At 39.7% G+C, this 71,640-nt stretch overlaps 6 protein-coding genes across 10 annotated transcripts in view; 2 read left to right on the top strand and 4 right to left on the bottom strand.

Moving 5' to 3' along the window:
* Nucleotides 1-1,220: 1,220 nt before the first annotated feature.
* On the bottom strand, nucleotides 1,221-10,863 carry Trim68 (tripartite motif containing 68). 5 transcript variants are annotated; one of them, XM_026401076.2, is made up of 7 exons: nucleotides 10,746-10,863; nucleotides 7,417-7,910; nucleotides 5,661-5,756; nucleotides 4,302-4,562; nucleotides 3,828-3,850; nucleotides 3,183-3,283; nucleotides 1,221-3,000 (listed from the first exon to the last, which is right to left on the bottom strand). In XM_026401076.2, exons 2-7 carry the CDS (start codon nucleotides 7,840-7,842, stop codon nucleotides 2,450-2,452), a joined length of 1,458 nt encoding a protein of 485 aa, XP_026256861.2. In that variant the 5' UTR covers nucleotides 7,843-7,910; nucleotides 10,746-10,863; the 3' UTR covers nucleotides 1,221-2,449. The 5 variants fall into 5 exon arrangements, with proteins under 5 accessions (XP_026256861.2, XP_026256862.2, XP_026256863.2 ...); XM_026401077.2 differs by having other exon boundaries at nucleotides 4,302-4,556; XM_026401078.2 differs by lacking the exon at nucleotides 4,302-4,562.
* Nucleotides 10,864-15,912: 5,049 nt separating this feature from the next.
* Nucleotides 15,913-19,155, top strand: Or51d1 (olfactory receptor family 51 subfamily D member 1). Its single transcript, XM_026400943.2, has 2 exons — nucleotides 15,913-15,999; nucleotides 18,172-19,155. Exons 1-2 carry the CDS (start codon nucleotides 15,913-15,915, stop codon nucleotides 19,153-19,155), a joined length of 1,071 nt encoding a protein of 356 aa, XP_026256728.2.
* Nucleotides 19,156-22,956: 3,801 nt separating this feature from the next.
* Or51e1 (olfactory receptor family 51 subfamily E member 1) lies at nucleotides 22,957-34,483 on the top strand. Its single transcript, XM_026400995.2, has 2 exons — nucleotides 22,957-23,015; nucleotides 32,827-34,483. Exon 2 carries the CDS (start codon nucleotides 32,868-32,870, stop codon nucleotides 33,819-33,821), a length of 954 nt encoding a protein of 317 aa, XP_026256780.1. The 5' UTR covers nucleotides 22,957-23,015; nucleotides 32,827-32,867; the 3' UTR covers nucleotides 33,822-34,483.
* Nucleotides 34,484-39,416: 4,933 nt separating this feature from the next.
* On the bottom strand, nucleotides 39,417-40,379 carry LOC144254454 (olfactory receptor 51I2-like). The gene has a single exon (XM_077797611.1). The coding sequence runs from the start codon at nucleotides 40,377-40,379 to the stop codon at nucleotides 39,417-39,419; it is 963 nt and encodes a 320-aa protein (XP_077653737.1).
* A 9,762-nt stretch (nucleotides 40,380-50,141) lies between these two features.
* On the bottom strand, nucleotides 50,142-51,104 carry LOC113191269 (olfactory receptor 51I2-like). The gene has a single exon (XM_026400942.2). It carries the CDS (start codon nucleotides 51,102-51,104, stop codon nucleotides 50,142-50,144), a length of 963 nt encoding a protein of 320 aa, XP_026256727.2.
* A 13,676-nt stretch (nucleotides 51,105-64,780) lies between these two features.
* Nucleotides 64,781-71,640, bottom strand: part of LOC113191309 (olfactory receptor 51E2) — a 16,762-nt gene continuing 9,902 nt past the window's right edge. Inside the window, exon 2 of the mRNA XM_026400999.2 lies at nucleotides 64,781-66,097. Within this exon, the coding sequence (XP_026256784.2) occupies nucleotides 65,091-66,053 (963 nt within the window). The 5' untranslated portion in view covers nucleotides 66,054-66,097 and the 3' untranslated portion in view covers nucleotides 64,781-65,090. The remainder of the gene's footprint in view (nucleotides 66,098-71,640) is intronic.

The following is a 71,640-nucleotide window of genomic DNA, read 5'->3' as shown; positions in this document are numbered from 1 at the left end:
AGGTTCTCATCTTTATGGAATACTTAAAAAGGAAATATAAGCAAATACCCTATAGAGAAGGGTTTTCATGCATGAAAAAATTTATCCTTTTGTCTGGTCTTAAAAATTAGACAATGTGATATATAACAATGTTATTTAATTCATTTAACAAATAGCCAATGCATATAAATCAATGTTAAACTGTAGCAAACAACCAACAAATCCCAGATAGTAAATTACACTTGAGGTCATTTCATTCCTTAATTTACTCTAGGTTTGAATAAATTTATCACCTAATTGTCCTTTTTATTTCTAGGAACCTTCTAAGCAACGTTGATTTGCCCCCATCTTCTTTTGCTAAGTGTCCTTGGATATAACTGGAAGCACTTTCTAAGAACCTATTTCTCAATTCTATTTCCCAGGGAGTCCCCACACAAACACACATGATCCTTCTAATGCAACTCGGCTCAACCTTTTGTCAGGATCAGGTCTTTGACTTACCAGATCATTTCCTGATATTAATATCCACCCCTCACCCCTTTTTTCCCCTAATTCCTGAGAAGCAACTTGGACACATGGTGGTAGAATGAGTTTATTTCTTTACTGTGGCCTGTTTGACCTTCTTCATATGTAAACAACCAATACAATTAACACAGAAAGGCAATTTTTATTATTCCTTATTATGACCAACTGGAAGCAGCTATGTGTCTGTGTATACCAAATGTAGTATCAATTTTACTCTCCAATCCTAAATTAACCCTATAGATAAGGGTTTTCATGCAAGGATAAACTGTGCCAGAGGTTGTGTTATATTGCCTCACAGAGACAACATGCAATTTTGTAAACATTGTAGCACTCACAATAGGGCCAATAATTCTCAAATACTTGGCTTGCCTTGAAATTTGTTTCTAGCCATAGTTACTTCCACATCATAATCTTATGACTTGTAGTGAACTACTTTTGTACAACCTTTCCCGCTAAAGTCAACCTTTCTCTCTAAGGCTAACAATCATCTCTCTAAGGTCTAAGACCAATATGTGGTCTTAATTCCTTTTCATTATAATATCTGATCTCAAACTCACTTTTTGTGTCTAGTCCTGTTCTTTCTCTGCACATTTCCCTCCCCTATAGATTCAGAGAAAAGAAAGAATACAATGGAAGTAAAAAGAAGAATGAAGATTCCCTTGACATCGAAAGATCCAAATTTTAGCCTAACTCGCTGGTAGATGAGGTTTCCTTCCTGTTTTCTTTTTCTTTTCATTATCTTTATTTTGTAAGCTGAGGTCGCAGACCCTACTCTATTCCAAAGACAAACACAGACATGGTACCTTTCTGTCTAAATGGCTACAGAGTGTCACAAGAAGTCCTCAGAAACAAAGGCACTGCTATGTAGATGCTGACTGCACCATAGGCAAGTGAGAAGGTCACCACATGCCAAATCCATGGTTTGCCTTCCTGAGAAAGGAACAATGGCATGACTGGGATCTGGGATCTTTACAACTACCCTATGGAGTAGGCAAATAAGTTGTTTTGAGCCAAATTATGCCCATTTTCCAATGAGGACACTTAATACTTCTCAAATATGTGAGAATTTTCAGACCCAAATGTAGTGAATGATATGATGACAAGTGACCTTAGAAGTGAGTTTGTCACTTGTTTCATTTGAATGTGAAAAATAACTTTATAATTTTTAAAGTGATTTAAAAATTATTTGTAGGGCTGGGGCTGTAGTTCAGTGGTAAAGTGCTTGCTTCTCATGTGTGAGGCACTGGGTTCAATCCTCAATACCACATAAAAATAAATAAAAATACTGTGTTTCCATCTACAACTAAAAAAATATTTAAAATAAATTATTTATTTTAAATTTATAGCTTTGTAAGAAATAACTTGCTTCAAGGCCATTTCAGTTTTCTCATCCACAAAGTGAAAATAAAACACTAAGGCTCATAGGTTTTCTGATACTGCCATTTAGAGAAAAAGGCAGGGCTAAGAATCTGAGGGACAATGATTTGCTCAGCTCATGCTCAGGATGGGGATGGCAATGGGACATTATTCTTTAGGCTCAATGGTAAACTCTGTTTAAAAGGTTTCCTGAGATTGGAACCACTTTGTCATGCTCACTGACTTAACTGTGGCATTTGACAGAGACCAGGCAAGAGGGTTGTGAGCTACAGAATCGACAAAGTCCTGATCCTTACACCAACAAAGTATCTGAGCACTGCTGAGCCTCACCATTGACCATGCTACTTTTCCCTCATGGATCACAGTGATCATCTGACTGACACTCCACTCTTTCACATGAGTGGTTTAGCGATCAACTTTGGCCCAGGACCAAGAGACCACAGGGTTGGGCAGAGGAGTCCTTGGATTCTAGGCTTGGTTCAAGGGGACACTTCTCAGTGGCAGGATCCTCCGACACCCCTGTGGGCCAGGCCAAATTCCAAGGGCGCTAGGGTAGACAGTGGCTCTACTAGTCCTCACCATCCAGGGAGCAGATGGTTAGAGGAGCAGTGTTGTTTGCACAAATGCTGTAGCAAGGACTAAAATAGGGCAGGAGGCGTCCAGGGAAGGGATGAGGGGGGAAAGTGAAAATGTGGGAGCCATTGTCAGTCACATTATAGAAGGAGATATCATGGGCCTCATAATCTAGGAAGACCCCCACGCGGCGAGGAGGAACTGGCAAGGACAGAAGCAGGTAATTATCAGTGCCTGCCCGGTACTCAGTTCCCTTCCTCAGCCTTATCACCCAGAATCCATACTGGGGGGATAAATAGACTACCTCCTTCCGGTCTACATTTTCTGTACACACTCCAAGACCCCATTCAGACCTGTCTCCCACCTCTACCTCCCAGTAGTGCCGGCCTGAGGAGATGCACTGGCTGCCAAGGACAATATTATAGCGGTAAAATCTTTCAGGATTGTCAGGGAGTTCCTGTTGAATGTCTCCATAGTGCACACATTTTCTGTCCTCTGACACGATCAGTCGGAAGTAAGCAGTATCTGGATCCAGGAGCACATCAGCTAGGGAAAAAGATCCTGGTTGGTTACACTAATACAGAGCAAGGGCCACCAGGGAGATTTCTCTGATAAATCCAGCCACAGATTTCTCACTGATGGGCATCTAGAGGGCAATCAGTTATTTCACTTCTGTAGGAGGGAGGGATCCCGCAAACTGCTATCGCAATCATCCCAGCATCCATTACCTGCATATGTCTTCAGGATCTCTCTCAGCCCCAGGACACGGCAATCTGTCTTCAGTTCCAGGGAGACTGGTTCTGGCTGCTGCAGTCTCCAAGACTCGCTCCTGGTAGAGGAGGGCTAATGTTGGGGCCAAGAATTCTGGCTCTACCATATGAGCCTTTCCTTAGAATATGGAAGAAGGGCATGGCCAGGGACAGTCAGCAAGGTGCCCCTCCTTAGCAAAGCAGAGATGTGATGATGATTTGGCTGAGTCTCAAACTATGACATAGAAATGAAAACTCTCAGATCTCCATGCTGTGGAAAAGTTTAGGTATGTATTTGACACCAGAAGAGGAAAAAGTGTCCTGCAAAGGAGAAAGGCTGGAACCTCTATGCAGTCTTTTCCTGCCCTTGGGTGATTTACTGGAAACCACCTATTTTATAAACTTCACCTAAAATTCTCATTGGTAATACCTGAAATGAATTCGATCAAGTACCAAGAAGAAAAAGGAAATATCAACAATTTTTCTTTAGCCAATATAAGGGAAGAGGGAAGAGATTATGGATCAGTGTCTACTTTCTGTTGCATCATTTTCTTTTCCCATTTGTGGGTCTGGCTTCTCTATCCCCTAAAAGGCTGCCTAGAGGCTCCAAGGATGGGAACATACCTGTTTAAGACTTCCTGAATACCCTAGAAGGAGAAAAAAAATGCAGCACATGAGTGCTTTGGAGGGAACAGACAAAACACTGAACTCTGGAAGGGGTTTCTCAGAGTGAAATGGAGAAAAGCTGAGCAGTGCTATAGCAGGAGAACCTGTGAGAGGGCAGCAGAGCAGAGTTGGCTGCATTGGCCAACATTAGGCTCCATCCAAGATTCCCAGTGTGGAGGGCAGGAACTGGAATGATGCCAAGCTGCCTGAGTACCTGCTGACCTATTCCTGGTTTGGAGAATGGGCTGGTCTATGGAACTACCACCTAACCAGGGAAAGGAGAACAGCATGTATTAGTTAGGGACACACAGGGTCCCTAACTGGCAGGCAGAGTGCTGACAGGCTGCACGGAAGATCAGCTAATCCTCTCTCTTGGAATCTCAGTCTATCTTCTGCTCTCACTTAGGCCTCCCAAGAAAAGGTGGTACTCACCTGCAGCATCCAACGGACAGGTCTCTGATACCTCTCTTCCAACTCTGCAGCCATCTTCCATAAGACCTGGCTCTGCTGTCTGAGCTCCTTGTGACTCAACTCCAGCTTATGCACAGTCTCTACTTTCTCCTGTTCTAGACTGGCCAGAGCTGCAGCTTCCTCCACCTCTAGCTGCCGACCCGGTGGCTGTTGATTATTTAGTAATTGACGATACTTCTCAAACTCCCACATGATACTTTGCTTTCGGATTTCCACCTGTATCTATGGAGCCAAGATTGGAATCAGCACTGATATTTTTTTTGGTATAAGGGTCACTCTGAATTGGGGACACTGACAGGTGTGTATGCATATACTGAGGAATGTTTGGTACAACCATGTACTAGGCACCGTAGAGACAAAGATAAAGGATACTAACTGTTCCTACCTTTATTCTTCCACAGCTTCAGGACATTCTTCTGGGTCTCTTTTATATGTTGAATATCCTTTATCTGAAATACCTGGTACCTGGTACAAAGGTGTTTTAGATTTGGGATCTTTTTGAATTTTGGAGTATTTTCTTATATGTAAAGTGATATTTTGGGAATTGGACCCAAATTTAAACAAGAACATTCATTTATGTCTCATATATACCTTATACACATAGCATGAAGGTAATTTTATATAATAATTTTTAATGTTCTTATATTTTGAATGCAATCCATCATGTTGGTGTTCAAAAAATTTTGGATATTAGTACACTTTGGATTTTAGATTTTTTAGATAAGGGGTATTCAACCTGCACCACTATTATTGACCCCAGTAGGATCCATGATACTATACTAGTACCATAAGAGCTAGAATATTTTCCATTTTCAGAATAATAACCAGATATACTTGCTAAAGCAGTGTAAATGAACTATACGGATAGATGGTGTTTCCTCTTGCTGGTATTATACCTGTTCAATGTACTACTTTAGATCACTTTCTTGATCAACCTTTCTGACAGTTTCATATTTATCAGCTTCAAGTGTATGTCAGAGATTATTTTCTGATATTTTAATAATTGAACTCATAGCAACTATTCTTTAACTGGGAAAGTGAAATGGAAACTATGATTTACTAGCATTAGACAAGCCACACTACCATGAGCTACCATGTATATGAGGCACATACTTTTCCTTTCTAATATATGAGGGCATGAGATCAGAGGTATCCCTAATCATAATCAAACAATGGGTGGAAAAGCCTATGGCCTGAGGTAAAAGGAAAGCTGGTATTGGGACTCCAGGCTCTCTGACTTCAAGCCCCACATTCTGCTACACAAAGATGAGAAGCTACCATAGCCAGCTCCAGAACAACATGGGGATGACAGCAACCTACCTTCCAAAGGGCAGTTCGTTTCTTCTCATTAACTACCAGCTTCCAGGCCTCATCTTGTTCATTCTTCAGATGTTCCAGAGCCTTGTGGAGTTTCCACTGTAAGAGATAAATAAAGAAACTGTTAAAGCCATCTCACACTGATTTAAAAAAAAAAAAAAAAAAAAAAAGCTTTTTAACACTGGAAGGTAATGGGAAAACCAGTGAACCTCAGACAACAAGAATCTGAATAGATGCTGGGAGAAAAAGGAATGCCATAGAAGGAGTGGACCTGGCTAGATGACATGCAGTGTAGCTCTCTGAGCTAAAAATCACTTCAATTCCCACAATGCCTAAGTGTCTGTAAAGTAGAAGAAAAGGCCCATTATAACTTTTCTAGAAAAAACATCCTGGATTTTCCTGTTCATGCCTAATTTTATTCTTATCTGTCTTGTTATTCTACTCAAAGTGTGGTCTAGAGTCAACAATACCAGCATTCCTTGGATGGTTGTTAGAAATGCAGACTCTTGTGCTGCATCACAAACCTTTCAAATGGGAATCTGAACTTCAGCAAGATCGCTGAGTGGTTCGTATGCACATAAAGGGCAAGAAGCACTTTCTTAGAACAGTAATACAAGGGGTTTCTACTGGAAAGAATTAAGTATTTTAATATGAGTTTAAATTCTGATGATTTTGTTAAAGATTTAACAAATGCCACATATGGCTTAAGCACCAAACATGCACTAATACTTTGGCATTATCCCTATTTTATAAATAAGAAAACTGAGGTTAATCCAAAGTCATCCAGCTAATAAATGGCTGGGCTGGGATTTAGCTCAGCTCTTAATTCCTATGTTATAATGTTATACCTCATCCTTATGCTAATATTCTCAAAAAGAAAGAAAAAGGAAAAGAAAGTATATACTTCTGATGTTTTAGAAATTCTTCCCAGATAGAAAAAAATAAATGGTTCTGATAAAGAATCATCAGCATAGGCCTGAGAGAAGAGCAAGGAGCAGCCTGGAGGCTGGAAGCTGACAAGGGTGCCTACAAAAAAGGAGCAGATGTGACAGAGGTGACTCCAGCCCCATACATAAGTAAACAATAGGAGCTGGGAAATGAGAAAGAATCCTGGCCAAAGAGCAAAAAACCAACGACTAGCCTTTGATCTTCCTTTAACTAACTTAAAGTCAGAAAGGATCTGAAAACAGATGCTGTGAGCATTAATACATATTAAGTGCTTAAACCAAAACTGGCACTGGCAAATCCGTTCTAAGTGTCGTCTTACCATGGTTCTTTTCAGCTCTAAAATCAACTATTAAGATCCTAAATTTCTAAGCTTCATTTTTGTCTATAAAATGAAGGAGTTAAAGTGATTCACTCAATTTCAAGTGATTTCTTGTGGCACTGCTAGAAGTTTACAGATTCTGATAACTGTAGCTGTGACTACTAAATAACAGCCTCCTATCTAAACTCACCCAAGCCACACAGAACTGAAGTTAAAAGTATCCTTCAAACTATCAGTATTGAAAATATACTTGTTTGGATATTAAGCCATGTTGGGCTTGGGGTAGGAAGTGGAAAAAGTGGGAGGGAAGAAAATCAAAGAAGTTCATGAATACAAGGAAAGTTCAATGTACCAGATTCTAGGGAACTGTGGGTGGATGTCAGAAGCCAAAGGAATTGGCTCTCAGTCTCTTGGGCTGGCCCTCGTTGTGGAGATGGCCAAATGAGGGCCAGTCATATCTGTGATATGGAATGGCCAGGCTCTATCTCCCACCTTGTACTCCCAGGCAACATCCTTCATGGGCAGGACACTGTGGGCTTCATGCTCTGGGGACTGGCTGCAGGCCTCACACATAATCAGTCCATCCTCTTTGCAGAACATTTTTATCTCTTCCCTGTGGAGCTCACACACATCGCCTTTCAGCTCCATTCCTGGACAAAGCTGTAACAAACGAACTTTTTCTGCAACACTGGCCAGCTGCCAATTAGGACGCAGGTTTCTTAGCTGGATAGGAGCTCGACAAAGGGGACAGGTGTAATCCCAGTTCTCAGATTCTGCTGGGACTTGCCAGAGTCCAAAGAGACAGCTATGGCAGAAGGTGTGGCCACAGTCAATGCTCACAGGCTCCTTCAGAAAGCTCATGCAGATGGGACAGGCCACTTCTTCCATAATGGCTTCCACCAAGGCTATGAGATCCATGGTTCCTTCTCATGTCCTCCTCAGAACATGAATAAAACTTGAATAAAACTAGGGAGAAGTACTGAAACCTACAAGAATAAAAGAAAAACAATTAAGAGAAAAAGGTAAAAGAAGAACAGAGAGATCAATAAAAATGATAAGTGACCAAAAAAGATCTCTTTCCTTTGGATCCTTTACTGACTTTATTTAACTTCTCAGCTGAAGTTCTGACTAGGCCACATTACTCATATCACATTAGGGATAGGTAGGGATGTCTTAGCTGATGGAATTTGTGAGTTCTCAGTTTTCGTTCATTTGATCAACTTTGGTTCTTCTCTGGGTTTTGTACTATTAGACCATCTCACTGCAGTCATGCTCTATACAGCAGCAGTTTCTCTTGAAGTTGGGTAAGAACACATAACATGTGGTATTTCAGTTGTCAGAGTAAGGTCATAAATACTTCCAGCCTCACTCTGGTCTGTCTGTGTGTACATTTATATACTTCAAGGTGCAAAAGGCCTATGTTGGAAGCCCATCGCTTTTATGCATAATTTGTTTTCTTATGCTGAACACTGTGAGAGGCCTTGGGTTTGATCCTCAGAACCACATAAAAATAAATAAAATAAAGGTATTGTGTCCAACTACAATTAAAAAATAAATATTTTTTAAAAATATAAGAAAAACAGTAGTTCTTTCCTTCTGCTCTGTGAATCCCTGCACTAACATACCTTTTCATTCACTAACACGCCAAGACTCAACCTTTTGTTTTTTATAACTCTTTAATTTGTTTTAATTAGCTATACATGACAGTAGACTGATAAAGCCATCATTACAGGAAAAAAACAACAACAAAACCCTGAGATTTTTGCCAGGGCCACATATGGATATGGAACTTGCATGGTCAATATTGGGTAGGCTCTTGGCTCACTGGGCATTATTTATTTACTTTGAAAGTTTGTGTTATGTGATAAAGTCTGTAAAAGGAAGGATCATGCTGGTTTATGCACCTAAATGGTACCTGCCATGCAGATATTGCCCAATAAATATTTGTTGAATAAACCAGCTTGGCTTAGAGTAGTTTTTTGTTTTGTTTTGTTTTTTTTTTTTGGTACCAGGAATTGAACCCAAAGGAGCTTAACCACTGAGGCAAATTTCCAGCCCCTTTTATTTTGAGACATGGTCTCACTAGGTTGGTTTACACCTTTGCTAATAAGGCTGGCTTTGAACCTGTGATCCTCCAGCCTCAGCCTCCTGAGCTGCTGGGATTACAGGAGTGTGCCACCACATCTGGAAAAAAATAGTTTCTAAATGAAAAATGCCTTTATAATTATAGGTAATTGAGAGCATAAATTAATAATAATAGCAAGTACTCCTTGAACACTTACACTATGTTCCAGGTACTGTTCTGTGCACTTTACACAGATTGTTTATTTCACAACTCTAGATAGAAATCATTATTGTTCTCATTTTACAGATGGTTGACGCAGGGTTCCACTATTCTATTTTAGGCAAATTACCTAACCTCTCTGATTTCAAGGTATAACACAAATTCAAGACAAAAGAGAGAAATCACTGTGGTTCAGGCTCATCCAGGAGGGCTTCCTGGATGAAGCAGGTTAGTATATCATGCAGGACTCTGTAAGAAGATATCAGCAGGTCATATCTTCCTGCCTCTTGCTTTATCATCTACTATCGGTACCAAACTATGGAATCCAGTTTTGCTAAACTACTAACCAACTCAAGAGCTTCTCAGTTCCAGCTCAAAACAAGCTGTATCAAAGGGATCCTGTGGAAAATGCTCTTCCCTCAATCTTGAAACAGCACCAGTGGCAGGACAGCAGCAAATGGATAAACTTCCATACTGTCCTGCAGATTCCATGTCCGTTCATTATTAGTGATTTGGGTTCATGCTGTTCTCCTAGCTGGAATGATGTCTCCATGATCCTACTCTTAACATCATTGTCAAATATTTATTGACTGTCTTACTTTGTACACTAAAGGTTTTATGTGAATAGGGATTTTGTCTGTTTTGTTCACTACTATTTTTCCAGTGCCAAGAACAGTGCTTAATATTGTTGAATGCATGAGAATTAAATGTAACTGTTGAAGTTCAGCTGATAGTAGGTTAGAAGTAGAGAAAATATTAAATCCTCATCTAAGCCGGTGGAGGGGGCGGCACTAAATGGCACTGCCTGAAGCTGACAGAACATGAAAAAGAGGTTGACATCTTTTATTTACAGCTAGAAAGGTTAACAGAAAAAACTAAAATAGCAACTGAAAATTGAGAAGACAGTGACAGTAGGAAATTGAGGCAAATAAATATCAAAATAAATCAAGAAATGAGATGAGTGAAAGCATATTATTTTGACTTAAAGTCATAAAAAGATATAACGTGGAAACATTAATAGTGGTGACCTCTGCAAAGATTTAGGGATGGATAATTATTGCTCTTCGGTAGAAGATGTTTTATTTTTTTATTATACATAAAATACTTCGACAAATTAAATAATTAAACGTTTAGTTGTTTCAATTGTGCCTCTGGCAGAGTAGGACACAGGTCTGAGAAGACATTTGAGGGGAGGGGACAGAGACTGGAAAAGACTTTGGAGGCAGAAGGCCAGGGGGAGAAGGGAGAGGGGAAGGCGGGAACCTCGGGGTCGAGGAGTAGTGGGGTATAGTAATCTTCTGGCTTTAGGGCGCTGGGCAGGTCCCAAGGGCATCTGGCTGATGGGGGCCGACTAAGGTGAGCTTGCAGGATTCCTGACTTCAAAAGGGGCACGGTTGTCTACCACCTCCCTTCTCCACCTGGATTAGTGTTTCGCAGGATAAATCGAAAGTGGAAATGTCCAGGTCCGCGGCCCAGTGTCCGTTGCGTGAGAAGGGACCCATCCCGCACCAGCGCAGGACTTACACTCAGTACTTACCCGCCCGTCCAGCGCCCTAGGTTCAGGGACTTGAACCCCGCGACCAAGCCCAGGCGATCCACAGCTCCCGGTTGGCACTCCACAGCGCAGTGGGCCCGACCCTGAAAGCCAGCGCCAAAGAGAGCAGGGAGGGTCCAGGCGCCGGCTCCGCCCTTCTGGTGACGCTTCCTCAGGAGCAACCAATCACAGACAGGAATCTGAGAATCCTAGCCTATCGGAACTGGGAACCGGAGTTGTGGCCTCCTCTAGGCGTGTCTGTCTCCACAGTTTTCCCCGCCACATTCCTCACTCAGAGCCACTTAAAAGGTTTACTAAAAAAAAAAAAAAAAAAAAAAAAAAAAAGTCTTCCAGGATTCATCATAGGATTGAGATCATCCAACGAAGGTCCAGGTTCTGCATTAAGAGACGCCCAGTTCATTTGCCGGTTTTTCATGTTAAACTGAGCAGCCTAGGAGATCAGGCAGATCTGGTTTTGTGACTCAATCCAGCACAGGGCCGGGTACACGTATTTAGTGGACTCTGAAGTTCCCTGCAGGATCTGCAACCTCTCATAGCTCCTGAGTCACATGCTGGGTTCTTCATTTAAAAACCCTCCCGTTTTCCCTGGCAAACTCTTATCCTTGAATGCTTACAAATAAGTTTCTCATCACAATTCCAATAATCCAACTCAAGAATTAGGAGCAAATGGAGTAGGAGAAGTGGAATCTTTGGTTACAAACTTCCTTTTAAAAACTTCCCCAGCCCCCACACAACAGATACCCACTTCCTCACCCAAACACACAGACACACACACAACATGCTGCTTGAGACAATGACCTGTATGTTGTATTTCTAGGGCTCTGTCTTTTTTAAAACTGCTTAGGTCGATACCAAACAAACAAGTGAAGGTACATCCAATATGGACGTAACCAGGAAATCCTTTAATTGATGCCCAGTCCCAAATGATTCCTCACTAAGACTGACACTCTTTGAATCCTCATGCCATTGTTGGAGCTCAGGCCATGGTTGAAATTCTGAAAGGTGAGACCCAGAAAATTCCTGAAACAAATGGGACTATAAACACAAAGAAGAAAACAGATAACTGAGATCTGAGATGGATTGCCACCTGGGTCTGGATAAATGGCTACCCTAATGGAATAGTGAGTGAATTAATTGAAACCAACCATTTATTTATTTTTATTTTTTTTATTTTTTTGAAAACAGTCATTTAAAACATTTATTGAGCATCACTTAGGTCCAGAAAAGAGATTGAAGATGGAGGTGAGTTTAGAGCTGAGACTTAGGATTCTGTCTAAAGGAGGTAGAGAACCTTTCCAAAAGTGCTTCTGGGTTAGAGGGGTGGTCACCAAGAGTGTGTATTAGGCTTTAAGAGTCCCAGAAGTCAGAGAGTAGAATGGAGAGGACCTTTACAAGAATGTGCTGGGCACGTTTCAGCGTGAGTTGCCACAGATGGGAATATAGTAGCATATGTATATGTTGTGTTTGATGTAAAAATAAATAAATTATAAATATGTATCAGAACATAGTCAGATATTACAATAGCAACTATTACTAATTATAGATTACTAACAGCAAGATATTTGGAGAGTTGGCTTCAGAACAAGCCAGAAAAATCTTGGTACTAGTATGATGTCAATGTTATGTCAGATTAAAACAAGAAGAAATAGCTTCACAATTTATTGTATTATTGTTTAGTTATATTTATTTTAACTTTAAATCCGTTTCAATAAGCTGTTTTTTCTTCAAGTAGCAATGTCTCCATCAATAATGATTGAATTACACAAAGTAGTACCTTTTTTTTTTTTTTCATTTCCCTTGATTTCTGAGAGTTTTATTTTTCTGGATTTTGGTCCCTAATATTATGTGTCTACCAACATTTTATTATATTTTCTGAGAGAATTATCTTTTTTCCCAGAGATCTATTTAGTTGATTGTCCCATTTAAAAACTTTGTTAATTGTTTATTATTTTAACTTATTCATTCCAATTTTATCTTTATTACTTGTGTTTGATTTGTTTTACTTATGTTCATTGTCTTATTTTTCTGGCTTCTTTTAGTGCTTTTAAATTCCTTTACTGGGGAGTATAAAATTTTCTCTAAATATGTCAGGCTGCCTTCCATAAATCACATTGGTACTTTTATTTCAATAGTTACTAAAAGAACCGTAAGAACAGTTTTGAATTTATTTTTTTACAAAATATATGTATATTTATTTATTTATTTTTGGTACTGGGGGTTGAACTCAGGGGCACTCAACCACTGAGCCACATCCCCAGCCCTATTTTGTATTTTATTTAGAGACAGGGTCTCAGTTGCTTAGTGCTTTGCTTTTGCTGAGGCTGGCCTTGAACTCGAGATCCTCCTGCCTCAGCCTCCCAATCTGCTGGGATTACAGGCATGTGCCACTGTGCCTGGCTAAATATCATTTAATTGAATTTTTAAATATATAATTTTTTAGGTTTGCTATATGACCACAATGCAAAAAATTTAAAAAACAACTTTAAAAATGTCATTATAAATTCTACTGTGAGAATATGTTATGTGACCAACAATGTAATTGCGTTATATAATTATTCACGAAGTGTGGACAAAAAACATAGGCTCTATAGTGTTAAAGACTATATAGTGCCCTCATACCAGTATAGTGTTTGATTGTATTGACCCATTGCTATGGATGTGAATAGCAGAAAATTTAGGCAGGAGGCAAGGGACTGAGGCCAACCAAAATGCTGACCAAAAATAACAATAAAATATGACAGGAACCTATTTTAAATAGGAAAATGACATATTAAAAAATATTCAGTGACTTATTGATGATGCAGCCAGCAATATCATCAAACTACCCTGGAGTTCCACTCCAGTGGAGTTTTCACTCTACCTTCAGATCTTACTCCCAAACCTGCCACTAGAGGCTAACTAGAAGCTAACTCTAGAATCTCTACCTTTGCTATGTTTGCTATCAGACCTCTTCATCATAATGATTCAGTGTGGCATCTCTTCTTTATATTCCTATTCCTAGTATCTGAATTGGCATCCTTAATCTAAGAAGGATATTTAAACAGATAAATGAAAGTAAGAATGAATCAGAACAAGGAAGAGATGAAGTGTTCTTACCATGAGGAGAATGTACATGAAGGCAGAGGATGACAGAGTATGCCATATTTAGGTGGTTGGACTCTTTTGGTACATCTTGGACTTAGCATACAAAAAAGAAGGTAGAATGGTTAGAGATGGGGATGAGTAATTTGCACTAAGATAGCTCATGGAGTTCTAATGAGCTGGGTTATGGAGTATGAACTTCCAGCTTCCATTCCTAAAGCAGTGGGAAATTTCTATGAACTGAATTTGTGTTTGGAAACTTTTGCTGCCAATAATATGGACAAAGGATTGGTAGGAAAGCTCTTCTGGGAGACTGACCAGTGAATAAACTATTCTGATAATTTAGGCAACAGATTATCTTGGCTTGGACTGGATAAAAGTTGAAGGAGATAGAGAAAAATAATCTGATTCACAATATTTCTAGTACATAAAAAAAGAGGACTTAATGACTAATTGGATATGGTGGAGAGGGAGGTGAGAGAGAGAGAGCATGCCAGAATGATGACTTGAACATTTCTGGTTTGGGCAACTGTGTTAGTCAAGTTTGTGTTGCTGCAACAAAATGCCTGAAAAAAATCAACTTACAGGAGGAAATATTTATTTTGGCTCATGGTTTTATAAGTTTATGTAAATGGTCACTCAATTCCATTGGTTCTTGGGGTGAGGCCGAACGTCATAGGGGAGGGGAAGTCCTGGCACAGCAAAATTGCTCACCTCATGGCATCTGGAAAGAGGAGAAGAAGAGAAGGAGGAAAAGGAAGGAGAAGGAAGGAAGGAAGAAAAGAAGAAAGGAAAAGGGAAAGAGGGAGGAAGGGAGTTAGGGATAAGATATACCCTTTCAGGTCATGCTCTCAGTGACCTACTTCCTCCAACTAGGCTGTACCTCCAAAGTTTCCACTACTTCCCAGTAGCTCATTCAATTATGAGCCCACCCAGAGGTTATCCCATGGATGAGATCAGAGCCTGCATGATCCAATCTCTTCCCCAAAGTCCCACCTCTAAACATTGTTGCCTTGGGGACCAAGCCTTCAACACATGAGCTTTTGGGGGACATTCCAGATCCAAGTTATAGCACCAAGAGAGTCATTTTTAGGACAGGGACAGGAAACAGAGAACAGGTTTCACACTGGGCATCAGCAATAATAAGCTTAGTTGATAATGAGAATGAGCTTAGAGATAATGAGTTAAGTATTGAGTTTAAAATGCTTGAGGGACTTCAATGTCCAATACACACTATTATGTCTTAAGTTTAGGGGAGTGGTCTGGCCTGTTTGGGTGACGGAAACTATGGGATCAAGTAGAATTGCTCATGGTTGCTATATAGAGGGTCTACCTGGGTCATAGCCTAGAAGAACCCCACCAATAGTGTGAGATGTGAAGGACAGGTGGCCTCCCTATTAACTCCATTCTGCTGATATTTACTTGTATTCAACCTCTGTGGAGCTTTAATTCTTCAAGTCTTGCCCATTTCACTTTCTTCTGTTCACATACAAATGTCTTAAAGAGTCATCTTCAACTACTTTCTCCATTTGCTTTCAACCCATTCACTCTGCTGCCTTTAAGCTTCTGTCCCCACCCAACACTTGTTAAAGGGACCAGGGACCTTTTGACCTTTTGTTCTCTGGCCTCACACTTGTCCCTCTTAACTTCAGGCAATTGTAACACTCTCTCACGGGTTTCCTTTGGCTCCATTGGCAGTTGTTTCAACTAATAATAAACAAAAACATTCACTGGAGAATTGCTATTATCTTATTTTTCACATCAAACTGAGCTTTAGGGTGGTCATATCATTAATGAGTGTTTCAGCCCCATATTCAAACCACACACTACACTGTCTCTTTCTGGAGGGACAAGTGAGCAATGAATGGTGACCCAAAAAAGAAAAGGTTGGCATGAGAGGTAAGGGAGGAAGAGCTGAAGTGCAAGGTAGTGCTGCTGCGAGGAGGCGCTCAAACTCCCAAGTCCATGAGTCTTGAGTCTTGGCCCTTGAGGCTTCTTCCTAAGAGGCCTTGCTCAGAGTCAGCTACGCGATTGTAACTCCCCTCTGTGACCATAAGAGGGCAGCATCATGGCGCGAGAGAGTCCCTGTTGCAGCTTGGTAACCCCTTGGATAGTGCCTTCAAAGCCAAGCGCGGGATCCCCGTTGCGCTTTCTGGTGCGCGTCCACATTCCCATTCCATTAACTCCTCTCCTCCATCCCGACCATTCCTCCTCTCTCCCTCCCTCCTACGCAACTACTACTCCCCCTAGTCTCCTACATTGGCCTCAGAAGAATTAGGTAGGAGTCAGGGATCAGCTGCCCTTAGGCGCCTGTCGGTCCCAGTTCACTCTTCATCACTCCTTGCACTCTCTAGGGTCCCCAGAGAAGCTATATATGCGTGGCGCCCTTGGGCAGAGAGACTTTGATGCGAATATGCCAGGCTTAGACCAGACGGAGGAGGCAAGGCGAGGCTTGCTTGGCTTTGGGAAATCAGCGCAGATTGAGCACTGCACAGAGGTCTCATGATATGAGGGAGACCGACCTCTGAGCAGTCTGGCTGCTCTGCTTGGCAAGGTCTGACAGTAAGCAGCCTTTCCAGATTACAGTAGCCCAGACCCTACCCTGTGTTCAGTGACCTACCCAAAGAAGAATTTCTTCAAACCTCTTTGAGGCCAGTTCCAAGCTTTGCAGATCCCTTGAACAGGACCCTGAGTTGCAGCCTCCTACCCTTCACTTAAGAAGCAAGGCAAGGGGAATTAATTTCCAGGAAAAATGTCAAGTGTGCCGTGTGTGTGTGTGTGTGTGTGTGTGGGGGGGGGGGGTGTTGTTGTTGTTTGGATTGGTAATTGGTAACAAAGAAGGAAACCCAGAAGTCGGGCTGTAAAGTTATGTGGGAGCCACACTGGGAAGAGGCTTGTGTGCAGACTATGGAATTCCCACTTGGTCTCAAAGTCTCCGGAATCACTCAATATGTCCTCCTGCTGTTTAGAGGTAGTGGTGTGGAAGGAGGATTGCAGTAGGCTGGGTTTGGAGGCAGGGAGGTGAGTTAGAAGGCTCTTTTCATAATCAGGACAAAGGGATTGATTTAATGAGATTGGGAGCAGGGAACTTATGTCAAATAAGGGGAAAAGCCCTAACAGATTAATTGCAAAAGTAAAGTCACATGTAGGAGTGAAAAGACAGGCAAGTGGAGATGGGACTAGCTGCCTTGACCTTGGTGACTTGGGTGCTGGGTGGTCTACTCACTGAGCTCAGGATCAGAGCTGAGGCACTGGTTTCGAAAGGATCTTATTGGGGGCAAATGATCATGAGACAAATTAGGTTAGAGGCTTAGAACAGAGTGGTCTGTGTAGAAAGAGAAGTTGAGCCTGTAGTGATGCAAGATCACCATGCAGAGAGGGAGAAAGAAAGGGTGTGCCCGTGACCTCCAGATGGTAATGGCAGCAGCAGTGAAAGGTTCTCTTTCTGTGTCCAGGCTGCATCTAGTTTCCATGTCATACCCCAGCCAAGTACAATTTTGGACTTGAGAGATCTCAATGGCAGATTCTGTTCTCTTGTTTGTTAGGGCTGGAAATACAATTCCTTTTTACCCCTACCTTACCGCTTTCCAGAGAGAAAAACTTCCCTTAATTTTCTCTGATTGAAAAAAAAAATCATGTAGGGGAAAGGAACTAAATGTTTTTTCCAAACATATTTCTGGGCCCTTCCCCTGGAAATTCTGTTTCTCTTGGAGCAAGTCCTTGGGGGGAATGGTGTTTGCTGCTACTTTTGATGATTCTATCAGAGAAGCTTGAGAAAAAACACACAGAGGTAAACATAAGTCCATTTTTAAATCCTGCCCTAAATCTGGTTATAGTGGGTCTTAGAGGCAATCACAAACTGAACTCTCAGACTTGGGACCTAAACCCACCTTAACACTGACATGCCCCAGAAGAGCCAGGGTCAGAGTGGAAGGTTAGTGGAAACCTTTTACCTCTCTTGGGAGTGGACAAGAGCAATGGCCTGGTGAGACACATCAGCTTTGAAAATGAAAATTGTTTTACATTTCTTATGAGTGGACATTCACACGCTGAGACTAATAGGACAGGATTAGAATTTGCTCATGCAGTGCTGGGACCTTGGAGGGTAAAGATAAGGTTTGGAATGTTCAGGGAAGCTTGTATAAGGAGAGTCGGAGCAGAGAGAGGCAGAGGTATAGAATTGGTAGATGTACTCAGTCCTGTTTGCAACTGTCACTGTTCCAATGCCTTTTGTGTACAAGTTTTTTCTCTTCTTTGAGCCATGACTGAACCATGTTTTTCCTTTTTTTTTTTTTTTTAAATTTTATTTCCTAGACCCTGAATTTAGGATGCAGAAGACATAGCTCTTGGTCCCTTGGTCCCTGTCATGGCTTTCTCAAATGGAACTCTAGTCCACCCAGCCTATTTCCTACTGGTGGGAATCCCTGGTGTGGGGCCTGATGTACACTTTTGGCTGGCTTTCCCACTGTGTTTTATGTATGCCTTGGCTACTCTGGGCAACCTGACCATCATCCTCATCATTCGAATGGAGAGGCGTCTGCATCAGCCCATGTATCTCTTCCTGGCCATGCTTTCCACCATTGACCTTGTCCTCTCCTCTGTCACCATGCCCAAGATGACCATCCTTTTCCTGATGGGCATTCAGGAGATTGAGTTCAGTGTTTGCCTGGCCCAGATGTTTCTTATCCATGCTCTTTCAGCCATGGAGTCAGCTGTCTTGCTGGCCATGGCTTTTGACCGCTTTGTGGCCATCTGTCACCCATTGCGACATGCTTCTGTGCTGACAGGGCCTGCTGTGGCCAAGATTGGACTAGCTGCCCTAACCAGGGGATTTGTTTTCTTCTTCCCACTGCCCTTCATCCTGAAGCGGTTGTCATACTGCAGAACGCATACTGTCACACACTCCTTCTGTCTGCACCAAGATATTATGAAGCTGTCCTGTACTGACACTACCGTCAATGTGGTTTATGGACTCTTCATCATCCTTTCAGTCATGGGTGTGGACTCCCTCTTCATTGGCTTCTCCTACATCCTCATTCTGCGGGCTGTGTTGGAGCTGTCCTCTCAAGGGGCAGCACTCAAGGCTTTCAACACCTGTGTCTCCCATCTCTGTGCTGTCCTGGTCTTCTATGTGCCCCTCATTGGGCTCTCAGTGGTTCACAGGCTGGGTGGTCCCACCACCCTACTTCATGTGGTTATGGCTAATATCTATCTACTGCTACCACCCGTAGTCAACCCCATTGTCTATGGAGCCAAGACCAAGGAGATCCGTTCAAGGGTCGTCCACATGTTCTCACAAGGTGGCAGATGAAAAAGAATCTCACCTAAGTGTCCAGAATACTACCAAAGATGAGAGGATGAGAATCTGTAAAATGTCTTGGTGATCGGAGTAACCAACCCACTGGGATCTCTGCTTCCAGTTACCTAAATAGACCTTATATTTCTGCCTTTAGGGATTTATCAATATAGAAGAATTTATGACCCAGTCTGGACAGGCTATCCTAGAAAATGACTGTTCTAGTCTCTATTATGATGACCTTGACTTCCCCTTCTTTTCCAACTAGAAAATACACATGGTTTTGGCTTGGAAAGACTATAAATGCTATATCTCATGATTCATTCTGGACTTGATATATGGTTTTTAATTTTGTTTGCCAAAATAGATTCACATCAGCTAATCTGTGTTGGCTATAAAATTTATTGCTTGTACCCTGAAGTGGTTACACAGTCATAATTAAGAGTTAGTGAAGGTAATGGGGGGAACAGTAATTGGAGGGAAACTGTATTAAGAGAGGAGGCAAGTTGACACAAAGGTTAAAGCTTTTTTTTTATGCATGTGTGTGTGTGTATGTGTTGAATCTGCCAATATTCATCTGTGTAAGTTCATAAGGTCACCATTTATTCTGGTTGTGGGTGTGATTGTGTGGTATATATGGACATATGTACTTTGTGTTTGTGTTTGTGTGTGTGTGTGTGTGTGTGTGTGTGTACATGTGCATTCACAAGAGAGAGAAAGAAAGAAAGAGGGGAAAAGAATATGTATTCTGGTGAGTGTAGTAGCTGTATCTTGGAATATAAGTTTCGTGAATAATGTCTCTGATTGTGCCTTTCCTGTGTTTATGTACTATATGGCAGTTGGTGTGTGTTGTGCATTTATATGAGAATACTGATATATGCATCTGTATGGTGGGAAATGTCTTTATGTGTGCCTGGTGAGAATGCCACCTCTGTCTTTTCTTCATATTTGTAAAATGTGGGATGTGGTGCACAATCTTGTGGAATGTGTAGTGTTGGGATGGCTGTGCCTTTTAGCATGTGTGCAGTTTATCCTTGGGTATATGTGTATTGTGCATAGCATTTTTGATATAAATTCATTTTATGACACACAAATACATCACAAAAATATGGGTTTTTTGATTTATTTCATTGACCAGGAATACCAGGACACAGAGAAGGTAACTATGAACTGCCTTTATTATTTATCATAGTAAGGGAAAAAAATCCAGTCTTTTACTATTAGGCATGTTCTATCAATTACTGAGAGAAGTATTGAAATTTCTTTACTATAATTTTGAATTTGTTTATTTTTTATTGTAATTATGTCACTTGTTTTTAGTTGTGTCACTATTCTTTGCTCTGAAATCTAATGTCTTGTATGAATAAAACCACTTCAGATGTCTTATGATTGGTGTAACCAAGATCTATCTTTTCTTATTTATTTTAATCTATTTGTGTTTTTATGTTTGAAGTATTTTTCTCATAGACAGCACATTGTTAGTCTTGTGGTTTTTTTTTTTTTTTTTTGTACCAAGGATTGAACTCAGGGGCACTTAATCACTGAGCTATATGTTCAGCCTTTTTTATTTTTTATTTTGAGGCAGGATCTCACTAAGTTGCTTAGGGCCTACTAAACTCCTAAGGCTGGCTTTGAACTTGCAATCCTCCTGCCTGAGCGTCCCGAGCTGCTGGGATTACAGTTGTATACCACTGTGCCTGGCAGTCTTACATTTTTATCTAAAATGATGATGCCTACTTTTCAGTTGGGGTTTAAGATATCTTTCATGTCTGCTTTTAACTTGTTGAACCTATTTATTACAGTTATAAAAATCAATCTTAATGTCTGTGACTTCTAGTTTTAACATCTGTTTTAATTCTTGCTAGGTTTGGATCGGTAATTACTATCTTCATTATGGGTCATGTTTTTGCATACCTGATAATTGATCCATTTACAGACACTGTAAATTTTACATCTGTGCTAAATATTTTACTCTCCGTATAGACATTCTTGTGATTTTTTTTCAAGAGGCTTTTAAGTAGCTTGGAACTAGTTTGGTTATTTTGGGTCTCATTCTGAGATTTGTTAGGTGGAACTTGGTTACCACTGAGGCATGATCCTTCTCTATTCTCAGTACTGAAGTATGCCCTGTGATCTTCATTTTTTTCTAGTGTGACTGGTAGAAAGTCACTACCCTTGAGCACTGGACAATGTTAGCACTGATCTTTTTATGAGATTCTTTCCCTCACTTTAAGTAACTCACTCACCTGATGAGGTGATTATTACTCAGATGAATTCTGAAGGAAGAGCCTCTGCTTATCTCTATGTATCTCTCTATGTGTTCTTTCTCTATGAAGATCTCTCATCTCTGATACTTTACCTTCGAATTCTAACTGGGTTGGTCTTAAACCCTTACTCCACCTTCTGTTCTCAGGCAGCGCTGTAGACAGCCTGGTTCCCCTTTTCTGATGCAGCATGGAATCTCTCTTAAGTTCATAAACAGGTAAGCTGTAGAGGTTACCTCACTCGATTACCTTGTCTCATGTCCCACTGTCCTTTGTTGCCTGATGTCTAGTGTCTTGCAAACCATCATTTTATGGTTATTCTATTCTTTTTCATTCCTTCAGGTGGATGTAATTCTTGTTACTTCATCTTGGATGGAAGTAGAAGTTCCTAGGTTATTTTTCAGAAAAGTCTTTTCACCACCTAAACCTGGGGGGTGGTTAATGGAGGCAGCAGAGGTGGCTCTAGGGTGATGACAGGGACGATCAGGCTACAAGTTCTGCAGATACTGGGAAGATTTTATGATTGGTAATTTTGATAAAATCTGAGGCAGAATGGCCTGGTTTCACATGATTTATTTTGGCATAGTTTGAGTTAACATGCCCTCTGTTGTAAATTAAAATGTTCAACTATGACATTGATCAGTGAAAAATAAAGAGAAACCAAATAAAAATCATGTTGCTTTATTTATAAACAGTTTTAACTTATTTCAAAATTTAAGATATTATTTTCATATTCAAATTACTCTCTAACTTTCTAAAAAATGTTCTTACTACTTTTGCCTTTAAGAGAGACACCAGAGGGCATTGGTCTTACATGGCTGGTATTGCAGGTAGGAGATGGTTAAAAAACCATATCTTCCTGCCTTGGCCAGTAGTTCAGTAGATCAAGGCCAGGGAGTGGTAGACAGAGGCACTGTCCCTGGGGATCCCTGGTATGAGTTAGTCAGACACAGAAGCCAGAACCTTGGAGACAAAGGAGTTCCTAGCACTTTGAGGAAGGGAGGATGGACCTCTTAGGTTCCATGGTCCACAAAAAGAAAGAAGGCAGAGGGTAAAGAAAGTTTCAGGGTGGAAATGGGGTGTCAATCATAGGGTTTTCCTGCAAATTAATTTTGCCTTTCTTCTGGCTGAGTTTGATAAGCCTGTGAAGAAATTGGCAGAAGGATTCTCAAGACGACCCTGGGCATAAAAATGAGTTTCTTCTAACCTTTTCTTGCTTTCATTGCACACTGAGAGCTGACATAAGTATCCAAACTGGCAGAAGCCCATTTGGGGAGGACTCTAGAGACCCATTCTACACATTGCCCCTCCTTCTCTATACCCCCAGGCACATCCTCCTAGGACTTAGAAGCTGGGAAAGAAACTCACACCAAAACTGGCTAGTGAGGTGCATATGCTGATGGACCCTCTGGACATAACCTTGCACCCCCAGCAGGCAGGAGCAGGAGGAGGAAGGAGGGAAGAGAGAGAATAAATAATCCCTGCAAGAGAGGTCCAGAGGAGGAGGTGGAGACAGGGAGAGGGCAGGGCTTCAGTACAATTTCCCAGACCTCTTTAGAAAGAGTTCCGAGGGGGGAAAGGCACACATTCCATCCCTTCAGGACAGCTGAGGTGAGTAGAGACCAGGGGGTGTAGGGGTGTGTGGGTTACTTGTGGCTAGAGATCACTTGTTAGTCCTTCTGAGAGACCGAGAAACCAGGCTGAAGAACCAGATGTACAAGGGTGGGGCTGGGGATGTGAGAAAAGCCATCCACTCCGAGGACAGACAGTAATTTCTTTTAGTGTGATGAAGGGAAGTAGGCAGGTGATAAATGTTGCCTAAGGATAGTTTTTAACCAATTTTTCAATAATCAGTGTACTGATGTACCTGTCCAGAGGCTGGCAAGAGTATAAATGTCAGTAGGGACAAAGAACAGATTGAGGTGGGGTTAGATTGGGGTTGATTTGGGTTAGATTGTGTTTTGATGTGTGGACAGGGCCATCCCTAATTTTAAGATTGAAGTTCAGTGTGTGACTAGGGATCAGGCTGCAGCTAGGGGCATATGGGGAACTCTGAGTGGGATCAGGGCTCATTCTATACTCTGTACCAGGAGTCAGGCTGTGGCTGAAACTGTGATTTAATAATCTTCCTGGGGCTTCAATGCTGGCTCAGTCTGTGTCTAGGATCAGGGTTCATCTTTCAGTCCATTTAAAAGCAGCTCAGCATCCACACTGCGACTTCCCCTGCCTTGCACTTTTTACCCCAACCACACTAGAGCCTTGCAGCTTTCCAAACAAGGTCTGGTTTCTTTTACATTGAGTCTTCGCCTTTGCCAGAGGATGCTTTCAAAAACAAAGTAGACAAAGGCTGTTGCTTAAATTCCTTTCAGTCACTCATAATTAAGCTCCTTACCATGTCTTGCAAATCATAGTGACACAAGCTGGCCCCTGTCTCCTCTGGCTCATCTTAAACTCTCCTGTGCTGTTGGTGTTCTGGCCATCTTGAGCTTCTCTCTGTTCCCCGAGCTCCCCAAGATATTCTGACCTTAATGCCATTTTCTTCTATTGTCTCCATTGCCTGGAAAATGCTTTCCCTAGATCTCAGAGTGGTGGGTATTTTCTCACCACAGGGTTCTCAGTCATTTGTCACCTCTTTAGAGAAGCTTTCTATTGTGTCTTGATCCTATCTTTCTCTATCCATCTCTCTGGTCCTTAATGTACTTTTTGATTGCTGACTAATAATGTCTTTATATGAAACTTTTTGATTGCTGACTAAATAATGTCTTTATATGAAATTTTCTTTCCTGTTTCTATATTTACTTTTAGTTGTTGTCCTCCTGGTATATGAGGTGCATGAGCATGATCTCATCTGTTGTATATACTGTTTGATCTCCAGCTTCCCTTCGACAGTATGTTTTTGTTAACTGAATCCTACTATCTCTGCCCTCCCCCACCCCAGCTCCCTGTTTAAATGCAACTGGTCCTGCAAGCCATGGTTCAGTGTCACCTCTTTATGGAACCCTCTGAGCCTAAATATGGTGAGCCATGGTTGTCTTTGCTTCCAAGATCCTGATGCTTACCCTTGTCCTAGCACTTATCATAATGTGTTGTGAGCACTGTATGTTTGCCTCAATCTCTCCCCACACCTAAAGGGCTGGAGCTGTGCCTTGTTTCCCCTGTACCTCAGTGTCCCCAGTGCTTAGTGAGTTGTCTGGAACATAGTAGTCAGCAATCAAAAATTGCTGAAAACAATGTGTACTGACCCAAATCCCAAATCAGGTGTTTCTCCTGCTCCACATTTGCCTTCAGTTAGGCACAAGCTAGCCTAACTCCATGGGGCACTCATAGATAACTAGGTCAAACTTCGCAAGACTGATCCTACTTATGAGGAGAATGGAAAGGGACCTGAACCCTAGGAGCTCCTCCTTGGGCTAACTTTAGGGGACCAGTTTGACTTGAGTGAGTAGGATAAGGTGGAAATTTCACTCAACTTTTTGTAGTTATCAATTGCACTATTTCATCTTTCCAGTCTCATATTGGCCATTTAAAAAATAATGGCCAAACTCCTTCAAGGGTTCGTCTGCTTGATCAAATCTAAGCAAGGTATGGGGCACATTGGGTGCAGATAATTTGGGTGGATGTGATCTGGCAAGACTGCCCTTATGTAGAGTTAGGATAAAGTCTCCTTCAATAATTGTAAAAAGACCCTGCAGTCTTTGCCAGCCACAGTATTGCTTCTGAGATTTTCCTTCCTTCCCTGTGTTGGCAGTGGGAACCAGAGGCTCCCAGGTATGTCTAAGATTCTCTCCAGGAGAATTTGCTTCCAAATATTCCCATTAAATCTGGAAGTAGCACCAGTGTCCCCACTTTGTTACTCTAGGCATGAGACATTATGTGTCCAGATAATGACAGACACCATAAACCCCCTCTCCCATTACCCCTTGTTTTCCTTTCACATTGAACCTAAGTGGGGGGAACTAGCTGGAGGTCTTGAACTCTAGAGAGGCACCTGGACTCAAGGTCCTCAATTTTGGATTCAATGGAGAACAACATGAAATAGCTCTTAACAAATCACCTATTTATTCTTTTTTTTTTTTTTTTAACAATGCCTTTATTTTTATGTGGTGCTGAGGATTGAACCTGGGTCCTGCCCATGCTAGGCGAGTGCTCTACCTCTGAGCCACAATCCCAGCCCCCATCTATTTATTCTTAAGGAAACTGGGTTATGAGCAGGGCAGTAGCCTGGCATTTTGGAAAACATGTAGATTTGCCACTCTGTGCTCTAACCTTCAATGTTTTATCTGCCAAATGGGACTAATAATACTAACTTGATGGGTTGATGAGAAGTTCTAATTAGATAGCAAGGAGATACTTGGCAGAGGACAAATCTTTTAATCTCCACTATGGTTCCTCCCTGTGTCACAGACAGTAGAGTTGGGGCTGGAAGAGGAGGATGCTGCCTCAAGTCCCTGTCCAGGAGAGTCCTCTTTCTGCCCTCCTGGTTTCCCTCTGAGATTATACCTGGGCCAGGTATTACACCTATCAAGCTATTCTTTTACCTTACCTCCTGGGAAGATTTTTTTTTAGCTTTCAGAAGGTATAGCACAGTTAAAGGGAGCCTGGATCAGGAAAAGTGTACAGGTCTTGGAGTTAGTCTAGGTCAAGTTTCTGCTTTACTCATCAACTGTTAAACCCCGAGAATGCTGTTTAACTCCTTGGAACCTCAGTTTTTTTCATCTACAATGTAGAAAGGACACACAAAACTCCTCTCATGCAGAGTTGTTCTTGGATTAGAGATAATAATATACAGTAGGTACTGTATAGTGTCTGGCATTTTGTAGGTATATAATGAAATCTGCTAAAGTATTATTAAAAACAACAAAATCAGTGTTGTGGGTGATTTCATTGTTTCCTTGGGTCAGAAGAGAGGGTGAAGAGTGCCGTCTTCCTCTCTGTGTGTTTTTCCATGGATCTATGAGAAGTGGTTGGATAGGGGATGAGTGCTAAGCTGGCTCTAGCTGGCAGAGTTCTGAAGGCCAGGGGGAAGGAAGGAAGGAAGGAAGGAAGGAAGGAAGAGGATTGAGGGCCTCAAAGTGAATCTCTACTCCATAGCTGGGGACTCCCTCATTCCTCATTCTGAGAAAGGGCTAAGATATTCTTCATGGTTCTCCAAGAAACATTCCTGGGAATTGCTAAGATAGTTTGACTTTTTAGAGAAAATTTCAAGGGCAGAGTTATTCCTTGGGGGTTAGGGCAGTGTGTGGGCTTTCTAAAAAAAGAAAGAAAGAAAAAGAAAAAAAATGATTTCTTTGTTTATTTTTCCTTAATTCTGTTTTTTTTTTTTCATAACAGAGTGATTTAGTTCCAACTTCCTTCTGAGCTCAAAGCATCTTTTGAGTGCATGCAAATGGTTTTAATTACTAACAGATGCTCAGGCTGGAAGGCTACCTGGGAGTTCTCTTTGTCCACTGCTACCTCTTGGGGAGACTGTGAGATTGAGATGCTTCAGGGCCGGCAGCCTGAAGAGCACTACTTGGGCTCTCTGGCTGGCTCCCTCTCTGTTCCTTCTTTTTCTATTGCTATAGTCTTCTTGGGTCCAGATTGGTATCCAACTTCCAGCAATAGCAGCCCATTTTGTGCCACTTAAGCACATCCCCCTTCAAGGTCAGCTGACTCTTCGCTTTTAGATTTTGGGCATCTGTACATCAGTGCCCATTCTTGCCATTGTGAGAGATTAACTGTTATCACTGTGTGTGTCTATTGGTGAAAGAATGAGTGTGCCAGAGGTTGAGTGGTAATTAAGATAACAAATTGGGTGAAATGAAAAATTCTTGGAAATTTCAAACATTTTCATAGATCTTGTTTTCCATTTTTTTTAATGGAAAAAAGTGCTTGCGTGCTGTGATTGTGTTTACAACACCATTTGATATGCCTTATAATATAATTTCACAGCAGCACTATGAGGTTATTATTATTATTCTCTGCATTCTTTAGGGAGAAGATTCTTAGCTCCAAGATTTTGCTCACCACATCACTCTACCCACCATGGTAATGGAGGGGAGGTGGTTATTGAATCCAAGGACACTCTACCATTGAACTGTACCCCCAGCCCTCATTATTTTTTACGTTGAGACAGAGTCTTGTTAAGTTTCCAGGGCTGGCCTCAAACTTGTGATCCTCCTGCCTCAGCCTCCCAGTTAGCTTGGATTATAGGCATGAGCCACTGCACAGACCACCAATATGTTGTTTTTTAATTATTTTTTTTCTTTTTTGGGGGGGGAGAGAGAGAGAGAGAGAGAGAGAGAGAGAGAGAGAGAGAGAGAGAGAGAGATTGAATCCTTTTTTTTTTTTTTTTTTTTTTTGTAGATGGACACAACACAATGCCTTTATTTTAGCATGGGTCCCGCCCATGCTAAGCAAGTGCTCTACCACTGAGCCACAATCCCAGCCCCACCAATACATTTTTTTTTCTTTCCCTGATGTAAACAGCAAAGAGGTGTTTATTTCGAGCTAGCTCGGTCCTCCACGCACACACAGCAACTGGTGATGCTGAGAGGCCCTGAGTCCAGGGTTTGCAGGAGTTTTATACATTATTTAGAGAAGGCAAGGACCCCCACATACATCATAGCATCTCTTAGCAAATCATCACACACCACGGGAAAATCAAACAACAACTCTAAAACATGATTAGCACATTCACTGGCAGGAACAAGTTGGGTAGGGGTGATTGGTTACTACAAGAGGGGGATTCATTTGAACTAATTGGTTTAAGCCAAGAGGGGGTGTTTGTGCTGAACTACATGGTTTCCCAATACCATAAACTACTGGGAGGGTCATCTGGTATCCCAGGTATTTCCCTGTCTCATGCAGATTGGTGGCTGCAGGGGATTGCTAGCCTGACTGAGTCAGGGACACCTGGTGCAGCAGATCTTTCCTGTTATTTATAGATAAACAACTTAGCAGGGTGGGAATGTGCCTAGGCCCACCAATAGGTTTTTAATGCAGCACATTTTTATTATGGGGTCTGTTTGCTCTACCATGTCTGCTCATGTGAAACTGGTGGATGGCATGGATACTTGGCCCTCTGGAGCATCAGAATCTTCTTGCTAATGTTTTCAGGTGAGGGAATCCTAGGTTTTCTATCAGGTGCAAACTATGCTTCATATCCTCTTTGCATTTATTAAAGCCAAGGCATTGCAATTACTCTGTTTTCTGCATATCTTCTTGTGCCCTCTGGCTCCCTGAGTAAGAAAGGGCTTTTCTGTTTGACCCTAAAGATTCTTGTTCTAAACTTAAGACCACCCTGCTCTGACCTTGCAAACATTCTTTCCTCCCTCTCAAAAGTCTCTAACATTCCTACATTTGGCAGACCGACCTCCCTCTTATCCGTGTTAACCTAAGATGCTCACTAGGGGATTATTTTGTAGATAAAATTTATTTTTATAGTCAATAAACACTGACTTAACACTAATTAATATAGTAGGATGCCTGCCTGGCATTCAGCAGTTTAAAATTCAGGGAAAAATGAATATAGCAATAATTAGATTTCTTATTATCAGAAGGGTAAATGCATAAAAAGAGACCTAAGTAAAGTTCTTTGGGAGCACAGAGCAGGAAACATTTAATTATGCCCATGGGAAAGAAGCTTAGGAAAAGTAACATAGGAGAGAGAAAGTAAGCCAGGACATAAAAAATGAGTGTGGGAAGTTGGAGGGAGGTCTGGGAGGAACCGTTTCTCTTGATCAAAGGATGAGAAATAAAACAGGCAAAATGAAACAGTCACGAGAATCAGTTTTACTTTTATGAAGCAGCATGTATTCCAATGTGGCTGGAACACAGGGGCCATGGTGAGAGGCCTAAGGACAGATTCTGAAAGGCAGTTCTTTAGCCACATCCTAAGAACTTTTGTCTTTATTCTACAATCCATTTGGAATTTTCAAGCACATTTTAAAAATTATTGGCAGTTAGATTACGAAGATTGTGCTGATGAGGAAGGCTATACTAGAGGCAGGGAAGTCAGGATCAGGGTGTGTAGCTGGTGTGACTGGCGAGGCCACCACAACAGGAGAAAGACATACTGGAGGAAAACATTAAATAATAGTTATGCTTTTTTTATGCTTCTTCTGTGATGCATTGAGTTAAATGCTTTTCACTCTTCAACTCATTTAATTCTCATATTTACCCCATGAGGCAGGGGCTGTTATCATTTTAAAGATGAGGAACCTGAGACTTAGAAGGTTTAAATGACTTATTTGAGATCACACAGGTCATGCCTGGGATTGGAATGTAGGATTGACTTCAAAGTTCATTCTCTGAATGGCCATTGAAGAGGTTATTTTTTGGACAGAAAGAGTTTGATGTGCTTGAGAGATAGTCAGGTAGACACTTTTAGTAAGACTTTGGAATTATGAATTTGAACCACAAAAGAGAATTCAGCACACACTAAATAGATTTTGGAATTGAGAGTTTATACATAGAAAAATGGATATGTACAAAGCCCCTTCCCAACTCTTAAGGGCCAAATCCTAAAGTTCTGACCATATGTATCATAGACACACACACACACACACACACACACACACACATGCCTGGCCCTCTGTGTCCATGAGTTCTACATCTGGGGACCTGACCAACTATGGATCAAAAATAATAGAAAATACTGAACTTTTGGGCCATTAAGTAAAATAAAGGTTTCCTGAGCACAAGCACTTTGAAGCCATGTCAGTAGAGGCAGTAGATCTGATAACTAAGAAGGCTACTAAGTGACTAATGGGTGAGTAAGATAAATAGTGTGGATACACCAGGTAAAAGGAAGATTCATGTCCCAGGTACACCAGAGTATGGTGGCACATTTCATCATAGTACTTTGTATCACATACAATGTAAAGCTTGTGAACTGCTTATTTCTGAAATTTTCCATTTAATATTTTTAGATCTCAGTTGACCATGAGTGATTGAAATCATGGAAAGAGCAACTATGAATCATCGCATTGAGGGAAAGATGACGTGAAAAGCATGAGGAAAGCAGGATAGAGCAGGGAAGAAAGCTAAGTAAGGCTGAGGCTTCAGCTGGAGATCAGCCTCAGCCTGTTTCCAGGGGAACTGATGCACTAATTATGTTGGGTGTTGGTATACTAGAGGTGCTGTATTGTTTAATGACTCTTTACAGAGCAGTTACATTGTATTAAGTACTGTAAGTAATCTAGAGATTATTGAAAGTATATGGCAAGATATGCAGAGGTTATATGCAAATATTAGGTCAGGGAGTGGTTTGTGAAGTAATGCCAGCGAGCCATTAAGAGTGGAGATTCCTTATTGGTTGACTGCTGTATCTAGTTTATGCTAATTAAGATAAGCTGTGTGGAATGTATATATACCCCTCCTGTCCTACAATAAACGGCTCCTACTCCTGCTGTATCAATGTGTACAAGTTGCTCGTCACCCCCCGGTTATTTTGCTGCAGCTGGACTGTGGCAATTTTATATAAGTAGATTGATCACTCATGGGTTTTCATACTTGTAGGGGTCTTGGAAACAATTTGCTGTGTGATGGCATTCTCTCTCTCTCTCTCTCTCTCTCTCTCTCTCTCCAGTGTGTGTGTAAATATATTTGAAAACTACAATGCACTTAGTCTAAATAAGCTACTAAATAGTAAGTATACATGAATATTTGCTCTTTAAAGAAGGCGGGTTGGTTAACTTATTAGAGATGCAATCTGTGATAACTCAAGTGTCTGACATCTTCTCCCTCAACAAAGTATCTATCTCCACCTCTATCTCCATCTCTCTTATCTCCATCTCCATATAACTTTGATAGCCAGGTTCAGTTCAGAGTCAGCCTGAACTCCACTATAAGATTGATTATCTAATGCCATCAGCTCTGGACTAGTGTTCTAATTGTGTCAATTCCTCTGTTTTAGACTGAGTGAGTCTCCTGGAAACAGACGAGGGGTTTCTGATCAAATGACATACTCACCCTTTATCTGTGGGCAATATAGTCGAAGACCACTAATGAATACCTGAAACTGAACCATACATATACTATGTCTTTTTGGACACATACATAACTACAGTAAGCCTTTATCTTTTCACTTAAAGGGAGCCTTTGTGGATTCTGTTTGGTAATTCCAAATTACCAGCATCACTACCTTTACCACCTGGAGTCAAGGAGGCTGACCTTTTGTACCCTTATGTCAGGTAGTCACTGGCCTCTAGATATGCCTCTTTTGGGCCTTGTGAAATCTTCTGGAGGAAGTGCCTCCTATTTGATCAAGGACAAGTCTGTGGATAAAGGGCGAACTGTGAGCTTTTAGCATTTAACATCCACTGCATATTGGAGCTGGTGCTTTGGCTTTGTAAGTGGGATCTGATAAAGTCAGTAGTGATATCTACTGTAGATAATCTGAGTGGTCTGGACAAGTTTAAAACTTTGAACATTTGGGCAAAGTTGAAATGTATAGTTACAGTTCAGAGTAAAGTTAATTGGGGTATTTTTTTACAGTAGGATTTATCATAGTAAAATGGCTGTTATTAATATCAGGCTAAAATTGAAACAGTTATTATGATTAAGTATTGGGTTAATGTTAAAGGGGTTAAGGCTGGAATGGGGGATGTCATCAGATTAGTGATGAGGTTAAATATTAATGTGATTCTTTGTTAATACTAAAATTGCTATATTTGGTTTGGAATTTATTAGTCTAATGATATGGTAAGAATCACAGTCAGTATTAAGCATAAAAAAGCATAAGGCTGAACAGGATAGAGGAACTGATGGTATTTTAAAAAATCATCTGAAGGAAACCCTCAATGTTATACAAAATCACATATAAGAGGTTGTGAGGGGAAAGGGGGGGGGAAACAAGGGAGAGAACTGAACAACAACAGATGAGGTAGAGAGGGAAGATGGGAGGGGAGGGGAGGGGGGATAGTAGGGGATAGGAAAGGTAGCAGAATACAACAGTCACAAATATGGCATTATGTAAAAATGTGAATGTGTAACTGATGTGATTCTGCAATTTGTATTTGGGGTAAAAATGGGAGTTCATAACTCACTTGAATCAAATGTATGAAAGATGATATGTCATGAGCTTTGTAATGTTTTGAACAACCAATAAAAAAAAAGAAAAAAAATCACCTGAGACCAATGTATGTATACTCAGTTAGTAGCCTTTCTTTTAGAACTAAATAACTTAAAATATGATTAGAATTTTGTCCTAGTATTTTACTTGTTATTAAGATTGACTGTACAGGTAAGGTTAGTAAGTAGGACTGGGTGAATCTGCATATGATACTTTTCTATTAGATTGAGTTTAGAACGGGATCGAGAGTTTAGAGTTTGGGTAGGCAATGGAATTATAATTTGAGTTCAAATAGGACATCAGGATTAAGGGAGGTGTGCCTTGGGATTCTGGAAGATCTGACGATGGCTTATCTTTGCATTCCAGCCTCTACCTGCCTGGCATTGGTCACTGCTCAGTTTTTCACTATGGTGGTCCCCAATGGCAATGAATCTAGTGCCACATATTTCATCCTAATAGGCCTCCCAGGCTTGGAAGAGGCCCAGTTCTGGTTGGCCTTTCCGTTGTGCTCCCTCTACCTTATTGCTGTGCTAGGTAACTTGACCATCATCTACATTGTACGGACCGAGCACAGCCTACATGAGCCCATGTATATTTTTCTTTGCATGCTTTCTGGCCTTGACATCCTCATCTCCACCTCATCCATGCCCAAAATGATGGACATCTTCTGGTTCAATTCTACTACCATCCAGTTCGATGCTTGTCTGGTACAGATGTTTGCCATCCACTCCTTATCGGGCATGGAGTCCACAGTGCTGCTGGCCATGGCCTTTGACCGCTATGTGGCCATCTGCCATCCACTACGCCATGCCACTGTGCTTACATTGCCTCGTGTTGCCAAGATTGGCATGGCTGCTGTGGTACGGGGTGCTGCACTAATGGCACCCCTACCTGTCTTTATCAAACAGCTGCCCTTCTGCCACTCCAACAAACTTTCCCATTCCTACTGCCTACACCAGGATGTCATGAAGCTGGCCTGTGCTGATATCAGTGTCAATGTCATCTATGGCCTCATTGTCATCATCTCTGCCATTGGCTTGGATTCACTTCTCATCTCATTCTCATACCTGCTTATCCTTAAGACTGTGTTGGGCTTGACACGTGAAGCCCAGGCAAAGGCATTTAGCACATGCGTCTCTCATGTGTGTGCTGTTTTCATCTTCTATGTGCCTTTCATCGGATTGTCTATGGTGCACCGTTTTAGCAAGCGGCGTGACTCTCTCCTGCCCGTCATCATGGCCAACATCTACCTGCTGGTCCCTCCTGTGCTCAACCCCATCGTGTACGGAGTGAAGACAAAGCAGATCCGACAGCGCATCCTTCGTCTTCTCCATGTGAACATGCATACTTCAGATCCCTAGGAGTCAGTGATCACATTTCTTTTTCATTCAAAATCCTCCAATTCTGATTTTAATAGAAATATTTTGAAAGACAGTATTAAGGAAAAAGATCTTCTTTAACAACAACAACAACAAAATACAACTCAGATCCTTTGAAGATGAAACTGGTGGGGGAGTCTTCATGTGGAAAGAGATGACAGGACCATATATCGCCATTCCCCATTTTCCAATATTATCATCCTGTTTGTTTTTCACTTTATAACGAAGACCCTGAGGTAGTCATGGGTGAGTTGTTACTTCCCATTTTGCCATCCAGCAAATTGCTTCCATTGATAGTCTGCTGCATCCTGAAACACGGATAGTTCATCTAAAGAATACTTGCTAAAGGCTTACGCCTGACAAAAGAAAATAAACCCAAGAATAAAATAAGGTTAGATAATTTGGCTCCAAAAGATGACTTCCTCTTCAGAATTCCCAATCATTTCACATGCAGGAAAAAGATATACCTGGATTTCCTTCTTCAAAACAAACTCCACAGAGAAGAAATAATTGCTTTTCTTCTGGGTATGAGGCTCTGAGGGGAAGATTGAAAGTAAAGCCTTGAAAAGACTACATTTGCCTTCATTAAAGAGAGAGGACACACATTGGTCTGAGAGTTTTAATTTTCTTTCTTTCAGCTTCTGATTCAGGCAGGGATATTATTAGTACCCTCATTGTATCAATGGGGAAATTGATGTTCTATGGGGACTGGCAAATTGCATAAGACACAAAAACTAAAAAAAAAAAAAAATTAAAAAAAATGGAATTTTCATGCCCACTCCTATATTTTATGAAAGGACTGTTTGACCAGTAAGATAAGGAGTAAGGTATTTCCAGAGTCTTGCATTTTCTAGAGGAAGTATTTATTCCTGTCTGTCACTAACCCCAATTATTTATGGAGCAAACTCCTGTCAATTAAGTTCATGGCCTTAATTCCAATAGCTCTTGCTCACTGTCCTGGTCCAGTTGCCACTGTACCTGTGTGTGGGGAAGCAGGAGTCTGTGTGGGGAGTTCCCAAAGAGTGGCTTATTTGGGAATGGTATGATTAACACTGGAGGCACTAGGATATCTGAGAGACACTTTAGGAAGAGAAGCAGCTAAGAACATCCAGGAGCCTGTGACATAATGTCAGGACTTGTTATCACAGACCAGAATCAAGCGCAAAGGGGACCATGAAACTGAGTAGGGCCAGTGGCTCATATGGCTGGCCAGGAAGCAAGGTTAGGGGAAAAATGAGTCCTCAGAGAGTGAGGAGAGCACATAGGTGGATACAACACATCCCTAGGACTTTGAGTTGTCCTGCAGGAGAAGTTTGTTACATTGATGATTATATAACACCACCCTGAAAGAAGCCAGTAAAAATCCTACAGCTTGGATATGGCCTTAATGTCCACCTAAGAAGCCTACAAGCCAAGCATAGCAGTTCCAGAAATGGGTTGGGCACTGTACAGTTGCAATAGTGGCCTGGGCAGGATTTGAGATCAACACCTGAAGGGAGAGTCCTAGTCAGATCCAAAGAGGAGCAGACAAGTTTGGGGGGCAGGGAGCATAGTGGGGAGCAGGGCACATGGCTACTCATAATTTTCTGGCTATATTGAGTAGCACAGAGGCCTACCTGATAGAGCATAGAGGCGGCATATCCAACTTCTTGTCCAAGAACTCAGAAGAATGAGGACTTGGGGCACTTTGGAATTAACTAAGTCCAGGTGAGTGGTGGTTAATAGAAATTAGAGCATAAGCTGGGGTTATTGCAAGCTATGGTCACTTTGAACTGTATAGAGGATCAGCTGTTGTCCACAAGGGCCTTGGCGTTGGAGCTGAGAAAAAGAATGAAAAGAGAAAAGAGATTTTTTTTTTAAATGAGGAAAACAATATAAATCTCTGTAAACAAAAATCGTAGACACCCTGAAAATATAAAATAAATAAAAATGTAATGAAAATCTTCAATAAAATTGTCACCTTTGAATATTTTTAAAACACATTATTAGCACTTTGGTGTTAATTCTTCTGGATTTTTAGTATGCATTTGTGTGAGTGCTTCTCCATGGGCATGTGATAACTGTATGTGTCTGTTTTGTATTTGGAATCCTTTTGGAGGCAAACATAGATGGATAATAGATGAATCAGACAGACACATTTAAAAACTTTTTAAAGGAATTCCTAGTCTATGATAGCGAATATGCCCATGACAAAGACTCATGGCTATGATCCTGAATGACTTTACTGTTCTGTGAATGTAAATATACCCACCACCAACACTCCCACCCCTTTCTCATTTTTCCCAACAAGTACTAAATTCCAGACACTGGCAAAACTAGACCAGATTTCTGGTGATTTACTTTATAAATACTTTCTGGGGTTCCTTGGAAGGGTCTGGAGAAAGAAGTAGGATGAAGGAGAAATGTTGCTTCTTTTAGGAGATTTGGTTGGAAAGTTGGGATATGTTCTGGACAAACCTTCATTACATGCCTTTCCCATGGACATCCTTTTAACCTCCGCTGGGTCCTTTGTTCAGATCTTTCTGCCTCTGGCCCTATAATCCCAGATATTTGTTGGGTCCTGGAGAAGTCAGAATAATACTAAAACTTAGTATCCAAGTCATTTCTAGGATTTTTTTCAGGTTTAATCCAGAAATGATTCTTAATGTGTCTTCTGTTCTCCGTTCTGACTATCAACACTGGGGCCCAGATGCTCATCTTCTACAGTGGCAGTTGCCACAGCCTGCACACTGCTCTCCTGATCTTCAACATCTTTGCTTCAGTCCTAAATCCCATGTAGATGACACAAGTATTTCTAAACACATCTCTGATTATCTTACTACCCTGTTTGGAATCCCATTAAAGATTGCCTCTCAAATAGTATAAAATTTCTTTTTCTTTTTTATTTTTTTATTAGTTGCTCAAAACATTACAATGATCTTGACATATCATATATCATACATTTGATTCAAATGGGGTATGAATTCTTATTTTTCCAAGTGTACAGATTGCAAGATCACATTGGTTATACAGCCACGTTTATACATACAGCCATACTAGCAACAGACACTAGCATACAAATTTCTTAGAATAACAGTAGGTTATCATACAGTAGTTCCTCTTCCCTTCCATATCTGTTCTTATCCTATTTTTTTGGTTTATTTTTTCAACATATCATGCATTCTGATACTTTACAATACTTGCTGACTCTCAATGTTTCATGTACTTTAAAGTCTCTGGTTCACTGTTTTCTTTTGTCTGAATTGACAGCTGCCATTTTTCTTTTAGCAATACCAAAGAAAATAAAGCTCTTGGTGATTCATTGGGACCCCAAAGCCTTCATGCTATAGTGTTCCCAGATCTCTTTGTTCAACTTTACAACCTGACCATTTCTAGTTCACAAGAATTGGAGAAAACCTGTCATTGCTGAGTCTACTCAGGTTAATAAACTGCCTTATTCCACTCCTCAAATTGAAATAAGACCCCATTGGATGTGATGGACACACCTGAGGAGTGCTATCCCCCTCCATTGTATCTGGGTTTCTGGTTACAGGCAGACCTGAATTTGGGAAAGAACTATGTTATACCATTGATTTAGGGTTTCAGTGCTGATGTGTGTGATCTCTCTTTTACATATGAAACCCTCAAAGTTGGTCTTGCCTGGATTTGTATGGGTTTTTATTTTAGACTTGATTCAAAAAAGGTGAATCTGATACAGAATAAAATTGTGGCCTTGCCTTTTATACTGCAGGGGTTTCAACTCTAGGTAAGTTAAAGTGAAGGATGTGGGTGTGGAGAATCTAGACATCTGAGATAAGGACCCAGAAGAGAGAGCAATCCTTCAATATCAGCCTTCACTGTGGAAGCTGAAAGGCAAGGGAGTCTTTTGGAGAAATGGACATTCCCGAAAGAAGTTTCAGGAAGAATCAGTGCTAAGGCATATGGCACCATATCATCTGATCAACACATTTATTTATCCACTTATTCAATAAACATGTCTGGAAGAAAAAGCTAATAAAGTGAGGCAATGAGTCAGGGTGGCAAGGGCTAAGGAGAAGAATAAGACAGAGAACCTAACCTTAGGAGACTTTTAGCTACTACATAGTCTCTTAATAGTAAATAGTAATCTTGTGAGCTAGCTTCCTGACTCCAAAGCATCTCTTAATTTCTTCCACTGAAGTTGTAGGGTGGAGTGGTGGTATTAGATAAAGATTGTTCCTCCTGGATCCAGTCTTTTGCATATGCCCAACAAACTTTTAATATACAAACTTCTTAAATACAAAATACTAACTTATATTTATTTTACAATAAAATGTCTGATAAGTGATTTTTTATGTACTAGGTACAAGCCAAATTATTTAACATAGTCTGTGCAATTCTGTACAACCTGGTCACCTACCTTTCGGGCTTTAACCCCTTCCATAAGATTATAAGCTCTGGAGGTATTGTTTAGTTTAATCCTCCTTACTTCTTTGCAAAGTAAATGCTAGACATGGATTTATAACATAACTGAACTTTATGGTATTCCCACTGTCTTAGCATGTACTAGGGATTTTCAGTGCTCGCTGAGCCCTACAGGTTCCCATGAGTCTATAGGAGGGTCTTCTTAGTGTTTCTCTGTTATTGGTGCATATTAATTATAAATAATAGTAGGTTTTACTGTGTCATATTTGTACATGAACATGTCATCCTTTGATTAATTTTACTCCCTAGTACCTCCCCTTTCCTTCTTCCTTCCTCTGCCTAGTCTTCTTTCTCTACTTTCTACTTACTCTCCTAAGGGAACAAAAGGGTATACAGGGTTTTTAACTCTAGGTCTTTCTTCTATTTTCATGAGATCCTTTCCCCCCTTGCTCTAGCTTCCACATTTGAGAGAAAAGAGATGATACTTATCCGAGTCTGGTACTTTCACTTAATAAACTGTTCCATCCATTTTCCTGCAAATAACATAATTCCATCCTCCTTTATGCTGAGTAAAACTCCATTGTGTGTATATACCAGATTTTCTTTATCCATTCATTTGCTGACTGATGCATAGGTTAGTTATATAACTTGCTATTGTGAATTGTGCTACTATAAACATGAACATGCATGAATCTGCTGTCTTTAATTATTTAGATAAATGTGGGGAAATGCGATAGCTGGATCATATGGTAGTTCTATTTTTAGTTTTTTTGAGGAACTTCCATACTGATTTCTACAGTGGCTATACTAATTTACATGCCCAACAAAACGGTGTAAGGGTTCCTTCCCTGCTCCCACATCCACAACAGTGCTTCTGGCTATTTGTGTTCTTGATGATTACCATTCTGATAGAATGAGATGGAACCTCAGTATAGTTTTGATTCCTGTTTCCCTAATGACTAAAGAGGTTCAACATTTATTTTCATGTAATTCTTGGCCATTTGCACTTCTTTATGAAAAGTATCTGTTTATTTCATTTGCCCAGGAATTGAATGAGTTATTTGGTATGTGGATGTGTGCTGAGTATTTTGAGTTTTTTTAAAAAATATATTTTAGAAGTTAATCCTCTGTTGGAAGAGTAGCTTGCAAAGATTTTCTCATTTAACAAAAAAATCTATTATATCTTAAGTTTTATCACCCTTTGTCTTTCTTTCTCAGAACCCTGAGCATGGCCCCCCGGATGGGCTTGGACTTGACACTGTAGATGATGGGGTTGAGCACAGGAGGCACCACCAGGTACACATAGGCAACAAGAGCATGTACAATGGGGGGCAGGTGCCTCCCAAAACGGTGGATCATGGACACACCTATGACTGGGATGTAGAAAACCAGGACGGCTAAGATATGAGAGACACAAGTGTTGAGGGCCCGGGCACGCTCCTTGGGAGAGGCCAGCCCCATCACTGTATGAAGAATAAGGGTGTAGGACAGGACAATAAGCAAGGAGTCCACACCCACTGTGGACAGAACCACATAGAGCCCATACAGGATGTTGACAGTGATGTCATCACAGGCCCTTTTCATGACATCTGCATGGAAACAAAATGAGTGGGACAGAAGGATCTTGCCAGGGCAGTAGTTTAGTCTTTTTAGCAAGAAGGGGCCTGGGAAGAGGGACAGAGTGGCTCGAGCCACAATGGCCATCCCAATCCTGATGATGACATTATTTGTGAGGATAGCTGCATAGCGCAAGGGGTTAGAGATGGCTACAAAGCGGTCAAATGACATGGCCAGGAGCACTGAGGACTCCACTACAGAAAAGGAGTGCAGGAAGAACATCTGGACCAGACATGCATTGAAACCAATGAACCGATGGTCAAACCAGAGCACAGCCAGGGTTGTGGGCAGTGTGGACAAGGTGAGGCCCACATCAGTGAGAGCCAGCATGGACAGGAAGTAGTACATGGGCTGATGCAGGCTGGGTGTGCTTCTCACAGCCAGGAGGATGAGGCAGTTTCCAGTGAGTGCCACAGTGTACATGGAGGAGAAGGGGATGGAGATCCAACCATGAAAGTCCTCCAGTCCTGGGATGCCAATCATGAGGAAAGCAGGTGGCTGAAAGAAGGAGATGTTGCCATAGGACTGGGAAGGGAGCATCCTTAGAATGCAGCTGAGGGCTCCTTAGAATTGTGACCTCTCCAATCTGAATAGACACTGAGATGATCTTAGATGACAAAAAAGAACAAGCTAGTGCTAAATCTAAAGTTTAAAAAAATCAAGCTTCAGAGCTGGTTCTACCATTACTGATATGTGTAAGAAAGCATAATAATGATAATGATTCAAATCCTCGTAGACTATCTGATCTTATGAAGATCTGGCTCCTTCCAAACACAGGATTGGGCCCTCATAGCCATGTCAATGCTATTTCCAAAATCTTATTTTGCAACGATTATTATCTCTAAGGTTGACACTGGGTATGAACTGGTGGGGTGAGATTCAGTCTGCCAGGAAATAGTGACTAGAGTTCAGAGAATGTAGTTGGTATGTACTTTTTGCTCAAATTGAGGATGCGTTATTTTCACATGCATAGATGGAAATGAAGAATGCCTGTTTGGAAAGAGACAAAGACAATTGATTCAAATCAGTAGAGAGGAATGAGGAAGGGTAAGAATTCATGCAGGGTATAAGCAGAATCTGAGAGAATGAGAGGTTGCTTTTTCTAAAGTCAGTTATTCCTGAGATCATCTGTTTATCTTGCCCTTGATTTTTCTATAATACACTTTTGATATGTAATAAGTTATATGATTTGTGATTAAACATTTTGGGCCAAATTTCTTCATACTCAGAATCAACAGAGACTTTCTGTAAGGCAGATTTTTTTTTTATGATATAAGGCTGTAGTGACTGACCAATGGTGAGTGACTCATGTGTTATAGTCTTGGAGTTTGAATATGTGTGTCTGGTTCCAAATTTAATATTCTTTCCTCTGATGATGGCCTCTTCTGATGGTACAAAGTAAGAGAAAAATCTCCTGAAGTGCAAAACACCCCAAACATGATTTTTTAAATTGTACTAACACTTTGTATTTCTCAAGTTCTTTCATTGCATATAATTCATTTAATCCTCACAATTATTCTTAAATGTAGACCTGAAAGATTATTATTCCTACTTCAGGGATGATGTAACTAAGATTCAAGGAAACACTTGTCTGTGTTACTCCTCTACTTTAAGTCTTTCAAGGGTTCCCTTGTGCTCTCTAGCAAAATGCTTAGGATGTGACCCATACACTCCAATGATCTAGGGCCTGCCTAGTCTCCACTCTCATTGTAAGCTAGACTATCTCCTGCTCAATAATCTTTAGCCATGTCAGCATGGCTTATTTCAGTTTTTTGTAAAGGCCAAATTACTTCAGTTTGGAATTTTGTGCTATCTCTACTCACCTCTTGCTTTTGATGTAGCTGGCTCCTCATTCTTTTAGATCTTAAACATTGTCTTCTCAGAGCCACTTAGGTAACACCAAGTAGATGCTCTGAGCTATACACCCATTTATTATGTTCACTAAGTATTCTTAATTTCCTTTATACTACTCAGTTCATTTTTAATTTTATGATTATTTCTTTCTGTAATGTTTTTCTACTTCTCTCACATTAGATTGTAAGATCCATGAACACAGCAACCATATGGTTTTGTTTGCTAACACATAATTCTTGTATAGTGCTGTACCTGGAACAAAGGAAATTCTCAGTCAACATTTGCTTGTTTGAATGAATAAATAATAGAACGAATAACCAAACCTATAAACACCTGAAGGAAAAGGAAGTCAGGATAAATTGTGAGTCCCTAGGTTTTAAATACTAGGTTCAGCACTGGCTTGGAAGATGAGAGGAAATGAGGCCCTATCTCTGAAGATCATGAGTTATTATACACTTGGGATGAATGTGACATATGTTAAATTGATAGGTGATTTCAGACAGAAGAAATTTCCAAAAATGGGCTTAGTTAATTTTCTGAAAAAATGGACTTTTATCAAGGAACAAGGCATCTCAAGTATTTGATGGATCTATACCCTACTCTGAGATGCCTAGTGGGGATGCATCCTTACATAAAAAAATTTTGGTATATATACGCAATGGAGTATTACTCAGCCATAAAGAAAAATGACATTATGACATTTGTTGGTAAATGGATGGATCTGGAGATTATCACGAAAGGTTGAATGTTTTCAAGTATATGTGGAAGCTAATCCAAAATAAGGGGGAGGGATAGAAGTTCAGTGGAGTAACAATGGGGATTGAAAGGAAGGGAGGCAGGAAGGAGAAAGGAAAGACAGTGGAATGAATCTGACAGAACTTTCCAATGTACATACATGAATACACCAAGGTGAATTTCACCATCAAGTACATCCACAAGAAATTAATTAAAAAACAACTATAGGTAAATGGCAGAAAGATCAATAGAAGGAAGGGTGCAGAGGGTGGGGAAAGGGAAAGGGAAGGAGAGGTACTGGGGTCTGAAATAGACATGATATATTCCCTGCTTTTATCATTATGCCAAGATGAATTCTACTGTCATGCATAACTAAAAAGAACCAATTAAAAGAGCATCCTTACAGCTTGCTGTCAGATTATCTGCGTAGGGTTAAGGCTGATGGACATCTTCTTAGCAATTCATTTTCTCTGACCTATATGCCTTGCACCTATGCTCTCCTTCCCCTTGTTCAATCCCTAAGTAAACTGCTCATAATTTCATTGTTTCTCTCAGTTTCTTAAGCAGTTGCTTTACTGTTATAATTTTTAGCATCAATTTCTATGCCAGGCCATCAGTGTCTTAAGTTGGAGCTCAGCTCTGGCACTTGCATGCATTTCTTTGCACAACTCTGGAACTGGGATATTTGGGCTGACCACAGCTGAAGAATCCCTGAGGCTTTCTCTCCATGTCTCACTATGGTTGAGAAACACTAACAGACAGTATGAAGCAGAAGAAATGAAATTCAACACTTTTTACAATGTTGAGAGAGAAGAGGCTGCTGATTCAGTACTCTATTGTAACATTGTTATGGTGGATATATATATTAAGAATCCAGTTAAGCTTTGAGGAACAATAAATTCAGTGATGCTACTTTCTTTTCAGTAATTTTAATGTGCTACACATGTGCTACATAACTGCTACAATAACTTCAATGCTCCAATACAGCACTGTATGGTAGATACAAGATATAACTTTCTTTATTTGTACATAAAGACAAAGATGTCAAATCTAGGGAATCAAATGTCTTATTGAATTGGAAGGGCAATTCAATCTTGGTTCTTTTTGACAAAAATTACCTTGTTTTTTTTTCAAATGAACTGCACTGTTTGTTGCATATGGTGCTAGGTGCCAGGATCATTTTCTCCTTATGGTTCTCAATTTCCTTATCTGTAAAAATAGAACTAGGCTTTTCTTTCAAACCCTGGCATTTGGTGATTGCAATATCCTGTGTTCCTAAAATACAATTCTATTTTACTTTCCTACATCTTCACTTAGCTCTTAATTTTATCTTCTGAATCTCTTCCTCCTAAGATTTCTTTGCTCATTCATTCATTTATCCATTTCCTTTTCTGTTTGACACAAACCTATGAGCATTTTTTTCCTTCTGTTCATCAGTTCATGACTTTAGAAAACGCTGCATATACATTTTCTCAATAATTTGTGATTTCTCTTTCTTCTCAACAGTTTGAATTTTCTAAAACTAGTATGTCTGATTCTTATTGATAAAGCTCTGCATAACAACATATGGTACAGATGATGATTGATTTTGCGTCAATTTGGCTAAGTGATGCTACCCAGCTTTTGGTCAAACACCAGTCTAGATGTTGTTGTGAAGGTCTTTTTAAATATGTGATTATCATATTGTCTCCATTTTTTAGCTTCTGTAGAAGGAACAATTGTGTTCATCCATAAAACAGAATAGTTTGGAAGGTAAATATTTTGTCTGGTAATGATATTTTGTATTTCACTGATATGTGGAGTGGTAGTCAGGAAGGGCCACACTTGTTCAATGTTCCCCATTTATCCTTCCCAAAGCCACACACTGATGGAGGGTAGAACCTTTCCTGGTGGGTAAAGGAATTGTTCTGCAATAAAAGTTAAATAAGGCCCTGTCCTTCGTTTTTTATTTTTTATTTATATATGACAGCAGAAGGTGTTACAATTCTTATTATACATATAGAGCACAACAATACAAATACAGATTATGGATCATCTTAGTATATTTATTACTTGTTACAAATAATAACTAACATTTAATATATGCATATGGAATTTGCCAAGCATATATTTGTATGTATTCATTACCTGAATATTAAAAATAATAATTGCTTGTCTATTATATGCATACAAAATTTGCCAGATGCTTATCATCTGAAATTGGGATTAGTATGAAAATCTACAGGAAGTTATCCATTATTTGGCATAGTTTGTTTGATTCATCAAATGTTATAGTCTAGGTCTCAAAATAAAAAATAAAAAAGAGCTTGGGATGTGGCTCAGTGATCGATCACCTCTGGGTTCAATCCCTGGTACCAAAAACCAACCAACCAAACAAAAAACCCCCTCATAGTCTATAAAATAAAGTATTAATTTATTTAAATGTAACAACAACTCTGTGAGTTAAGTACTTTATTTTTATCCGTTTTATATGAATGCAACTGAGATACAAATGCAGCCAAGTAGCTTGCTCAAGGTTCCAAGTGGTCAGGTTTTAGAGGCAGGATTCAAAGCCAGGCAAAGTGCTTCCAGTACCTGTGTCCTTAACCTGAATACATTTCTGCCTCTCAAATGATTGGTGTCTTTTGGTTTGGTCATTTATTTCCCTACCTGTGTATGTTCTGTCCCTAAATTGTTAAAAAATATGTCTCAATATCTCTCTTGTTGTACCCCTAGTTAAACTGAAAGCTAATAGAAGCCACTCAATTTCTGACTTTGGTATGAGCAGTGGGAACCATTTTATCTTCTCACTATCTTTGTTCTTTGTCTTTTAGATCTGTTCTCAAATCCTGAAGAAGTTCAACATCACAATTGATTTAGTGGTATGACATTTTTATCATTAACAACAGATATGATCTGTTATCATTTTTTACTAATTTCACAAATTGGACCCATACTATGAGACTGAGTTACAGAATTGGGAGATAATTAGAATGAAGAAAGGCACAACTGCAAACAAAACTAAAGAAAACTGAGTTTCTCTTTCCAGAATATTCAATAACTAATTCAACTTCAAAATATTTTCTTTATGTTCTCTTTATCCTAAATTGAAATTAGATGACATGTAGGATCTGACAGATTAATAGCTGAGAAAGAGAGAGAAATACCTCATTTCCAAATAGCATACAAAAAACTTTTTTCACATTATCATTCTCACCTTCACTGCATATTCATGTATATAGAATGATCAGATCTAATTCTACTAATTTAATATTATATAGAGATATATTATATACAATGATATCATTACTCTATCACACCAATTGGCACAAATTTATCATATTATTCAAAATACTAACATGACAATTTCAAGCAAATAGTATGCTTTTCTTCAATAATTCAGCTCAAGTCAATGAGTTAAGGCTACTGTTCCCATTAGTTTGACTATACAGAGTCTACATGATGTGTGTATGTTTAAGATAATCAGAAAGAAACAGGGTCCCATGATTAAGGTGAGGTAGTTGAAATAGGTCATATTTGTTTAAAGTGAAAAATAATTGTATAATTTTCCATGTCTCTATATAGAATTCACATAATTAGGATGTGAATTTAATTTCAAAAAATTAATTTAATTAAAAAAATCACAATAGTATTTGAACATAATTGGAAGACATAGAGTGGACAATTATAGACCTTGTTTGAACTATTGAATTCCTACAGAATCATACAACTCAACTTAGAAATATTTCATAATTATTGACAATTGCAAATGAAAGAACTATGGATGGACTTGAAAACATCATTAATGCCAAATAATTAACTTCTTCAAATAAGTCTTGCTATTTTTATTCATGGCAACTTTGTCCAGAAGCCACTGGACATATGCAGAATCACACATACCTCTTTTCCCAATGTTATGACTTGTAAATATTTGTGGATGGATGAAGAGGATGAAGAGGAAGTGAAAAATTCTGTATTCTTCAGATGAATAATTTACTTGTTTGGGTTAAATAAAACACATTGAAGAATATGAAAAAATATGTGATTATCATACAGGCAATTACTCTCTCTAATGTGGGTTCACCTCATCTAATCATTTGAGGGAAATTCTGCTCCAAATTGCTTTCAGACTCCAGACTGTAACATCAACTCTTCCCTGAGTTTCTAGCCTGCCCAACATATTTAAGATGTCAGCCCACACAGCTGCACAAGCCAATTCATAAAAGCCCATTCAACCCCTCTCTCCACACCATTTATTGGTTCTGTTTTTCTGGAGAGCTTTAATTAATACACAACACCTATCAAAAATTGAATCATTTAAATGAAAGCATAAAAAAATCACTGGAGAAATCTATGGACCATACTTATGTGTTGCCAATCATGAACAATTATATTTTTTCTAGAATACAAGTCCATGTATATAGACTTTGAGTAGCCCCTCAGTCTAACTACTTTGGGTCATCAACATAGGTATCTTGCTTTGAAGCATTGTCAGGGCTTCTGAGCACTTGCCTGAGCTACTTTATCCATGGGCCACAGAATGGGAGCTAGTCTTCTTGGTATTTTTTATTTTTCTCTTATGCAAAGAATGTAACTGCTAACTGGAGATATTCAATACTTAGGTCTCTTTATTTCCCTGATATTTCTGCTTTTTGGCTTTTCTTTTCCTTTGGCTATTCTTTTGAGGGAAGGGAAGAGGATCCCTCCAGCAATCTGGAAAGTAGAGAACAGCCTAAGTGTGGGCTGGGATTACTTACCCTAGCTGCTGGTCTAAGCTGTTCTGTTGTATCACATCTATAGAGGCCAAGGAACCCCGGACAGCTAAGATGCTATTTTATTCTGCAACAGGAAAATGCATCCAGTCTCCAGGGAAAACAGGCTTTAGGTCACAGAGAAATTGCTCTCTGCTCAGCTTTACTCTTGGGATGGCAATATTTGAGGAGAGGGTAAGGTGGCTTGAGGGAGCAGTGAGGAGAAAAGAAAGCTGAGAGGTATTAGAAATGAGAGCAATCAGAACTGTCTAGCCCAGCTTTCTCCAAGACACAATTCCTGCAGGTTTTGATTCTTTGGTGGCCCAATTAACTTCTTACCTTGGTTTTAGAAAGTATATCTTTCTATTTACTGGAAGAAGGCAGACTTAGCTAACCCTGAAATCAGACTGCATAGGACTAACAATAAAGATTCAATAGGAGTCTGAGGAAGGAAATAATGGATATGTCATAGATGGAAAAAACACGATGCACCAAAAGAGCTTCAAAACCCAAAGAAACATTATATATCAATATGGACAGGAAGATTGCTGAACAAGGTATCAGAAATCACCAAGTAGCAAATGTCTAAATGTCCCAGTAAGACACTGTTTTGATGAACTCCTCAAAAATTCAGCAGCTTGTCACATTAGTGAAGTTCTTATGGGTTCAGTGGTCTTTGTCCTGGTGGTGCACCTTCTTTAGAGTTAGGGGAGGTTATTACTCCTTATACTTCTTACCACCAGGAAAGAGGCCAGGGAGGAGGCACTGGCACATACCTTTAAACCCAGCTACTCAGGAGGCTGAGGCAGGAAAATCATAAGTTTGAGGTCAGCCTGGGCAACTTAGCAAACCCCTATCTCAAAATAAAAAGTATAAAACAAAAACCAACCAACCAACCAAACAACAACAAACAAACAAACAAGAAAACCCAAACAAAACAAAGCAAAACAACAACAACAAAACTGAGAATGTAGTTCAGTGGTAGAACTACATTCTCAGTTTTGTACACCTGGAGTACTGCAAGAAAAGAAAATGAAAGAAAAAAAAGAGGCTTAGCCCTTGATAGTTTTCTTTGGATTTCAAAGATAGCATGTAATGCACTTAGAAATAATTCTGGGATTCATTTATCAGGTAATCAGGTTAGTTTCTTTTAAACATCAGAAATTTATTAGTTGCTCAAAACATTACATTGATCTTGACATATCATATATCATACATTTGTTTCAAATGGGGTATGAATTCTTATTTTTCCATGTGTACAGATTGCAGGATCACATTGGTTATACAGCCACGTTTATACATACTGCCATACTAGTGTCTGCTGTATTCTGCTGCCCTTCCTATCCCCTTCCTATCCCTCCTCCCCTCCCCTCCTCTCCCCTCCTCTCTATCTACCTCATCTACCATAATTCATTTCTCTCTCTCTCTCTCTCTCTCTCTCTCTCTCTCTCTCTCGTTTTTTTCTTTGTTAGTTTTTAAAGGGTTGAGAACAAGAGAAGGCTGTATAGCAGATAAAGTCTGTGGTACAAGCAGTTTTGGTGTTAGTATTATATAGTCTGGTAAAACCATAGCTCCAGTTTTATCTGTGGTAGACAAAGACATTGTGTGGAGTCTTTATCAAGCCCAAATAAGATATAACTTGGAGGTATGTAGACATAAAAGAGGAAAAAAAATCTCTTATTTGGAAGTGGTTACAAATTTATAATCATTAGAATACAGAGCAGATGATAGTAACTGCTTTTTAAAAGAACAAGTATTCTTTTGGGATCCCATTTGCCTTTCAGATGGGATCTGACCAATGAAGCCAGACTGTAGCTCATGTTTAAGAACAGATCCAACTCTCTTGGCACAGCCTGAGAAAGCTCTCCTTGAGCCAGTCTGGCCTTCCACTCCAGCCTCACCCTCTGCCACCTCACTGTCTTTTCTCTTTATACTTAACCACCCATGCAGGTAGGGTACTCACTCCTCAATTTGCAATGTCTTCTCCCTCTACATTCCTCTGCTTCTCCATACTACTTCATATCCCTTCATCAGCAAAGTATGCCTTTTTTTAATTGTTGTTTCAAGTTGAATTAGAACCTTCAGAACAGTTCTGAACTCCATGTTCCTGTCTGCCCCGCCCCATTCTTCTGTTCTCACCCAGTACCATTATCTTGTCATTGTAGTTCCTTACTTATTTCTCTCTTTACTCCAATGGACTATGTGAGTCTCAAAAGCAAAAAACATTGTGTCTTACTCATTTATGAAGCCTCAGAACCTTAAATAGGCCCAAATAAAGTATTTTTTGATGAATGAACAATGAATACAATAAAAAGAATAGAATATCTTTATATTTACTATATGTTATAGGTCACTTAATATAAAATGATCCTCACAAACACTATAAGATAGGTGCTGTAATTGTTTCCATTTAATCATAGAAGGAACTAAATAACTTGTTCTTGTGCTTACCTAGTATTGTAACATTGTGTCTATTACACTGTATTAAACATGTACCCATATATATGTTTTGGATGTATAATCAGATTTGAGCTTTTGAGGGGCAAAATATTGAAGAAATCATTTTTGAGATTCTTTTACCTAGCATGGGGCAAGAAAATAGTTGTCACAAAAAATGCATGTGAAATAAATAATATAATAAAAATAATTTTTCAGGGCTAGGAGGGTAGCTCAGTGGTATAGCACTTGTCTGGAATGTATAAATCCCTGAATTGGATCCCCAGCACATATAACCCTGTAAATCATAGTGCCTCTTATATCTGATTAGACCAAAGCATTGCATCACACAAACAAAAAAATAACAATAATAATTTTTCACCACCATATGACACCTTCCCTCTCATGTACATATAATGAAGTCATGGGTAGAATTTGATCTAACCAGGAGTTGGCTGCTTCATTTTTATTTTTTTGCAGAGGTGAGGGTGGGATGGGATTAGCAACTTCTTTACAGGGCTCCAAGTCCTGTAAGCATCCTACATCATCATCTCTGGCCTGTCTTCCTCAACACCCTGAACATGGCCCCCCGGATGGGCTTGGACTTGACACTGTAGATGATGGGGTTGAGCACAGGAGGCACCACCAGGTACACATAGGCAACAAGAGCATGTACAATGGGGGGCAGGTGCCTCCCAAAACGGTGGATCATGGACACACCTATGACTGGGATGTAGAAAACCAGGACGGCTAAGATATGAGAGACACAAGTGTTGAGGGCCCGGGCACGCTCCTTGGGAGAGGCCAGCCCCATCACTGTATGAAGAATAAGGGTGTAGGACAGGACAATAAGCAAGGAGTCCACACCCACTGTGGACAGAACCACATAGAGCCCATACAGGATGTTGACAGTGATGTCATCACAGGCCCTTTTCATGACATCTGCATGGAAACAAAATGAGTGGGACAGAAGGATCTTGCCAGGGCAGAAGTTTAGTCTTTTTAGCAAGAAAGGAACTGGGAAGAGGGACAGAGTGGCTCGAGCCACAATGGCCATCCCAATCCTGATTATGATGTTATTTGTGAGGACAGCTGCATAGCGCAAGGGGTTGGAGATGGCTACAAAGCGGTCAAATGACATGGCCAGGAGCACTGAGGACTCCACTACAGAAAAGGAGTGCAGGAAGAACATCTGGACCAGACATGCATTGAAACCAATGAACCGATGGTCAAACCAGAGCACAGCCAGGGTTGTGGGCAGTGTGGACAAGGTGAGGCCCACATCAGTGAGAGCCAGCATGGACAGGAAGTAGTACATGGGCTGATGCAGGCTGGGTGTGCTTCTCACAGCCAGGAGGATGAGGCAGTTTCCAGTGAGTGCCACAGTGTACATGGAGGAGAAGGGGATGGAGATCCAACCATGAAAGTCCTCCAGTCCTGGGATGCCAATCATGAGGAAAGCAGGTGGCTGAAAGAAGGAGATATTTCCATAGGACTGGGAAGGGAGCATCCTTGGAAGGCAGCTGAGGGCTCCAGACAGATGTGACCTCTCCAATCTGGGAAGAAATGTAAGGAGATAAAATAAGTTATTGACAAAATAAATTCTGATATCTGGTGACATGGGTTCAAACAGAATAGCAAGTATGACCGATATGAAGCAGATTAAAAATAAGGTATAGTTTCATTCAAAGAAAAATGCCTATAAGCATGCTATAAACCCAAATACTACAAAGTATCACATCATTGTGTGGAATACAGTTCTCTCCACAATTGAACAAAGCAACATTTGCTTTACATACATGCAAACTAATTCTGAGGAGCCCAATGAATAACACTGTATTTTGAATAGCAAGTAGTGACTTCATGGAAATAAACCGCAAACATATGTGGACACCCAAAGGGTAGATATTAGGGACTTATTTTTCTTTTCCTGGATTGCTTTTTAAATTTCAAACAAGAATCAAGTAAAGAAGAATATAAAAAAATAGCTTGAAGGTAGGTCAGTAAAAAACAAAACAAACAAACAAACAAAAAACCCAAGGGAAACAGTCACTCTTACATATCTTAGCACATATTTAAAAATATGCCAAAAACAGAATTATAGATCTGTGAGCTAAAGATTTATTATGATCACTGAAGTCTACATTCAATGCCAAATCTGGACAATGTAATCAGCTTACTCTGAAGGAATGGTAAAAATGACCCATTTTTTTTTTTGGGGAGTATGGGAGCAGAATGATGTAGAGGTTGACAAGCTTTGGTCATCTGGGCCTATGGGATAGAAGATTGTGTATATATTAGTAGAATTTTAAGAAACATGTAGTAAAATTGCTAGTTGTGTTTGTCCAATCAGAAAGATGGGCAAGGAGCAAAGAACTTCCAATATAGAATTTGTATGGACATTTTTTTAAAAAGCTTAAAAGAGACAAAATAAGGTAACAATACGTCAAAGTAAGTTTTTGAGGTAAAGCATTATTAAAAGAAAGAAGAAATTTCTCTATGTAATTTTTCTAATAAATTAAAGAAAGCATGTACCAAATTAAAATGTGTTATATTAAAGGGTAAAATTGAATTGATAATAAAGAGAGAAAATGAAGATTAACATAGTATGCTAAAGAAAATAATTTATAAGATTCAATATGAAGTTGAAATATTTTTATTACAAAATGACACACTGGTTAAAACACTAAGATTTATGGAGAATATGATTGAGGATAAACAAAATAATACTAAAATGATGATAATATTTAAGTTAACATGAGATACATTGAATAGAGTAGAATTACAAATATAACATATATTCCTGAAGAGAATTAAGTATAAAAAATTGACAATATATTTCAATTTTTAATAAGATTTTTCTGAAAAATTAAGGAAATCTTTATATAAATATTCTTATCATATATTGGGAAATAAACACTAACCTAAGGAAAAAAGGATGTGTATTTAAAATCAAACAAGTTAGTTGAAATTTTGTCATCATTAAATCTGTAAAATGCTTTTGGTAGTATGGCCATTTTGACAACCTTAATTCTGCCTGTCCAAGAACAAGGAAGATCTTTCTATCATCTAAGGTCGTCTTCATTTTCTTTCTTTAGTGTTCTGCAATTTTCATTGAAGAGGTCTTTTATCTCTTTTGTTAAATTTATTTCCAAATATTTTATTTTATTTTTTGAGGTCATTGCAAATGGAATAGTTTTCCTAATTTCTCTTTCAGAAGATTTATCACTGATGTATAGAAATGCATTTGATTTATGGGTGTTGATTTTATATCCTGCTACTGTGCTAAACTCATTTATTAGTGCTAGAAGTTTTCTGGTAGAATTTTTTGATCTTCTAAATATAGAATCATGTCATCATGTGAATGTGTAACCGAAGTGATTCTGCAATCTGTATTTGGGGTAAAAATGGGAGTTCATAACCCACTTGAATCTAATGTATGAAATATGATATGTCAAGAGCTTTGTAATGTTTTGAACAACCAATAAAAAAATAAAAAATAAAATTAAAAAAATAATGTATATACAAACATGCCACAATGAAACCCACCATTCTGTATAAATAATATGCACCAATAAACACACACACACACACACACACACACACACATACACACACACACACTACAAACCCCACAAATTTGAGAGGACAAAATGCCAGTTTCTTCCACAAATTAATGACAATAAAATTAAAAATGAAGAGGGAAAAACCTATAGATTTAAAGAGACCTGACTCCTATCAACCAAGTGAGATGTGTGGACTTTGTTAGGATCTTGTTTTGAGCAAACCAAATGTAAAAAAGTGAAAAATGAACAAAGAAAAATACTTTCACAGGATAATCAAGGAAATGTGAATAAATATTGGTTGAATGTTATAATATCTGAAAACATTTTAAATCTATAGAATGACACAGTGACTTGTGTCATAATTTCAAAGTAATTGGAACATTTACAACTACAAGAGTGGTGAGGAGCTAATGATTATAGCATTTGCATACAGGTGTACAAAGATCCATTTTATCCTTTCTATAATTTTAATTACTTATTTTTTGTGTGTAAAATATTAATAAAATTAATAGCATACTCTCTATATAGTAACATTAAAACTCTATAACAAGTAACATTAGTGGAAAGAATCAAATTAGGAGATTTGTACAAAAATTTATCACTACTCTTTCGAAAATCTCATTTAAGTGAAAGTGAAATGTAAAGTCATTAACTCATAAAAACAGGATGGATATAAGGGATGCAAGCAACATTATGGCTTATGGATGAAAATAGGAAGAGTGGTAAGAAACTGGCAGAAATAGTCTACTTTCTTGTAGAGAGGTCACACTACAGATCCACTTAAAAAAAAATAACTGGATCTTCCATTTTTGCAGAAGACAGAATATTTCCTGGAAAAACTCCACTAGCAAGGCTGTGGGCCCAGAGATGCCAGAATGAAAGGAAAGATACACAATATTAAAAACAAGTGACCTGAGGAAAGGCAAGACTGCCAAGGTGTCCCCACTTGGTTCACAGAGTCCCCACCTGAGGGACACCTTGGGCCCTCCCAGCTGGAAGAACATGACCAGGAATGCCTTTGGATCAATGCAATTCCAAAAAAAGGTAGATGAGATGCTGAACCAGTGCTGAGAATGGCACTCTGAAGAGAATGGAAGAGAAGTGCACATATACACTCATTTACTCTATGAGGGGCATCTCTCTCCAAAGATATGGTCTGGGATTCCAATTTATATCTGAGCTATAAACTCCAGGACCTTTGAAGGCATTCTCCTTCAGCCCTTCTTCTTGGGATAGGACTAACTCTCTCTCATTGTCCTTGATTTTGTATTTCTCCTCTTTTTGTTTTATATCGAAGACTTTCCCATTGATAATGCCATCTGAGGCTGAGATGTAGTAGCCATCCATCTGGGAAGTTGAGGCCCCGGGTACTCACCCTTGGTTGCTGTTCCAGGCTGCCCTGACACTCACATCCTGCAGGAGCCCAGGGTGAGCATAGCAGAGAGATTGAGTTTTATCTCATTGCACAGGGCACCTTGGCAGAGCACCTGACTTCAGAGAAGGCTAGGCGTGAGCCACAGAGTAGTAATTCTACTCAGGTCCCTGTGGAGTGGGAAAGCTGAGGCTGGCTTTGTAATCATGGGTCAAGTGTTTGGAGAAATAAAACCATACAAAAAAGATAGAGTCCAGAATCATAGGCTGGATAACATTCCATCAAATTAAGTTGTCTTTAGAGACTATTATCTTCAATGGCCCCTCTGAATTTGAGATCCTCCAAAGACAATATTCCTGAAGCCTCCTCTGAGCCAGACCACAGAATTAACCCTACAGGAACTTGCAGTTTTTTTACAGAGGGCAGGGATATGGCGAGATGTGGTGCGGGGCCCAGTGGTGACCTGACTTAGCCTAAGGGAGTCAGGGAGAGCGTTAGAGGAAGTGGAGAGGGTACAGGTTCTGGAAGGCTCAATGGTCCCGTGACAAATTCAGAGCTCTCATTCTGGGACAGATACCAGGACTGAGAACTTGAGTCCCTGGAAGGAAACTAGCACAGATTCTGCCCACATTCCTCCCTGGGACTGACCCACTGAATCAAGCAGTTCAAAAATGAGAGAATTTGGACAAAGGAAGAACAATTACACACAAGTAATTCTGGATTCAAACACTTCACTCTGTTTCTGGTACACATATGAGGGTTTTTTTCCCCCATCCTGCCTCACTTTCTAGAGAACTTTCGTAATAGTTCTGACCTTAGTTCTTTGCTAAATCAAACAAGACCATGGCTATTCACCTGGAACTGCTTTCTATGGGCACATTTGACATACTCTCGTCTTTGACTTTGGCAATACTCTCCCAGGATGAATGAGGCCTGTCCTGGTTACCTTTCTCTTTATGAAGAGATAAGTAAAATTACAGAAAAATCACATAATATTGAAAATTTATATCAAAGCCTTGAGCTGAGATCTTATAGTTACTTCATAATTCTTTTCTTTCAATCTCTAGACCATCACCATTTTTCTCAAACTCTTTACCCAACTTGCCCACTCTTCTCTCAGTAGCTAATTTGGTATAGCTCCCATTTCACACAGAGTGGGCCTTTCCTAAACTTCCTGCCCAACCCACCTGATATTTATTTCCATTCCTATATACACACCCTATCAGAGAGACATGAACATGTTGCTTCATGCAAACTACTTTTCCACCAGTTTACTTCTTTTTTGTCTATCACTTTCTGAAAAAAAATTTTGAATATCATATTATGGCACTGAAAGCTCTTTATGATTTTTTAAAAATAAAAATAAAGCTTATTATGTATAGATGGTTGTGGATGCTCATGTACTTCTAATTCAAAGAGATCCTATGTGCATTTTACTCAACTTCATCAGTGGTAACATCTTGCAAAACAATAGTACAACCTCAAGATAAGGATATTGATGGTCCAAAAGGAAGCTACATCAGCATAAGAAAGACCATATATGGCAAGCCCATAGTTAATGTCATCCTCTGTAGTGAAAAGCTGAGAGCATTTCCTCTAAGCTCAGAAATAAGACCAGGATGCTAACTCTCTCCTCTTATGTTCAACATAGTATGAGAGTATTTAGCCAGAGAAATTAGACAAGATAACAAAAGTTATCTGAATTTGAAAGAAAGAAGAAAAATTGTCTATGTTTGTAGATTAATATATAGACAACCATAAACAGTCCACCCCAAAATTTGTCAAATAAGTGAACTTAGTAAAAATGCCAGACACAAAACCAACATATAAAAATCAGTTGCATTTTATACACTAACAGTGTAGCACCTGAAAAAGAAATTAAGAAACCCCATCGACAACTTTTAAAAAATAAGTATGTAGGGGCCTGGAATTGTTGTTTAGTTATAGAGTGTGGGCATAGAGCACATAAAACCCTGCATTTAAGAAACATTACCCAAACCAAAAACAACAAAACATAACAGAACAAAATACCACCCAAACTATAAATTCTCCCAAATAAAAAATTAAGAACAAATGTAATCAAAGAGGTAAAAGGCCTTTACATTGAAAATTATAAAATATCTTGATGAATAAAATGAAAAGACACAAATAAATGGAAAGATGTCCTATTTCTTAGAAGAATCAATATTTTTAAAATGTCTGTTCTACCCAAAATAAATTATAGACTCAATAAAATCCCTGTCAAAATTCCAATGATATTTTTCATCGCAGTAGAAAAAAACAATCTTCTTATGGTACCACAAAAGATCCTGAATAGCCAAAGTAAAATGTTGATCAGGAAGAAAAAAGCTAGAAACATCACACAAAGCTATAGTAATCAAAACAGCCTGATACTGACATTAAAGCTGACATACAAAGCAATGGAATAAAATAGAGAGCCCAAAAATAAATCCACATGTTATAATCAGTTGTTCTTTGGACAACGTTACTGAGAATGCAAACTGGGGAAAGAATAGTCTCTTCAATAAATCATGTAGGGAGTCTGAATATCCACAAAATGAAATTGAATCCATACCTCATCTGTTATACAGGAATCAATTCAAAATGAATTAAAAACTTGAATTTAAGACCCCAAACTGTAAAACTATAGGGGAAAAAAACCAGGGAAAAATTTTCCAACATTGAATCATGTGATATTTTTTTGTTTCTGGAGATGATATCAAAAGCATAGATGACAAAAGTAAAAACAATCAAGTGGAATTTCGCCAAAGTAAAAGGCTTTTGTACAGAAACAATCTGTTGAGTGAAGAGATGACCTATGGAATGGGAGAAAACACATTCAATAAAAAGTTAATATCCATAATATATATAAAGCATAAACAACTCAATAGCAAGAAAACAAATAACCCAGTTAAAAAGTGAGCAAGGGTCTTGAGTAGATATTTCACAAAAGAAGACACACACAAATGGCCAATGGGTATATGAAAAGGTGGTCAACATGACTAGTCATCAGGGAAATGCAAATAAAGACCACAGTGGGACATCACCTCACATCTGTTAGAGTATTTAGTCTAAGAAATAAAAAAGATAACTAGAGTTGGTGAGGAAGTGGAGAAAAGGAGACACTTATCTTATATAGTTGTGGTGGGAACGTAAATTGGTCCAGTCATTATGGAAAATAGCCTGGAGTTTCCTCCAAAATTAAAAATAGAATTACCATATATAGGAAATGAAACCAGTACCTCGGTGAGCTGCCTGCATTCTCAGATTCTTTTAGTATTATTCACAATAGCTAAAATATGGTATCATATTTTATCAAATGGTCAATCAACAGATTAATTGATAATAAAAATGTAAAACACATATACACACAGAGGAATATTGTTCAGCCTTTAAAAGGAAAAATCCAGTCATTTATGACAACATGAATGAATCAAAACAATAATATGTTGATAAAAACCAGGCACAGAAAGATGAATACTGAATGATCTCATTTGTATGCAGAATCTCAAAAGGTCCAACTCATAGAAATAGATGAAACTGATTCATAAAATGGCAATTTACTTGTTCCTTAAAATTGTTCAAGATGTTTTTCAAGATGCAGATACAGAAGCCTAGGACCTGACCTAAAAGACATTAAGAGACTTGCAGAACCCGAGGAATAAGAGCAGGGCCTCATGGAGCTGGATTAAAAGCGAGGAGTGCTGACAGTTTTAAGATGGACTAGAATTATCCACAAGTTCCATGAGGACCCATGTACTGGGTGGTGCAGACTTTTCCACTGAGATTCCTGTTTACAATTAATTAGCCCTATATTTCCCCTAACCCTAGGGCCATCTAAATTCCTTTACCACTGGCTAATGGAGAGACAGATTTGTGTGTGCTTCCCATCTCCATGTTGGTTCACCTGCATAAAATAAAGCTCTTTCCTTTTGTAAACACTGGTGCCATAGTATCTATTTGTATGAACATCAGGAAATAAGCCCTTGGTTGGTAGTGTGGAGAGAGTAGAATGGTGGTTGCTAGGGACTGGAGAGTGGGGTGGGAAAAAGTGTTCAAAGTATACAAAGTTTCAATATTTTGTGGGATAAATAAATTCTACAGTTCTCCTGTACAGCATGGTGACTATAGTTACAGTGCATTGTATGCTTGAAATTTGCTAAAAGAGTAGAACTTAAAATGTTCTCACCACAAAAATGTAACTTGATATAGCAATCAGACTGTGATAATCGTTTCATTAAGTACCTGTATGTTAGAATTAAAAGTTTTATATTATAAATACATATAATATTATTTGTCAATTATATCCCAATAAAATTGGAGAAAACTATTTCTTTTTTTTTTTTTGGTTTAGCTCCTGATACATTTGTAAACCACTTAAAAATTCATGAATATATATATTTTTTATTGCAGGTACTGTTATGTCCACTAGTTCTTAGCAGTCTCTGGTCAACTCAACAAGGTGCAACCTGCCAGAGTTTCACCTCAGCCTTAAATATGCACCTCCTCCCTTCCACCTGGGGTTTCTCCTTTGATGCTATGTCAATGGGGACCATGGGAATCCACTGAATATTCGCTTACAGGCAACATGGTAGTGGCAGGAGTTAGTGCCCTGTGGGGCAATTCTTTACTACCAGGGTACAAGAGGGAAAACTACTTCTCCTTTCTTTTCAATAGGAAGAAGATTCTGAGACAAATTTTAGGCAGTCTTGCAATATGTATCAACAGTTGCCTTTTGGATGGACAACTCTATTATGCATTATTTTTTGGATTTCCCTTTTCCCTGCTTCAATTTTACTGTCCCTCACATCTGGTTATTGGGTTTGAGCTCCAAAAGAGTAGCACACAGGCTTTGGTTTAAGGGGAACCAGGGGAAGACACAGACTGTGCTTTGGCAATCAAAACTCCTGTAATGTCAGAGTTCATCTCACTGTTTCTTCCCTCTATATTGCCCCTATGCTTCTCCATTTACTTTCCTCAACCCCAGACTGGCCTCATTCTAAATATCACCTGCTCATGAATCTCTCCCTAATTCTTCTTCTTCTTCTTTTTTTAGAGAGAGAGAGAGAGAGAGAGAGAGAGAGAGAGAGAGAGAGAGAGAGAGAGAGAATTTTTTAATATTTATTTTTTAGTTCTCGGCGGACACAACATCTTTGTTTGTATGTGGTGCTGAGGATCTAACCCAGGCCGCACACATGCCAGGCGAGCGCGCTACCGCTTGAGCCACATCCCCAGCCTTCTTCCTAATTCTTATAGTAAAGCTACTTTCTCCCTCCTCTGTGGCCACTATACCTCATAAATCTGTCTATGGGGGCACTGATGGCTCAATATTAATAAATTTTGTTTTATATCTGATATCCACTATCATTTATTTTTGCTTTTCCTTTGTGTTTCAGGATGTTGAGCATTATAAATGATTCCTGAATGTTTATTATTGAATGATATTAATAAATGGGTAAGGGCTGGGGAGGTAGCCCCATGGTAGAACATTGCCTAGCATGGGTAAGGTCCTGGGTTTGATCCTCAGCACAACAAAATAAATTAAAGAATATTGGGGCATGAACTTTAACATCAGGGAGAAGAATTGGTGATTACTGTTGAAAAGAATCCCCAATTTGTGATGCTGGTAAAATCTGGTTGTAAATATATATTGAGTGTAAATCTTAAAAAAAAAAAAAAAAAAAGCTAGGGAAATTTCTATCCTCAGAAACAAATTTAAGTTTTTCTTTTATTTCTGACCAACCCAGTCTGGGATAAGTGATGTGTTGCTTAGAGATGGAGGCTACATAAAATTACTGGGGGATGGGAGCTGTTCTATTAATTGGGCAACCTTGACTGTGGCTCTCAAAGGGAATTGGCTACCTAAATGGGTGCCCTCCACTGACCAGGCCAACATAAACATGGCTGGGAACACGGCAGTGTTTTTATGGTCCTCAGTCCCTAGAGACACTGTTTTACTGGGAAAGATATTCTCATTATACTGACCACTTGCCTGAGACTCCCAATTTCAGAGGCCTCTCATAGCACAGGCTGCCTCAGGCCATCTCTGTGAGCTGACTCAGCCTCCCAGGCACCCAGAAATCCTCTTACCAGGAAAGCCTTCCAGAAAATGGGAGCAGACATGCACTCTCCCAGGACCCTGGTCTGTGTGAAAGAGGAGTAAGCCGTGGCCATTACTTCTTCCATAAGATTGCCACCTTCTGCAATGCAAACACATTTTCCTGGGAAAACTTTAGGAATTGGTCTTCTTATTAGCTTCTTCCTCCAGTGCACAAATCAGTCCTTTCAATTCTATTTGAATCTCATCTCTCTTACTCGCTGTGCTCTCCTCTTTTTTTCCCAACCCCCAACCTTAGTCCTGGTGCTGGTGAGAGATAGATGATAGATAAGATGGGATGATAAGATAAGACAGAACAAGGCAAGACAGAATTCTGTTCTAAAATTCTAAGCTCCCTGCTAATGTCATCAAGTGAGTTCTTTGAATATTTTAAGAAAATCTGTGTAGCTTTCTTGTCACAGTTCCAATGCTCATTCATAGCCCTTTGACATCCCTGAGAGTCTGAGATTTTTGCCTGCTCCGAGGTAATCATAATAAGTATTTTTTGAGTTCATACTATGTGCTAAATACTGTACTAAGTAAGTATTATCCATGAGTTATTGCACATAATTCTCACAAAAGCACTGAGAGGTAGATACCATCTTCTTTCTTTGAAATGAGGGAAACAAGTCTCACAGAGAATGAATTGACAGGGTGAGTCACAGAACATCTGCTCTTTCTATTGCCCCAAGCTTCCTTTTAGAGAGTCTATGAATATCTCCCAGGTGGAAAATCCCAGTCTCTGGGAGCAGCGTTGAAGTTTAGAAACAACCATAATTGGCAGGAACAGTGGGTAGGAGATCAAGTTGAGAAATGCCATATTTGGGCAAATAGCAGGTGTAACCACAGGGAAGAGGGCTGGCTCTTTCTCCTGTGGGCCAGGGGGCAGTTCCAAGGAGGCCTAGGAGTGTCAGTCTTGCAGGGCCTTGGAATTATCTGGGGATTCTTAATGGTATTCAGCATGTATCATATATATTCTTATATATATCATATATATAAATGGGGCTGGGAATTAGAGATTATCTGATTCAGGCACCATATTAATCCAAAGAGATTGTATAAATTACATAAAATCACCCACTGAGTGGCAAAACAGAAAGATAGCTCAGAGCTCACAAACCCCATCTCACAGCTCCTCATGCAGAGTCCAGGGTAGGCTAAGCTTCTGTCCCTCTCCAGATCTTTCTGGTCCTGTTCTAGGAGCACACAATATGGGGTAGGAGAGTAAGTAGTTCTTCACAAGCAACTGGATTCAAGGCCTGCGAGTCACAATACTGTATTGTATATTTAAAAATCTGTCAAGAGAGTAGATCTTATGTTAAATGCTCTTACCACAGAAGGAAAACAACGACGAGGAGCAGGAGGGAGCAGGAGGAAACTTGGAGGTGATAAATTTACTGTGTTGATTGTGGCCATAGTTTTAGGAGTGTGTGCTCATATCCAAATGCATGAAGCTGTATACATTAAATCTCTACAGCTTTTCGTATGTCAATCCATGCCTGCCTGATGAGGCTATAGTCTCAGCCAGTGCTATAATAAAGTGTGAAAGAGAAGACTCCAATATCTAAAAAAACCTGGCTTCAAGTCTGGACTCTGCAGTTTACTACTGAGTGACTTTGAAAAAATTATAATTCCTTTGTGCCTTAACTTACTAGTTGGCTATAAGAGTAAGAAGTGATGGACAAATGCTCTCACTTTCCTTTTAGATAGACATTTCCCTTAACACATCTTTACAGAAGTCCTGAGAGAGCCAAGTACCTACTGTTCAGGGCTGCAACCTTGGTAATAGCTTTAGAAGATGTGAATCATGTAGAGTTGGTGATCAGTCTGTCCTTGGTCTTGAGACACATGATTTGGACATACTAACATTACAAAATTTTGAGCTTGAATAGATAGCTTGTGATGTCTATTGAATATTGAATTTGCACAGTTAATCTGTTTTATGTTTGACATGACATAGTACAGATGGCTTCTCTTTCAATTTTCAGTTCTCCTTTCATGGCTTGGCTGGCCACAGGGATGATTTTTTTCCTTTTTTCAATTCATATATCTCTTATTCAGGGTTTGTCAGAGAAGTAGAACTAATAGGATGGATGGATAAATAAAAACAGAAATAGAGAAATGGAGAGAGAAAGAGAGGCTTATGTTGCGGAACTGGCTTACATGTTCATGGAGGCTAGTAAATCCCAAACCTGCAGGGTGGGCAGATAGATTCAAGGAAGTATAAGCACTACAGTTTAAAGGTTACGGCTGTGTCTGCTGCAGAATTCCCTCTTGCCTAGAGGAGATCCATCTTCTGTCTCTGAGGACCCTCAATTGATTAGATGTGGTACACCCACATTATGGAGGGCCATCTGCTTACCTCAAAGTCCATCAATTTACATGTTAATGACATCCAAAAACATTCTCATGGAAATATCTAAAAATGCATCTGACCAAAATGTCTGGCTCTATGACCTTGGCAAGCTGTTACACAACATTCACCATCACAAGGTCATATGATTGTCCCATACACGTAATCACTGCTTAAATATTTGAGTTAGAAAAAAACTTGCTAACTTATTACCTAATATTAGTGGATGGATATATAAAATGAACTTGGAATTTTTTTCTATTTCTGTATTTTTACCTCAGAAATGAAGCTTATTATAAAGTTACAGGCAGAAAAAGATGAGCTGAGAACGTGGGTGATTTGCCCAAGTATACACAGTAACACTTGCTGTCTCCCTTTTGTTGATTCATTTTTAGGCTATATGCAGATATAAATATATTTAGTGTCCTTCATGATGGGATTTGAAGCCTGGAAATATTGCTACTGAAATCATGGGCCAATTACAACATTAGTAGTCCTGCTATTAAAACTTTGTTACTTTGGAATACCTACCATCCTTTCAGAAATAATATTTTCCTCAATCCAATAAAGCCAAAATAAAATTATTTCAATATGTTCTTGACATAAAATTAATAATGAAATATTTTCCATTAAGTTTTGAAGATTTTTTATTGTGGTAAAATATAGATAATATAAAATTCACCATTTAAGTAATTGAGCATACAATTCAATAGCATCAAGTATATTAACACTGCTTTGCAACCATCACCACTATCCATTTCCAGAGCTTTTTAACATCTCAGACTGAAACTCTGTAACTTCCCAAGCTCACATAGGCCCAGCAATTGCATTCATTCCAGTTTCAACTACTCATTAGAGCTTCTAATCCATACAATGAGAATATTCTACCTTGAAATAAAATGCATTTAACATCTTTACAGTTCTGCAAACAATACATGTCAGGGACCCTTGTACTGATGGAAAAGAAGACTGGAGACTCTCACATATTTCCAAATATCAATTTATAGGATTCTATAAAAATAAAGAATCAAGCATAACAAAATTTAATTTTTTTTCTGACACCTATATTAAAACTCAGTATCATTCAAAATATTGGACAGATACAGGACACACTAAAAAAGGGAAGACATGATCCAAGAGATATAATATATGAATGAGACAAATAGACAAAACCATTTTTCTTTAGCCTGGAAAGAAGTAAGCTATCAGATCATGGCTACTAAACATGAAGCGTGAACTAACCTGGTTCTGTCACCCTCAACCAGGACAGGGTTATCTCTCAGGCACAAAAAAAAAAAAAAAGATAACCATCTTAGCACACAGCAGAGAGAAAACAGGGTTTGCACAGGCAGAGGAAATAAATGGCAGATGTTAAACAGGAAGCAATATAAATGGCAGTAAAGTAACTGGATTCAATTATCAAATTTAATTCCAAACCTTGGCACAGCACACAAAAGCTACGTGATTAGTTAAGTCACTTTGCTATTATGAGCTTCATTTCTATCACCTGTAATGAGTAGACAAAAATGGCACCAATCCCATAAAGCTGTGAGGATCACAAAAAAGCTATAAAGCACTTATCATAGAGACTGGAACATTGCAAGCACACAAGATAAGTGTATAAACACTATTATTAAGGGCTTGGATAAATTCCCAGGTAGTGCATTATAAACCAACAGTGGGGACTGTGGCAAGCCCTGGCTTCCATAAATTGTCAGTTTAATTTCCCACATTAAAAAAAAAACTGTACATGTCAACTAAACAATAACTACATGACAAAAAGTTTAAAAAGCAGGAATAAAACTAAATCATCAATCATTTGAATACATTTCCTCCAAGGCATAGGCTGTTTTTCAACCTAGTTTCAATCAAATATCCTTATTATTTTAGTTAATATTACAATGTTTCATTTTTATCAGTCTTTTAACCAGATAATATTCCATTAATATGGATTATCCCACTTATTATTCCATGAAGCGACCAGACTGTAGTTTACTATTTCAGATGGAGAAAAGCACTGAGGTGTTTACAGGCAACTGGAATTAAATTAGTGTTATGAAATAATTATATTAAACCAGTAAGAATAAGGGGAATTAAGATGGCAGGGGTCACCTATGTTCCACAGCTTGAATGTCCTTGTCACAACTGATCTTGAGCATAGCCAGCACCCGTGTTCTGATCTGCTTGGTCTTGGCACCGTAGATGATGGGATTGATTACAGGAGGCAGCAGCAGGTAGACATCCCCCATGAGAACATGCACAATGGGATCAAGGCTGTTTCCAAAGCGGTGCACCACCGAGAGGCCGATGAGTGGCACATAGAAGGCCAGGACTACACCAATGTGTGACACACAGGTCCCAAAGGCTTTGGCCCTTTCTGACTTGGAGGGCAGTTGCAGAACTGTTCGTATAATCAGAAAGTAGGACAAGGAGATGAACATGACATCCACACCCATGACCAGGAGAATGGCAGTAAGACCGTAGACCATATTGGGCAATGTGTCTGCATAGGCCAACTTCATCATATCCTGGTGCACACAGTAGGAGTGTGAGAGCACATTGGAGTGGCAGAAGGCCAGCCGCTTGATGAGTAGTGGCAGTGGGAAAAAGAACAGGGATCCGCGGATCACAGCCACCATGCCAATCTGGGCTGTTACTGTATTATTGAGCACCGCAGCATGGCGCAGTGGGTGACAGATGGCCACATAACGGTCAAAGGCCATGGCCAGTAGGATGGTGGATTCAATGGCTGAGAGAGCATGAATGAAGAACATCTGGACAAGGCAGGCATCAAAAGAAATCTCCCGGGAGTCAAACCAGAAGAGGGCAAGGATCTTGGGCATGGTGGATGTGGACAAGGCCAGGTCAATGGCTGCCAGCATGCAGAGAAAGAGGTACATGGGAGCATGCAGTCTGCGCTCTGTTCTTACAATAAAGACTACGATGCAGTTTCCAAACAAGGCCACAGCGTACATTGAAAGCAGTGGGAAGCCGAACCAGAAATGGGCTTCCTCTAGTCCTGGGATACCAATAAGTACAAAGGTGGCATGTGTGAAGTTGCAGGAACTCATAGCTGGCACTGAGGAGGGGGAACTGCAGAGGTCACACTGGCAGCCTGTTAAGACATAAGCACAATCAGAGAGTCCCCTGGAAACCTGGGAGTGAGTACTTCTAGCTTTCCTTCCCTCCTGTTCCCCACCACCACTTAAGCTCTTTTTTAAGCTCCAAGTCCCTCTTTTCCAAAGGAAGGACTGTGACAGCTCAAATTCTTTGGTTATTCACTGCCCTCCAGGAAGATTTAAATTTTTGAAAGGGGACCCAGGGAGACACATGATTATCCCTAAATGAAGAATTCCCAAATTTTCTCAGGTTTTTCCTCTGGCCCATACCTTCATTGTCTGAGAAGGAGGTGGATTTTTTTTTTTTTTAAATAGGTACACTCCTTTTAGGTAAACCTATCTTCTTTCCCTCCCTCTCTCTGCCTCTCCCTCCATTCTTTTTTCCCTCCCTCCCTTCCTTTCTTTCTTCCTGATATTTATTTTGAATTCCATAAGCATTTCTTGTATGATATATTATTCAGCTTTTTGTCACTGGGACAAAATAACCTGAGAAAATCAATTTAAAGGAGGAGACATTTATTTTGGCTTATGGCATCATAAGTTTCAGTTCATGGTCAACTGACTTTTTTGCTGTAGGCTTACAGCGAGGCAGGAAATCACGGCAGAGAGGGTGTAGTGGAGTAGAGTTTCTCATCTCATGGTGACTGGAAAGGAGAGAGAGAGAGAGAGAGAGAGAGAGAGAGAGAGAGAGAAGCAAAGGACAATACCTATTCTTCCAGGGCATTTACCCTCAGTGACCATCGTCCTTATAATTCAATCACTTCCTAAAAGCCTCACTTTTAAACAGTGCTTCATTGAGAACCAAGGCTTCCACACATGGTTATGTTGATTTAGAGATGAAAAACATTTTCCTTGCCTTCTACATGGCTTGCTTAGGGTGGAAGACAGACAAACAATCAATGAATTTGAGTATTGTGATAAGTGCTAGCATAAAGTACACATTTAATGCATTGGAGGGGGAGAGGCATGATCAGAGGAAACTTCCTGGAAAAAATGATTCTTTTGTTCAGTCTTGAAACATGAGAGAAAGTTAGAGAAGGGAGTAAAAGCAAGGCAGTGCGGATAGGCAACACCACAGGTTTTCTACTTAAATAGTTGGTCCTTAGTTCTAAGATCAGCAAGTGGGAAAACAAATGCAATTGCAATGGAAAAATAAGAAAAAGAAAACAAACCACAGGTAAGAGAAAAAGGCCCAAAGTCAATCTCTTAAGGAAAAAAGAAAACTCATCTGGAATTGTAAAATCAAAGGTAGTTACTTCCTGTGATAACTTCTTCACCCCAAGGTTGCCTCCCAGCAGATCCTAGCATGTTCCCTGTGCAGACTCTTCGCTCTGCTCCTGCCTGTTAGATACCACCCCACCTGAAAGGTGCCTCTAAGCCATTCCCATTTTCCCCAAAGAGAGCTTGGTTTGAGTCCTGATTTTGGAAGTCCTGATTTTACAATGATATTTTGAGATCTTTGTCTTTCCTAGAACCTGTCTCAACAAATTGCTCATGTCAAGGATGACATTGCATTTTTGGAAGCCCTATGTTGCTTTGTCCCAACCTCCTACTCCACTCAAACACCTGGGCTCTGACCTTATTAATCTTTTTCTCTGCTACATTCCTTTAGTACCAGGCCTTAAGAGGTAATTGTCTCTAAAAAGCCATTTTAGAAGGAGGCTCTGACTCTTGGAAATCAATTCTTCAGGTGTTTCCACTGACAGTATTCAGGTTTTCATGTGATCCCTCGAAGGATTTTTTATGTCTAACCTGGGTTTTTACTACAGCTGGGAGATACCCTTCAATATGCCTTAATGGAGAGGGGTTTAGAGACCAGCAGTCTTAAAATATGATATGATAAAGTGAATACTAACAGATTTGAATTGTATTCTCCCTGTCTTGGATGAGCAAGGGCAAACAGATCCAGGGTTCACGTCTATTTTCTCTTCTCCATGTTTAGAATTTGTACAGAGGCACAATCGCTTCTCTTTCTAGACAAATATCAAATCCCAATTATTCTACCAGTGTTATTGAAACACAAAGAGCACTTTTCAGAGGCAAACAATTATATTCTTCAGGAAGATAGAAGAGCTGGTATCTTGGATCCATCCATCTATGTCTCTATCATAAAGAACTTGTGGGGGGATGTAGTAATTCAAACAAATCATGCTGAACAATGTGAGACAGAGCCAAGGAACCAGATTTCTGGAGAAAGGCCAGGTCACTAGGCCCAAAAGCAGTGGGGCCCAGGGTGAAGAGTAGTCCATCATGGACGGGTATCAAGGAGAGCATGATATTTCCCTGTGCTGATAGACGCAGGGCCTCTGCTGGCCATAGGATCCTGTACTTCCTTAACCCCTCTCTTCACAGAGCACCTTTTCTGCTTTGCTGGTACATGTACTTCCTTACTGAAGTCCAGGAACTCTGGCCAGTCATCTTGTTTCCCAATGTCTCTAGCCAAGAAGACCTCATGTTTTCTGGCTTCCTGCCTGAAGAGTCTCCTTGCTATACCCAGCTTCAGCTTCTCTTTGGATCTGAATGTGACAGCTAGGTTAATTCTCACCTGTCTTTCTGGACTGGCAGCCAAGGGACTTTTTAAGTCTGTGAAGGTATGGGTAGTCCTATCATGAATCAGTTTGTGGGAGCTTCAAGGTCTGTGATACTGGCACGAGCCTTAGTTTGTCAGGCTCCAGGTGAGGATATACTCACCTGAGAATGGTGAGTCCAATTCAGAGAAAGCAGCTGGAGTTGGCCTTCTATTTCTGTAACAGGCTTTTTTTTATAACGCTCCCTGGAAGGCCCATGGGAACAGGCTGTGGGAGTAGGAGCTGAGGCCCCAGGGACTTGGCAGCAGAGGAATAAAATCTCCATGTCCACTGTGTGCCACTCTCATAGCTTCCCATTGTTTCTTTCTAGCGGGGCAATCTCAAAGGGCTCCTTTCCTCTGCCATTACCATCACACAGGTCTCTTGACAATGTGGCCTGACTCTTTCAGCCAACCCAAGCTCTCACAGTTAGCCCCAGGGGTAGTGTGTTTCTTCATTAGCCACTCTGCAGGACACGACAGGTAAATGGGTGAACAGTTATGCTTCTTGGGCTCTTGGAGTTCACATCTTCTTTAAAAACCAAGATACACAAAAAAGAAGCCCTACAATTCAAAATAGGGTCATGCACATCTCCATGTTTCCTCAGTTTCTCTTTCAGTTGAAAAACAGCCTTTGAGGTAGTGAAATCTTTCCTTATTGCACCTGTGTCACAGATAAATGACAGATGCAATAAGAACTCTTGACTGTAGGTTACAGTGTTTACAATGGTTGGAGAAATCTATATGCAGACTTTTCATTCATTCACATTCAACAAATATTTATCAAGTGCCTATAATATCATAAACAAAATAGCCAAAAAATCCCCACCTTATGGAGTGTACATTCTGATGAGGGAGGCAGACAATAAAGAAATTAATACATGAACTAAATAAGATGTTAGGTTTTCATAAGAAGAACAAATATCAGCGAGAAGGGAACAGACAACTATCAGGGGGAAGGAGTTGAACTTTAGATGAAGTTGTCAAGGAAGGCCTCACATAATGGAGCGATTTGAGGAGAGGCCCAAGAAGTGAGGAATATATCTATGGATATACAGGGAAGAAGGAACAGATATTACAATATATCTATGGATATACAGGGAAGAAGGAACAGATATTACAAGTAAAATCCTTGAGGAGGGAGTGTGTCTGGTAGAAAGCCAGTGCTCCTGAGCAGAGAGAATAGGTAGAAAGTAGAAGGGAATGAATCGAGGGTTCTGGGAATTGGGCCATTTTGGGCCTTATGAGGACTTACAGGCCATTTAAGGACTTTTAGCCTCCGAGTGTGCTGAGGGTCCATGGGAAAAATTAATAAAAAGATTTATTAAAAGGAAAGATTTATAAAAAAGGATCTGAAGAGAGTTAGACTTTAAATTTTATCAGAATGGTTTTCTCTAATTGCCCTCTAGACTCATTTGCATTGGTATGTCATTGCCCATTCTGATCTTTCTTTCCTCATTTCCTTTCTGTGACTTCTTCATGCTCTGAGCCTTTGCGACCTAGCTCCAGCAAGCATCCCCAGGCCCTCTGACCCCCTGATATTTATCCTCCAATGACATGTGCTCTGCATCATACCCAACAGGGCTATCTTTGTACTTTATGTAGTACTTTATCCCCCAGCCTCTCCACACTTAGAGAGCTAAGCACATTAGTCTACACTTATCATTTCACTGCAATCTCTGAAAAGAGGAACAGAAATACTTTCTTATCAATGAAACACCAAGAGTTTCTTATTATTCACCTGTATCTGGCCTTGGAGTTTATTCATTGTGTAACAAACATTTCCTTAGTACTAGTTTATGTGGGTACCATTGCTGTGCTTAGATGCTGCAGAGGTAAATAAGATTAAGTCCTTGCTTTAAATGTGATCACAGATATTGATTCAATCTTGAAATAATAGGGAAAAGCAGCAAGAGTCACTGTTTTTTTACGAAAACTTGAGAAGGGGCTTTTATTTAGACAGGAGGTAGGTCCAAGAGGGTATTTGAGCAGAGAAAAAGTAACGCAGGAAGGAAACAATTTTCTTTGGGGGGACTATTAGGTGTGGTTCAGTGTTGCTGGAGCATAAAAGAAATACAAATGGAAAGAGAGAAACTGGAGAGGCAAATAGATGTGAGCAGATGGTAGTTTGTGAACTCAAGGACTTCTGTTGGAGTTGGGGGGAGAATGAATAGGTCTTAGCAGAGACATCATATCCAGATGTGTGTTATAGATTGAATTTCCAGACTTTTGGGAGGGTGAATTTGAGGAAGATAAGATTGGATATGTTTACAAATTTAGTTAAGAAAAACGAAAACTTAAATTACATAATTTTCTTCATTCCTCATATCTAATTCTTAATCTTGTGTAAATTTTCTAATAATCTATTGAATGTTTGCTTTTATTCTCATCTTTACCCCCACAACTGTGTTCAAGTAGCTGTAACAGTGGCCTATGACTGCTACTGCTCTGGCTTCTGGGTCCCTGCACACTGTGAGCTTGTCCATCCTGGTTGAAGCATGGCATTTTCTCTGCAGCTCACCCATTCTGTAAGCATCCAACTTGCTTACTTCTTAGTGATGAAAGCTCACCATTTTCTAGGATTGGATTGCTGGACTGTAGGGATGTGTACAGGTTAGTGCATAGGAGGGGAGGTGCTGGGTTGTGGAGAAATCTGTGGAAGTGGTGTGAACAGTCAGATGTTTGGTTCTTGAGACTGAAATTCCTTCTTCTTCTCCTTTTTTTAGGACTCTGAGTACCTCCATCCTTCTTCTCCAGCCTACATCATTCCTTTTCCTTCCCCACTTTCTCCACACCCCGCTTTATGTAGTATGTGGAAACAATTAAACAAAAATCTAGTGTCTTATCCTATGTCATTTGAGCTCTTCTACTTTCCATCCTGGACCTTCTGCAGCTTTTTGGGGTGTGTGTAATGAGGATGATCCATAGGGTACAGGTGAGGGAATAGAAAGGGATAGAAATAAGCAGAAACTG

This window comes from Urocitellus parryii, chromosome 4, assembly GCF_045843805.1.
Source record: "Urocitellus parryii isolate mUroPar1 chromosome 4, mUroPar1.hap1, whole genome shotgun sequence".
Taxonomy (NCBI): domain Eukaryota; kingdom Metazoa; phylum Chordata; class Mammalia; order Rodentia; family Sciuridae; genus Urocitellus; species Urocitellus parryii.
Note: the sequence above shows the minus strand (reverse complement) of the source record. Positions and strands in the feature narration are given on the sequence as shown.

Coding starts and splice junctions, on each gene's coding strand:
- Trim68 (XM_026401076.2), bottom strand. CDS start 7,842: ATGGATCTCATAGCCTTGGTGGAAGCCATTATGGAAGAAGTGGCCTGT. Junction 5,757..7,416: donor ATGTTGCCTGGGAGTACAAG/GTGGGAGATAGA, acceptor TATCTCTTACAG/TGGAAACTCCACAAGGCTCT. Junction 3,284..3,827: donor ATTCAGGAAGTCTTAAACAG/GTATGTTCCCAT, acceptor CTCCTCTACCAG/GAGCGAGTCTTGGAGACTGC.
- Or51e1 (XM_026400995.2), top strand. CDS start 32,868: ATGGTGGTCCCCAATGGCAATGAATCTAGTGCCACATATTTCATCCTA.
- LOC144254454 (XM_077797611.1), bottom strand. CDS start 40,379: ATGCTCCCTTCCCAGTCCTATGGCAACATCTCCTTCTTTCAGCCACCT.
- LOC113191269 (XM_026400942.2), bottom strand. CDS start 51,104: ATGCTCCCTTCCCAGTCCTATGGAAATATCTCCTTCTTTCAGCCACCT.
- Or51d1 (XM_026400943.2), top strand. CDS start 15,913: ATGGCGCGAGAGAGTCCCTGTTGCAGCTTGGTAACCCCTTGGATAGTG. Junction 16,000..18,171: donor GATCCCCGTTGCGCTTTCTG/GTGCGCGTCCAC, acceptor CCCTGAATTTAG/GATGCAGAAGACATAGCTCT.